This window comes from Homo sapiens, chromosome 19 (genome assembly GCF_000001405.40).
Source record: "Homo sapiens chromosome 19, GRCh38.p14 Primary Assembly".
In the NCBI taxonomy this organism is placed as follows: Eukaryota; Metazoa; Chordata; class Mammalia; order Primates; family Hominidae; genus Homo; species Homo sapiens.
The window spans coordinates 54,491,109-54,559,390 of NC_000019.10; the positions used below are offsets into that span (position 1 = coordinate 54,491,109).

General features: G+C 47.1%; 1 protein-coding gene, 1 long non-coding RNA gene and 1 pseudogene across 8 annotated transcripts, besides 4 other annotated features; 2 read left to right on the forward strand and 1 right to left on the reverse strand.

Moving 5' to 3' along the window:
• The first annotated feature begins 11,722 nt into the window (after positions 1-11,722).
• On the forward strand, positions 11,723-19,579 carry LAIR2 (leukocyte associated immunoglobulin like receptor 2). Of its 3 annotated transcripts, NM_002288.6 has the most exons (5): positions 11,723-11,844; positions 12,592-12,627; positions 16,783-17,076; positions 17,927-17,977; positions 19,418-19,579. In NM_002288.6, the coding sequence occupies exons 1-5, from the start codon at positions 11,811-11,813 to the stop codon at positions 19,459-19,461; spliced, it is 459 nt and encodes a 152-aa protein (NP_002279.2). In that variant the 5' UTR covers positions 11,723-11,810; the 3' UTR covers positions 19,462-19,579. The 3 variants fall into 3 exon arrangements, with proteins under 3 accessions (NP_002279.2, NP_067154.1, XP_011525263.1); NM_021270.5 differs by lacking the exon at positions 17,927-17,977; XM_011526961.3 differs by lacking the exon at positions 12,592-12,627.
• Positions 15,460-15,629: an enhancer, noted in NCBI's record as "experimental_51709 CRE fragment used in MPRA reporter constructs". NCBI's record gives its function as "activates a minimal promoter by MPRAs in K562 erythroleukemia cells, with activity observed for the introgressed 19:55017869 variant allele {active_cell/tissue: K562}" and the evidence as "EXISTENCE:reporter gene assay evidence [ECO:0000049][PMID:34662402]".
• Positions 16,354-16,854: an enhancer, noted in NCBI's record as "H3K4me1 hESC enhancer chr19:55018677-55019177 (GRCh37/hg19 assembly coordinates)". NCBI's record gives its function as "activates a minimal SCP1, AML or CMV promoter by ChIP-STARR-seq in primed H9 embryonic stem cells {active_cell/tissue: H9 hESC(primed)}" and the evidence as "EXISTENCE:reporter gene assay evidence [ECO:0000049][PMID:30033119]".
• Positions 18,349-19,164: an enhancer, noted in NCBI's record as "H3K4me1 hESC enhancer chr19:55020667-55021482 (GRCh37/hg19 assembly coordinates)". NCBI's record gives its function as "activates a minimal SCP1, AML or CMV promoter by ChIP-STARR-seq in naive H9 embryonic stem cells {active_cell/tissue: H9 hESC(naive)}" and the evidence as "EXISTENCE:reporter gene assay evidence [ECO:0000049][PMID:30033119]".
• A 3,511-nt stretch (positions 19,580-23,090) lies between the features above and the next one.
• LOC105372460 (uncharacterized) lies at positions 23,091-36,002 on the reverse strand. The gene is made up of 4 exons (XR_001754038.3): positions 35,806-36,002; positions 35,452-35,656; positions 24,959-25,200; positions 23,091-24,036 (listed from the first exon to the last, which is right to left on the reverse strand). It is a non-coding gene; the product is annotated as an uncharacterized LOC105372460 (long non-coding RNA).
• Positions 26,304-26,504: a silencer, noted in NCBI's record as "peak3555 fragment used in MPRA reporter construct". NCBI's record gives its function as "represses an SCP1 promoter by STARR-seq MPRAs in K562 erythroleukemia cells {active_cell/tissue: K562}" and the evidence as "EXISTENCE:reporter gene assay evidence [ECO:0000049][PMID:32103011]".
• Positions 36,003-41,583: 5,581 nt separating the features above from the next.
• On the forward strand, positions 41,584-54,660 carry KIR3DX1 (killer cell immunoglobulin like receptor, three Ig domains X1 (pseudogene); annotated as a pseudogene). Of its 4 annotated transcripts, NR_026716.2 has the most exons (9): positions 41,584-41,723; positions 41,935-41,970; positions 42,624-42,902; positions 44,478-44,783; positions 45,762-46,054; positions 46,867-46,917; positions 51,416-51,538; positions 52,268-52,320; positions 52,429-54,660. The product of NR_026716.2 is annotated as a killer cell immunoglobulin like receptor, three Ig domains X1 (pseudogene), transcript variant 1 (transcript). The 4 variants fall into 4 exon arrangements; NR_104095.1 differs by lacking the exon at positions 44,478-44,783 and having other exon boundaries at positions 45,776-46,054; NR_104097.1 differs by lacking the exon at positions 44,478-44,783 and having other exon boundaries at positions 45,794-46,054; positions 52,157-52,320.
• Positions 54,661-68,282: the final 13,622 nt, after the last annotated feature.

Consider the following 68,282-nt stretch of genomic DNA (forward strand, 5'->3'; position numbering starts at 1 on the left):
CTCTCTTTCTCTCTTTCTCTCTCTTTCTCTCTTTCTTTCTTTTTCTTTCTTTCTTTCTTGACAGAGTCTCGCTCTGTCACCCAGGATGGAGTGCAGTGGTGCCATCTCGGCTCACTGCAACCTCCGTCTTCTGGGTTCAAATGATTCTCCTGCCTCAGCCTCCTGAGTAGCTGGGGTTACAGGCGCTTGCCACCACGCCTGGCTAATTTTTGTATTTTTAGTAGAGACGGGGTTTCCCCATGTTGCCCAGGATGGTCTGAAACTTCTGACCTCAGGTGATCCACCCGCCTCGGCCTCCCAAAGTGCTGGGATTACAGGATTGAGCCACCATGACCGGCCCAAGTCCCCTTTTCACACAAGGTCATAGGATTTTTTTTTTTCCTCTGGAGCACTTACTACATCAGCAGATATGGCTCTCAGTGCAACAAAACTCACAGCTCTCTTACGTGGTGTAGAGTTGTCCCTGGAGGCAGCTGCCCCATGAGGGACCCTATCTTCATCCTTCTTGTACCCAGCTGTGGACTCCTGACTAATTCCCACCCTTGGAATGTGAGCAGCAGTGATAAGCGACATTCAGATTTTTTATTTAAAAGGCACGGATGAGCCCTTTCCATTCTCTCTTCCTCTTTCCCCTCACTGGTGACAGAGCACTCCAGGGTTCTAGGGGAGGTTGGATCCCAAAGGTGGAAGAATCTGGGCACCTGAGTCACCTGATGGAGGAGCTCCAACTGCCAACCGGGGGCCCCTATATGGACGTGTAACACGAGTGAGTAGTGACCATTCCATTGTGACAAACTGCAGATATTTCGAGGCTAATTTGTTAAAATCTACCGTTAATGTGCTTTATATGACTTTTTTTTTTTTTTAAGATGGAGTTTTGCTTTTGTCGCCCAGGCTGGAGTGCAATGGTGCAATCTCGGCTCACCACAACCTCTGCCTCCCGGTTCAAGCGATTCTCCTGCCTCAGCCTTTTGAGTAGCTGGGATTGTAGGCATGCACCACCAGGCCTGGCTACTTTTTTTGTATTTTTAGTAGAGATGGGGTTTCACCATGTTGGTGAGGCTGGTCTTGAACTCCTGACCTCAAGTGATCCTCCTGCCTCAGCCTCCCAAAGTGCTGGGATTACAGGTGTGAGCCACTGTGCCCGGCCTATATGACATTTGAATAGTCAGAGGTGTGCCCTCCACATTAGACTGTGAGGTCCGTTGACTTGCGTGGCTCGTCTCTGACACAGACTCAAGCCCTTAATAGCCGCCTGGAAATGTACGTTTTGGTTCACACAAAAAGGAAGTTGACCAAGCCCCCTTGATGAAGCCTCACTGGGGAGGTGGCCCATCGAAGGTCGTATATTGTGAATGGGGCGAAGGCAGCGTCGCCGTCTCCTTCAAGTCTGACCTCCAGGTTGGTGTTCAGATTCCCCCTCCACACCCCACAGCCGTGGTTGCCCGTCTGGATTTGGTGTTTCGGTCAGAGATGACGTTCGGGCCAGTCGTATGGATGATGATGTCCAAGGAGACAGTTCTCTCCTTTACCCCAGTCACGGGAAGGAAGAGCTAAGCCTCATGGTGCCTTCCTGGGAGATACGTGGTAAGAAGCCACAAGACGGTCGGGACTGAGTCTCTGCGCACCGCATCCCGAGCCTCTGCCATCTGCACAGCGAGGCGGGCGCAGGCAGCACGGTGCCCCTTACCATGCTTTCTTCCTGGACTTTCCCTTGACCAGTCTTGGCATGGCAGGCGAGGGAATGAGGGATTGGGGCTGGGAGGCGGGGAAGACAGCTCTCTCCCTGGGCCCATGTCTGGTTAGATCAATGCTGTGGGAGCTTAGCGACTGAAGAGGGAGCAGAGATGATGGCAGGAAGGCATTATCTGCCCAAGCCTCAGGCTTCGCAGTCCAGGTTGGGACCAAGAGCTTGCAGACGTCATCGAGTGCAGATTTTGAGCGAAGTACTGAGCATTGTAAATCCAGATTTCTCTTCCAGAGCTGAGTCTGGGCCACAGGACCTGGACACAGGAGGGTCAGTCTCTCCGGTAATGGTGAGGGTCTGTCTTCTTGGAGCAGCACAGCGGACTCCCACCAGGACAGTGGATGCTGGATACCGAAGGGCTGGGCTCAGGACAGTGGATGCTGGGTACGGAAGGGCTGGGATGAGGACAGTGGATGCTGGGTACCAAAGGGCTGGGCTCAGGACAGTGGATGCTGGGTACTGAAGGGCTGGGCTCAGGACAGTGGATGCTGGGTATGGAAGGGCTGGGCTCAGGACAGTGGATGCTGGGTACCGAAGGGCTGGGCTGAGGGGGTCACTTTGGCAGTGGTTCTGGAGTCTGAATTTCTAAGGGCCTGGAACTCATGAGACTCTAGATGCTGATTCTTTTCTGGAGAACTTCTCCAGAGTCACCATCCTGGCTTGTGCAGACTCAACATTCCACCTGAAGAGCTCTGGGAACCTCTGGGGCTGGGAGCCTTCTGGGCCTGATGAGTTCTGTTGGGATGGAGAAGATGATCTTGAAGTTAAAGATTTCAGTGGGAGTCCAGGAAAACGTCGCAGCTGTCCATCATACCCACAACAGCAAACGACTCAGGACTTTGTCACGGCCACCGCGGCAGCCAAAACCACAGCTGTGATCTGGGGCTGGACTCATACCCAGAGGTTGTCTGGGTTCAGGTTCTGCAACCCCGGTTCAGAGAAAGAGGAAACGGAGTGGGCCGTGTGGACCCCGTCCTTCATCGAACTCCAGAACTAAGAGAACTGGGAGGGGAGAAGGCCGTCACCCTTGCATGGAGCTGCCTCCCTCAGTTCTAGTGGTTTCTACAACTCCATGCAGGTTAGCTAAGGTGTGCATGGGTTCCAGAAGGAACATGGAGATGTTTCTCTTTGATGTTACTTGAAACTTTCGTTTGGCAAGTTCCTTCTAAGATCAGGAGATTCAATCACCCCACATGGTCCATCAGTCAGGGTATCACAACGTCGTGCTCCTTGGCTATACAGTCTCAGGTACATTTCTTCTTGAGATTATTTTTCACGTGAGGCAGAGATGTGTGGCTGCTCACCAGAAAAAAAGAATTCTCTACTTCCTCTTACAGTGCAAGCATTTGAATCTCTGGGAGGTGGCTACCCTCACCAAGGGACTTTTTTCCTAGTCTCCTTTGCATCCATGTGTGACTGACCATAATGACTACTTATAGCCAAAAATCTGGACAGAAATGATGTGCGTCAATCAATTTTGCAAGTTTACAAATATTTTCTGTGTCTCCTCTTTCTGTTTGAAGTATGGGACGCCATTGCCCAAGGGGATGATGTGAGCACAATGGAAGAAGCGGATGTCCCTGAGTCATCCTGGGGAGAAAATTCAAATTCTGCCCAGAGAAACCCTCATTGGTCATTTACATGAGTGAGATGCCAAACCTCACTGTGTTAAGCCATCGGTATTTTTTCTTTTTTGAGATGGAGTCTCGCACTGTCGCCCAGGCTGGAGTGCAGTGGCGAGATCTCGGCTCACTGCAAGCTCTGCCTCCGAGGTTCAAGCGATTCTCCTGCCTCAGCCTCCTGAGTAGCTGGGACTACAGGCACCCACTATCACGCCTGGCTAATTTTTTGCATTTTTAGTAGAGATGGGGTTTCACTGTGTTAGCCAGGATGGTCTCGATCTCCTGACTTCGTGATCCGCCTGCCTCGGCCTCCCAAAGTGCTGGGATTACAGGCGTGAACCACCGCGCCCAGCCAGTATTTTAAGACTTACTTATAACGGTGGTTAGTGTCACCCTAACTCTTACCTCACAATAGTAGCTAAACAATTTGTGATTTGCTCTTTGATCCTGTCCCTATCATCATTAGACTCAAGCTCTGTTGAGGGCAGGGGCTGCATCTGTTTTGTTCACTCCTGAATCTCAAACACCAAGCAGATAATAAGCAATTGATAAATATTGGTTGATCGGCTTCTGAAGAAAGAAAATTCACACATTTATATTTAGAAAAATTTATAAGGGAAGTAGCCGAGTGGGGTGGCACACGCCTGTCATCCCAGCATTTTGGGAGGTTGAGGTGGGTGGATCACCTGAGGTCAGGAATTCAAGACTAGCGTGGCTGACGTGGGGAAACCCCGTCTCTACTAAAAATAGAAAAATTAGCTGGTCGTGGTGGCATGTGCCTGTAATCCCAGCTACTCAGGAGGCTGAGGCAGAAGAATCGCTTGAACCTGGGAGGCAGAGGTTGCAGTGAGCTGAGATGGTGCCATTGCACTCTAGCCTGGGTGACAAGAGCGAGACTCTGTCTCAAAAAAAAAGAAGAGAGAAGTTTATAGGTGAAGTGGCTTGTCCGAGGTCTCTGAGGCTGTGGGACAGGAAGTCACAGGAGAAGCTCATTCTGGCTGACTTCCCAGCTGGTGTTCTGCACCTCTATCAGTATCTTAGGAACCAAGTTACCACGACACACCTATTAGAGTGGCCAAATTCTAAAACATGGACAATACCACATACTGGCATACTGGTGAGGATGTGGAGCAACAGGAACTCTCATTGCTGGTGGGATTGCCAAATGGTACAGTCACTTTGGGAGACAGTGCGGCAATTTCTTCTAAAACTAAATGTAGCTTTGCCATGTAATCCAGCAATTGCATTCCTTGGTATTTACCCAAGGAAGTTTGAAATGTATGTTCACATAAAGTCTGCATATGAATCTTTACAGTAGCTTTATTCATAATCGCCCAAACTTGGAAGCAACCAAGATGCCCTTCAGTAAGTGAGTGGATTAACTATGTGTCGAGACAATGGAATATTATCCCATGCTAAGAAGATACAAGCTCTCAAGTCATGAAAAGACGTGGAGGAGAGTTCAACGTATATCACTACACGAAATAAGCCTGCCCAAATGGCGTATCCACTGTCTGATTCCAACTATGTGACATTCTGGAAGATGCAAAACTATAGAAAGAGTGTAAAGTTCATTGGTTGCCAGAATAAAAGGCTTGGGCAAGAGGAAATCATCCCAGTGGAAATGGAGAAACGCAGGAACAAATGAAGAGCAACAGAAGAAGCTAAATATTTGGGTAAAGATAGGAATTTTGAATGATGATTTCATCATTAATGAATTAAGGAAACATTGATGCATGCTCATTCTGTATTTGATGACATTGCAAACAGTGTTTTGAAAACTATACTTTGCACTAAAATTAAAATTGAGCGCCTGTAATCCCAGCACTTTGGGAGGCCAAGGCAGGTGAATCACCTGAGGTCAGGAGTTCGAGACCAGCCTGGTCAACATGGCGAAACCCCGTCTCTGCTAGAAATACAAAAATTGGCTGGGTGTGGTGGTGGGTGCCTGTTATCCCAGCTATTCAGGAGGCTGAAGCAGGAGAATCACTTGAACTGTGGAGGCAGAGGTTGCAGTGAGCCGAGATGGTGCCACTGCCCTCTAGCCTGGGTGACAGAGTGAGAGTCTGTCTCAACAACAGCAACAACAACAACAAAATGACAGCATGGCTCAAGTGTGTTGGCTCACGCCTGTAATCCTAGCACTTTGGGAGGACAAGGTGGGTGAGCTTGAGCTCAGGAGTTTGAGACCAGCCTGGGCAACAAGACAAAACCCCATCTCTATCAAACAAAACAAAACAAAACAAAACAAAACAACAACTTGCGGAGCGTGGTGGTGTGTGCTTGTGGTCCCAGCTACTCAGGAGGCTGAGGTGGGAGGATCTCTGGACCCCAGGAAGTGGAGGCTGCAGTGAGCTGAGATTGTGCTAATGCACTCCAGCCTGGGTGACGGAGCGAGACCCTGTCTCAAATAAATGAATGAATGAATAAATAAATAAATCTTAAAGATGACAGCCTACATATATATACACACACATGCCAAACTGATACATCGATGAGATAACACTGTATATACAAAAGTGCAAGGGAAATTTGTTTTTTTTGAGACAGAGTCTCACTCTGTCGCCCAGACTGGAGTGCAATGGCGCAATCTCGGCTCACTGCAACCTCCACCTCCTGGGTTCATGCCATTCTCCTGCCTCAGCCTCCCGAGTAGTTGTTACTACAGGCGCCCGCCACCACACCCAGCTAATTTTCTGTATTTTTAGTAGAGATGGGGTTTCACTGTGTTAGCCAGGGTGGTCTTGATCTCCTGACCTTGTGATCCGCCCACTTCGGCCTCCCAAAGTGCTGGGATTACAGGCGTGAGCCACCGTGCCTGGCCGTGCAAGGGAAATTTGAATATAAGACTTCAGATGCTGGTTACGGTACCTGAGGTAGGAGGGGGAAACAGGCTGGAGTATACACTACAGAGATAGTCATGCTTCATCAAGCCTCTGATTTCCCTGGAGCATGTTGACTTCACGTTGATTTTTTTTTTTACATGTTCTGTTAAAAAAATTTCTTTAAATTGGCCTTTGGAAATTTACCAGCAGTGTGCTGGTAAAGTCTTGACAATCAGCTCTCTGAAAAAAAAAGCAAAAAGAAAAACAAAAAACAACCCCGACGTGTAGCATTTGCCGATTTCTCTGGTGTAAATACTCACAGCATGGCTTTGACATGAGTTTTACATTTGGTAAAAGCAAATTGTGCCTACTTTGAATAGAAGGATTGGGACAGAGATATGGTTCTTGTCAGGCACTAATTAGGGAGTAAGGCTTGTCTAATATTGCCTTGGCTCTCAAGCAAAATAAAAAAGTAACATTTGGGAATCTGTGTTGCTTCCTCAGCCCATCCTGGGTAAAATCGGAGACGTATACAGGGCAGGGAGAAGCTGTTTATTTCCATGCCTGCGGTTGGAGCTTCTTAAGGATTTGAGCTGTGATGCTGGCACCTGGCAGACCACATCCTGTGCGGTTTTCAGTTTTGCTCTGTTCCTGACCCTGGTATAGCAGAAGCTTTTTCACATCTATGACACCCGCTATGTCTTGGTAAACCCTGGAAGGGAAAGGAGGACAAGGTTAAAATACTGTTCCGAGGACCTGGTCTCTCCACAGCGCAGGCTGGAGGTGGCAGCCCGTGGAAAGCCAAGTTCATCCACCATCGGAGCCCAGGCCAGGCTGCCAAGGCTAATATTCAGGACAAAGCCAGGCACAGGTCGGGAATCCTATGAAGATGATCATCGTCCTGAGGTCTTCCTTCCAGGGTTGCATCCGGGCCAGAAGATGGAAAGAGAAATGGGTGAGTCCCTGCTACCACCCCACCCTCAGGTTGCTTTTTTGGCTGAACAAGAAGGGTCCTCCCAGGCAGGAAGGGTGGGGCACAGAAACGTGAGCCAATGTGGATGACTTGGGGAGGGCTTTGCAGTTGAATCTCCTGAAAACAGCAAGAAGTACAGACCTCCGGGCATTCTAGACTCAGATTCTGTAGACGCTTCCCTTTGGCCGAGCCAAGCCAGGGTTGCTCAGGAACTGGGGTCCTTGAGATTGGATTAGATTGGACGGAACGACACAGGATTGCAACGTGCAGAACTGTGAGGACCGGGGTTTAGCTTGAGTTCCCCAGTCTGTCCACGAGGTCCAAGCTTGAGATCATTACGGCGACCACATCTCAGGAGGAAGATAGGTCAGCAATGCAGTGATGGTGCTGGAATAGTTTTGAAATATTTGAACTATTCTAATGCAAACTCTTCTTTTAATGACATTTCACGTTGCATCTTATGTCATTTTATTTATGTAGATGTTGTCTTTCCACTTGACATTTAATTGGTGTTTAATTTAAGTTGCAAATATTGTGTATGTATCTGAGTCTAGTGTGAGAATCATTACTCTATGCCTGTGCATCCCACACCAAGTAACTTTTTTTTCTTTTTTTTTTTTTAAGATGGAGTCTCGCTCTGTTGTCCAGGCTGGAGTGCAGTGGCATGATCTCGGCTCACTGCAAGCTCCGTCTCCTGGGTTCAAGCCATTCTCCTGCCTCAGCCTCCTGAGTAGCTGAGATTATAGGTGCCCGCCACCAAGCCCGGGTAATTTTTGTATTTTTAGTAGATAGGGGGTTTCATCATGTTGGCCAGGCTGGTCTTGAACTCCTGACCTCGTGATCCGCCCACCTTGGCCTCCCGAAGTGCTGGGATTACAGGTGTGAGCCACTGAGCCCCGTCCAAGTAATGTTTTTGAATGAGTAAGCTGTGCTGTGCTGAATCTGTAGCATGCCTTGGACATAGACCTTCTCCAGCTGGGATTGAAGTCTTAGAGGAATGCAAAGGTGGAGGGGCCCTTTGAGAATATGGAACGACGACAGCTCTGTATCACCCCTTTTATGGAAAAACCCAGAATAACTGCCCATGTGTTCTGTGACCTTTGATGTTGATTCTGTCAGCAGGAGGAATCATCTGAGTAGTGAGGAAAATCTTGGATATGTTGGTGGTTTCACAGCTGTCAGAATTCACTGAATGGCACAGATTCAAAGAAGGCAGTTTGTCTGCCAAGGATTCCTTGATAAAGCTGATTAAAAATCGCTAATGAAGACCTAAAGTGAAAAGAGGCAGGGAGGAGAATCTAATACATAGAAACCATTCTACACATGAAAGAAGAGTCAGAAGCAGGAAGGTCATTCTCAGGAGCCGCTGTGTTTTGGCCTCGTGTTCAATGCTAAGTTTCAAAACAAATGTAGTATTCCTTGCAACCACGAGAAGTTGGTGAGTGATTTGAAATCATTCTTATGATGAGGCGGAAGCTTTTGGAATCTGTTCTGTACCCCTGCACTTTATCCTTGTCCTCATGATTTACAAAACCATGAAAATAAAGCTCAGTTAATTCATCATCATCAAGGTGAGCACCAGGTTCAGTATTCAGCTTGAGGCTGGGGACTCCATCTTTCTTTAACTTTTGACTGAATAGCCTTCACTTAGTTTTTATATCTCTTAGGCATTAAAAAAATTAAAAAAATATATATATATATTTTGAGACGGAGTCTAGCTCTGTCGCCCAGGCTGGAGTGCAGTGGCATGATCTCGGCTCACTGCAACCTCCGCCTCCCGGGTTCCCACCATTCTCTCGCCTCAGCCTCCCGAGTAGCTGGGACTACAGGCGCCCGCCACCACGCCCGGCTAAATTTTTTTGTATTTTTAGTAGGGACGGGGTTTCACCGTGTTAGCCAGGATGGTCTCGATCTCCTTGCCTCGTGATCCGCCCACCTCAGCCTCCCAAAGTGCTGGGATTACAGGCGTGAACCACCTCGCCTGGCCTAAAAAAGTCTTTAATATATTATATTAAGCAGTTTTAATTGGTTTATTGTTATTTTTTGGATGGATTGCTGTCTTATGGACTTAGTCTAACATATTCACAGAAAGTTGGATTAGATTGGAAGAACATACCTGGGACTGCATTGCGCAGAACTCTTTGAGGGCCAGGGTTTAGCTTGAGTTCCCCTGTCCGTCCATGAGATCCCAGCTTGAGATCATTACAGCCACCATGTCTCGGGAGGAGGACTAGTCTGCAATGCAGTGATTATGATGGAATGTTTCAATGTTTTTGAAATGTTTGGACTATTCTGATGCAAAAAACTTTCTTTTTATTTTTGAGACAGAGTCTCACTGTGTCGCCTAGGGTGGTTTTTTTTTTCTTTTTTGAAACCCTCTGTTATTAAGAGATAAATATGATTCCCAGGAACATTGCTCTGTTCTGCTTTATTATTATTGGTCATATCTGGTCATACGCCCTGAAAACCCTGAAAATGGGATTGCTAAAATCGCCTTAATCTAAACTCCATTTCCCTCCCACTTGCTCCCTGGGCTTGGAGCACAACCACTCAAACAGAACTGGCTTTTGGTCAGTAAGGAAGAAGTGAGCAACGGCTGCGGTGTAGACCCTCGTCAATGCCTGCGACGGTTACACCTGGAGACAAGCTCCCCAGTGTCCTCAGGAGCAGCGGAGATGAGAATCCATGATAGGGTGGGCTCTGTCCCCCTCAGCTCCGTGATGCCGAAATGCACTGCTGGTCCTGGTCCTGCTCCTCATTCCACACCCGGCTGAGTGCCCATCTGACCCCAGACCTCAACGCGAGGTTCTAAGCACTGTCTCCTGACCCTTCAACCCCTTCGGGATTTTGCATGTGCTGTTGGACCACCTCACTCCCACCTGGAGCCAAATGACACTGTAGGAGGAGGGGAAGAGAACTTATGCTAGTAGAGTGTGTGTGTGTGTGTGTGTGTGTGTGTGTGTGAATGTGTGTGTGTATTATACATAATATATATAATTACAACATTGTTAATGGGGCCGGGCGCGGTGGCTCACACCTGTAATCACAGCACTTTGGGAGGCTGAGACGGGCAGATCACATGAGGTCAGGAGTTCAAGACCAGCCTGGCCAACATGGTGAAACCCCGTCTCTACTAAAATACAAAAATTAGCCGGGCATGGTGGCGTGCGCCTGTAGTCCCGGCTACTCAGCAGGCTGAGGCAAGAGAATTGCTTGAGCCTGGGAGGCGGAGGTTGCAGTGAGCCAAGATTGCACCACTGCACTCCAGCCTGGGCAACAGAGTACGACTCCATCTCCACACACACATACACACACACACACACACACACAAATTGTTAATTGTATATGTATAATTATAATAGTTTATATATATTAACAATTATATATAAACTTGCATATATATAGTATTTGCTGTATTATTATATATAAACAATTATATATGTAATGACTGTATAAAATAGATAAACAATTTTAACTAATAATATTATATTAATTATATTATTATTAGATGTAATAATTATAATTATTTATATATAATATTTATTATTATGTATCATTGTTAGAACACTTAACATGAGCTCTGTCCTCTTAACAAATTTCAAGTGAACAAGACGTTATTGCTGACGATGGGTCGTATGTGGTGCAGCAGATCTCTAGGCCTGTTTGTTAATAACTCCCCATTTCCCCCTCCTCCCAGCCCCCGTAACCACCATTCCCTGCTGTGATGTTGTGACTCTGGTGACTTTGCAGATCTCCTGTAAGTGACATCATGCAGTACTTGGTCTCTGCATCTGCGTCGCTTGGCGTGATGTCCTCAGGTTTCGTCTGTGTTGTCGCCCATGGCAGAATTTTCTTCCTTGTTTAAGGCTGAATAGTATTCCCCTGTGTGTGCACCACATTTTCTATATCAATTCTTCTATCAATGGACATTTAGATGATTTTCACGTCTTAGCTATTGCGAATAGTGCTGCAGTGATCAGGGGAGTTCAGACGGCTCTTTGCATACTGAATTTGTTTCTTTTAAATATAGACCCAGAAGTGGCATTGTTGGACCATACGGTAGCTCTATGTTTAGTTTTTTGAGGAACCTCCCCACTGTTCTCTATAGTGAGTGCACAATTTTTCAGCCTCCCAAAGTGCTGGGATCACAGGCGTGAGCCACCGCGCCCGGCGCACTGTAGGATCTTTTTTAATGCATTATATACCTTGCTGAGATTTTAGCAGAGATCACAATATTAAAAACTTGGGGAAGGATTTCTATGACTCTTATTTTAAATACGAGGACATGTCGACTTCTAGTTTTGTAACATCTTGCCCAAGAGCGGTGGTCGTTAACGTGTGGAGTTGGGATGACATCCAAGTCAGTTGGTTGCACGACCTTTATTCTGTCTTGTCCCATAGATTTAGAAAGAGGCTGACACATCGGGTAACTAGTTTAAGGTCATCTGATCATGCGGGTAAGCGACATTTTTCAGAAACCAAGGCCCTCCCTCTCATCTCACTAGTGGGAAGGGTGGAAAGAACAGAACAGAAAGCTCTCCCTCTTGTGTGAGGCAGTTGCTGTGGAAGCCCCACGGGCAGGAGGCCCCCGGCCAGCACATCCTGTCTGCTTGTGTCTGCTGCAGAGTTCTGGGACCGGGGCCATGTCTCCACACCTCACTGCTCTCCTGGGCCTAGGTGAGTCCTGGAGGGAGCGGGAAGGACTGGAAAGGGGGTCGGGAGGTCTGGAAAGTTCCCTGCTCAAGCCTGACTCTAGTCCAGAAGATTCTGGGGAGGAAAGTGTCCTCCTCCCCCCAAGACTGCCCTACTGCTCTCCCTGGGGCCTAAGTCTGATCAGAGACAACCTTGTCCTAAAAACAGGGGCCCGGGTGTGGGGATGAGGTCAGCTTTAAGAAGGGCTGGGGGGCCAGGCGCGGTGCTCACACCTGTAATCCTAGCACTTTGGGAGGCTGAGGCAGGTGGATCACCTGAGGTCAGGAGTTTGAGACCAGCCTGGCCAACGTGGTGAAACTCCATCTCTACTAATACAAAAATTAGCCGGGCATGGTGGCGGGCACCTGTAATCCCAGCTACTCGGGAGGCTGAGGCAGGAGAATTGCTTGAACCCGGGAGGTGGAGGTTGCAGTGAGCTAAGATCGCGCCACTGCACTCTAGCGTGGGCGACAAGAACAAAACTCCGTCTCCAACAACACCAAAAAGAAGGGCTGGGGGAGCAGGAGCCTTTTTGGAAGAGGAGACTTTGGGATTTATCTTGAAACCATTTTGCAGCAAGAAGGATTACATGGAGACAGTGATGTCGAGGAGGGTTGGCTTGGTCGTTATGAAATGCTGAATGCCCCCCAGCTCCGTCAAGCCCCCTTTTGACAGCAGCCCTGTAAGGAGACTGGGCAGTGGGCATTTTTCTCACTGGGGCTTCTCTTCCAGTGCTCTGCCTGGCCCAGACCATCCACACGCAGGAGGGTAAGTCATGCCTTCGTCCCGTCTTCCCAGTCCCCTCTGTCACCCCAAAGGCAGTGCTGGGTGGGAGTGATGTTGATTCTTAGAGGGCCTGGAGAGATCCCTTTAAATATACCCTAGATTGCAAACTATTCCAAATGTAAAATGCATAACCCTCACCCCTTTCTCTCCTTCATTCTCCACCTGTCATGTTTTGCTTTTCTTATTTTCAAAAATCCTATATTTTATTTTATTTTTATTTTTGAGATGGAGTCTCACTCCATCACCCAGGCTAGAATGCAGTGGCATAATCTCGGCTCACTGCAACCTCTGCTCCCAGTTTCAAGCGATTCTCCTGCCTCGGCCTCCTGAGTAGCTGGGATTACAGGCACCCACCACCACCCCTGGCTAATTTTTTTTTTTTTTGTATTTTTAGAAGAGATGGGGTTTCACCATATTGGCCAGGCTGGTCTCGAACTCCTTACCTTATGATCCGCCCGCCTCAGCCTCCCACAGTGCTGGGATTACAGGCATGAGCCACTGTGCCCAGCCAAAAATCTTATTTTTAATCGACAAATAATTGTATATGTTTGTGGGGCACGATGTGATGTTACAACGTATGTAAACATTGTGGAAAGATTAAATAAGGCTAAATAACATATCAATCACATCACATACTTATTGTGATGAGAACATTTAAAACCTACTTTTAGCAATTTTGAAATATATAATAAGTTATTATTAACTATAGTCAGCCTGCTATGCAATAGATCTCAAAAACTTACTCCTCCTGTTTAACCGAAACTTTGTACCATTTGATCAGTGTCTCTCCCAAGCCCCCCATTTCCCGACTTTAATAGCATCATTCTAATCTCTAACTCTGTGAGATGACCTTTTTTGTTTGTTTGTTTGTTTTGGGATGGAGTCTCACTCTGTCACCCAGGCTGGAGTGCAATGGCACAATCTCGGTTCACCGCAAACTCAACTTCTCAAGTTCAAGCGATTCTCCTGCCTCAGCCTCTCGAGTAGCTGGGATTACAGGTGCATGCCACCACGCCCAGCTAATTTTTGTGTTTTTAGTAGAGATGGGGTTTCACCATGTTGGCCAGGCTGGTCTTGAACTCCTGACCTCAGGTGATCCACCCACCTCGGCCACACAAAGTGCTGGGATTACAGGTATGAGCCACTGCACCCGGCCGAGATGAACTTTTTTAGATTCCACATGCGGTATTTGTCTTTCTGTACCCAGCTTATTTCACTTAGCATAATGTCCTCTGGTTCATCCATGCTGTTGTGAATGACAGAATGTCCTTCCTTTTTTAGGGCTGAATAATATTCCATTGCATATATACACCACATTCTCCTCATCCATTCATTTGGTGGTGGTTATATAACTCAGGTTATTTCCAGGTCTTGGCAGCTGTGAGTAGCGCTGCGGTCACCCTGGGAGTGCAGGCATCACCTCCACACACCGATTTCCACAATGAGAATTCAAACCCAACACAACCAAGGCTGAACCCGGCACTTTTCCCCAGACGAGCCCACACTTCACTCGGCAGCTTCTTGGCGGGGAACGTGACAGTCACAAAGGGCAGACTCTGAACACTCATCCTCTTCTCCATCCTCCTGGATGCACCATGTCACCCAGTCCTGGTGATTTCACTCTAAATTTTTCTCATCTTTCCCTCTCTCTTCATCGACTTTTCCTGCATCACCCCCAGGTGACAGCCCTTCTCCCCTCCGTGGCTCCCCGAGGCCGGCCTCAGCCTGTCCATGCCACTGCTGCCTGCTCCCTTCCTGACCCCAGGGACTGGCGATTTGCAAAAGCACAACCATGACCATTGTACTTTCCACAGTTTTTAAATTGCATTCAAAAATTTTCATTTAATATCTCATCGTAAGATGAAGTTTTTTTCTTAGAGCCCTTCCCCTGTTTATCTTCAGATAGAATCAACCCAGGCACCTCTCTTTGTTCTGGACATGCCCATTTTCCCAGCCACATCCTGTCCCTGTGACCTGGGGCTCACTCATCTCTACATTCCTCCAGGTTCTTTCGCTTTCTCAAACACTCCATATGCCGCTCAACATGGTGGTTCTTCTCACATGCTGATTTTTTTTTTTTTTTTTGAGATGGTGTTTCATTCTTGTTGCCCAGGCTGGAGTGCAATGGCTCGGTCTTGGCTTACTGCAACCTCTGCCTCCCTGGTTGAAGCAATTCTCCCTGCCTCAACCTCCCAGGTAGCTAGGATTACAGGTGCCTGCCACCATGCCTGGCTGATGTTTTTGTATTTTTAGTAGAGACGGGGATTCACCATGTTGATCAGGCTGGTCTCGAACTCCTGACCTCAGGTGAGCCGCCCACCTCGGCCTCCCAAAGTACTGGGATTACAGGTGTGAGACACCGCGCCTGGTCTGATTTTTAAAAGTTAATTAATTCAGTTTAAAATTGACCGATGAAAATTGCATGTATTTGTCATGTCCAATATGACGTTGTGGACTCTGCACACAGCGAGGAATGGCTACATCGAGCTAGGCAACGTAGGCATTCCTCCTGTGCGAATCATTTTTTTGTGGTGAGAACGCTTAGAATCACCTGGATTAGCAATGTCCAATAATGTAATACATTGTTATTAACTGTAGTCACCGTGTTGTACATGATGATTCTTGAATTGATTTCTCCTCTCTAACTAAAACCTTGTTTCCTTTGAGGAATTTTCCCACTTTGAGTGCCCTGGTGTCCCCTGTCTGCTCAGCTCAGGGAGTTTCTACTCCTCCCTCAGCTCTCAGCTCAGAGAGAGCTTCCCCTGACTTTGCAGAGGAGGTCAGCTCCACCGCCCACCTGTCCCCTAGATCCCTGCACACTTACCCACAGGAAACTTATTGCAGTTCGCAGCTGCAGATTTGGACAATTCTTCGATCAATATCTGTCCTCCCTTCTAGACGTCCACCTCCAAAGGGCAGGCATCCTGTATGTGTTTCTCACATTTGCGGAATTAGCAGCTCATGAAAAGCGTCTTTAAACAGATTGATAAGTAACTGAGATATGGTTAAAAGAAAGAAAAATGAACAAATGGGTGGGTTTGGGGAGATGCTGGTCAAAGGATAGAAAATTTCGTCTAGACAGGGAGAGTAAGTTCAGGATTGTGTAACATAATGACTAGAGTTAATCACAATATATCATACGCTTGAAAATCGCTAAGAGGGCAGATTTTAAATGTTCTCACCACAACAATTAACTACGCAAAGTGAGGTTATATTAATTAGCTTGATTCAGCGATTCCACAGTGTATACCTGTATCAAAACATCATGTTGTACACCTTAAATACATGCAGTTTTAATTTGTCAATAATAAGGAATGAATGAAGACGGGACGAGTGAATTGAAGCCCTGCCAGCTCTCTGCCCCGCTCAGGGATTTTGCTAATTTTGACACAACCTTCCTGTTTCAGGGCGTCAAACCCGCCCTTCCTCCTCCACCCCAAGCCCAGTTGAGATAAATGGGGTTTTTCAAGAGCCTTAATAACAAGGAAATGCAAATTAAGCTGAGAAGAAAGTAGAAACTATAGAGGAAAACCCAGAGGTGGTGTCTCCACAGAGATCTGCATTAGCAATGGGGACCTGTCACGGGCTGGGCATCTGCTGTGAGCAGATCAGGGCTGGGGGCTTCACCCTCACCCCACCAGACCCTCAAAGGAGCCTGGCAACCCCCGTCCCACACTCAGTCCCACCCGGGGACCGGCCAGTGCCCTTCAGGCCCCAGCACGAGCCATCTCCAGAGCCCTCGCTTCCCTGTCCCTTGTCCTTCACGAATGACCCTGTCATCCCCATCGTGTGCCTCCCTCCCACCCTCTGTCCCTCTAGAAAGTGGCCCTGGGCTCTGCAGCAGGCATGAAGGGCTCCAGGCTGCTCCGACACTTCCCACGTGACCCTGAGCAAGGCCCAAGTTGTGAGCAAGTCTCAGGGTCCTCACTGTCAACTGGGAAAAAACTCTGCAGTGATGAGAATCACATGCACGTAGAAGGTGCAGGAGGCGTGGGAATGTTCTAAGGTTGGGCTGTGGTCGTGGCTGCATAACTCTATAAAATTGCTAAAATCCCTGAATTGTGATCCTAAAATGACGTGTGTGGCATGGTGACTTCCTACAGTGGACGCTGAGATCCTTCTTTGCTTCCCTCTTAGGGGCCCTTCCCAGACCCTCCATCTCGGCTGAGCCAGGCACTGTGATCTCCCCGGGGAGCCATGTGACTTTCATGTGCCGGGGCCCGGTTGGGGTTCAAACATTCCGCCTGGAGAGGGAGGATAGAGCCAAGTACAAAGATAGTTATAATGTGTTTCGACTTGGTCCATCTGAGTCAGAGGCCAGATTCCACATTGACTCAGTAAGTGAAGGAAATGCCGGGCTTTATCGCTGCCTCTATTATAAGCCCCCTGGATGGTCTGAGCACAGTGACTTCCTGGAGCTGCTGGTGAAAGGTGAGGACGTCACCTGGGCCCTGCCCCAGTCTCAGCTCGACCCTCGAGCTTGTCCCGAGGTCCCTGGTCCCTGTCCCGGCTGCTGTCCTCTCTCTGTGGCCACCGTTGCCCTCTTCCTGACCCCAAGCCCTCCCCTCCCCTTCTTCCTCTGCACACACCTCCCCTCTGCCCTCACACCTGCTTAGGTCCCTGGAGCCCTGATCTCCTCTGGACGCCACAGATGGCGTGGACACTCAGTCCCAGCATTGGGTTGGCTCAGAGCTGGCTCTGCTTGGCTGGGTGGGGAGTGGGTTCCCAGAGATTAGGGGGCAACCCCCCTACAAGGGGATGAGTGTCTTTTCACACAGGATTGATGGTCCCATTTGTTATTCCTTTCCACTGAGCCAGAACCTGCCCCAGGCAATGTGCTTCTCCTGGTGTGGTTCATCTCCCACTGGGCAGAACACAGGGTCCAGGGATGGCCCCTGACCAGGGCGGGACAGTGCTTTGGGAAAACCTTTGGTATGTGACCACATGCACTCCTGTGTGTGCTCAGCCCGAGATGTCCTGGAGTCAAAGTCCACTGGAGAGGATCCAACCCATCTTCATGTCCCCCCAGGACCTCAGCAGTCCCCTGAGGTCAAGAAGAGCTTGTGGTGGGAGGAGCAGAGGGAGTGACCAGCCCCAGGGAGAATGGGGCAAGCAGCGGGGCTCTCCCCAGCCTCCTGTCCCCTGCCCCGTTTTCTCAGGAGTCTCGAGACATTGTCTGGGATTGCGTGATGGTCATGCGGCCTTTGGATGGGGGCTCAGGGTGGAGGAGGGCAGGTTGGTTGGGACGGGTTCTAAATCCTTCTCCTGCCCCTGTTTACAGAAAGCTCTGGAGGCCCGGACTCCCCGGACACAGAGCCCGGCTCCTCAGCTGGTCAGTAGCAGGGCCCTCAGCTGGAGGGGATTACAGGGGAATCTGTGCTGCGGATGCTGTTCCGGGTCCAGCCCTCTGCCCTGGGCTTGGAGTCAAGGTCTAGGGAGGCCACGGGAAGGCACCGACACCCACCAAGCTCTGGGAGGTCGCTAATGCTCACAGAGACCATAGCAGCAATGGTACAGTGATTGCAACCTTGTTCCATGCCAGGAACTGTGGAAAGCACTTAATGCAAGCACCACTTAATGGGGGAGGTACTAGTCTGATCCTCTAACTCCTCCTCCTCTCTAATATGCAAAACATAAATTAAAGTTTCGTGCTTAACGGCACAAGGCCATGAAGGGGCAGGGGCCACCCACCCGGGCAGCCCCACCCCAGACTTCCGGGCTCTCCCGAGCTCCACGCTGCCCCCTTGTGGGCGTGGCCTCACCATTCACCCCGCTCTGCACCTGATGGAGGGACTTAGAACTCACCTTCCAACCTGGGACACCCGGAGAGGGACGGGGCTGCTCCTGTTGGCTCTGTGATCTCCGGGGGAGGCCTGAACGGTGGAGTAAGGTCCCTTAAGAGGAGGAGGGCTCCACAGGGAGGGGACGTAGCTGTGAACGGTGACCAGGATGAAGCCATGAGGCTTCCCTTCCATCTGGCTCTGCCCTGGACTCTGTGATGGGAGAGAAGCTGCCTCTGGCTCTGCCCCTGGACTCTGTGTGATGGGAGTGAAGCTGCCCCAAGTCCCTGGGTCTCAAGTTGTCCATCTCCGCCTGTGATCTGTGACCAGAAACTGCCAGGGGAGGACACGGGGTCATAAGCCATTCGCGGCCCCTTCCCCACCTGGGTTTCTATCCCCAGAGTACGTCCTTGGACCTAGACCCGGTGACTGCCTGTGAGGCTCGGGCTGTGAGCTCAGGCAGGTGGGACCAGGGGCTGAAGCCACATGGGGAGGTGGGAGGAGCGATGCCGTGCTCCATCCGGACCCCCTCAGAGGCTCCTGGGCTGCTGGGGCACAGCGGGACATGCTCCTGAGTCCCGCAGACCTGGTTCAAGTCCAGTGTCTGGTTTTTATTAGCCTTCTGTCTGCGGGAATATCTTGCCTCTGTTTCTCTCCCTCTCTTCTTCTCCTTCCTTCTCTCTTCTCTCACCTTCATGCAGTGACATATAAAGGTCACGAGGGCAGACCCTCCTGCAGCCAGATTGCTGGGTTCATGGTTCAAATCCCGGTGGTTCTGCCACCCCCTGGCTCTATGCCTGACGGTGACTCACCCAAACCTCCTGTGTCCCAAATTCCTCATGTGAAACAGAGGCAATAGAAGAGCTGTCCTGGTAGAATCGTTTAGGGCAGACTTGAGTTCAGGTACACACGGCGCTGACATCAGTGCTGATTAGAAAACCCCAAAGGAGGGATGCTCCTATTAATACTGAGGAAGTATTTTGTCCTCACAGGGACTGTGCCAGGCACTGAAGCCTCCGGATTTGATGCACCATGAATGAGGAGAAATGGCCTCCCGTCTTGTGAACTTCAATGGGGAGAAATAATTAGAATGAGCAATAGAAATGCACAGATGCCTATACATACATATACAAATAAAAAGATACGATTCGCAATGGAGAATTTCAGACCTATCATTTCAATTATATTAAATATGTTCACGTAATGTATTACATATATAAGGAACATAATTATATAATAAAAATATGTTAACATATCACCACATATCACTATAATTATATTATATGAAAGATTTATTTACAATATATAGTACAATAAATTTCAGGTGTTATTATAATTAATAAACAGGTACAAACATAAATATATATTATCTATTATTTATAGATTATAATTATAATAGAAAAATTTTATATTTAATTATATGTTTATATGTAATATACATTATACATTATATATTATAGTGAATATATGCAACATATATTATAAGTATAAATCATATACAATTAACATTATATACATTAAATTATGATGTATATGTCAAGATTACATAATTTAATATATATTTGTTATATATTATACGTTTGCATAATACATGATACATATAACTATAAATAATATAAAAACTGTAATATTGCACATATATAATACATATGTAATTTTAAATGGTGGCAAATGTTATGAAGACCAAGCCCAGGAAGTCATGGTGTAGAATAACGGGTGGTGTCCTGGACCTTGGACCGTGGAGGAGGCAGGAGGGAAGGACATTCCAAGAGAGAATGTCTGCCTTTCTTGAAGGATATTGAAGATGCTGCCTCGGCAGTGGGGGAGGGGAGGGACGCTGTTCCTGGAAGAGGGACGCTTGGCTCGGACCCTGGGTTTGGGGGAGCCCCTCAGGACCGCATTTAGCCACCTGGGAATTGGGTAGTGGCGTGCACTGTGCAGAGGAGGGTGAAGGTTGGAGGAGATGACGGGCGGCCTGCAATGCGCCAGATGCCTGGGATCTCGGCTCGCTGCAACCTCCACCTCCCGGGTTCAAGCGATTCTCTTGCCTCAGCCTGCCGAGCAGCTGGGACTACAGGCACGCGCCACCACGTCGGGCTAATTTTTGTATTTTTAGTAGAGACGGGGTTCCACTATGTTGGCCAGGCTGGTCTGGAACTCCTGACCTCAGGTGATCCGCCCGCGTCAGCCTCCCAGAGTGCTGGGATTACAGGCGTGAGCCACCGCGCCTGGCCGATATATATAATTTTTAAAACTTCAACAAGAGCTCAGCCAGTTCTTTCTATGGGGCAATTGCTAATTTAGTTCTATGCAAATATCGACACATTAAGTCCTTGTACACACTGTCCTCAGCGTGCCTTATTATTTTCCCCCCTTTCCTCAGAGAAACTATCGACTGAGACATGGAGCAACCTCTCCAAGGTTAGCCAGGTCTCAGGGGCAGGGGCTGCCTGAACTCCAGGACAGGCTGCAGCTCACCGCGCTGGGAGGTTTCTGCCCTGCCATACTCTCAAATTTTAATTTGTACTGGGCTTTAATTTTCTTTTCTTTTCTTTTTTTTTTTTTTTGAGACGGAGTCTCGCTCTGTCGCCCAGGCTGGAGTGCAGTGGCGCGATCTCGGCTCACTGCAAGCTCCGCCTCCCGGGTTCACGCCATTCTCCTGCCTCAGCCTCCCGAGTAGCTGGGACCACAGGCGCCCGCCCCCACGCCCGGCTAATTTTTGTATTTTTAGTAGAGACGGGGTTTCAACGTGTTCTCAATCTCCTGACCTCGTGATCCGCCCGCCTCGGCCTCCCAAACTGCTGGGATTACAAGCGTGAGCCACCGCGCCCGGCCGAGCTTTAATTTTCTATTTGTGCTCAAGTTTAATTTCCTTCCAGGATCTGTTTCCTAGACCTGTGCTCTTTATTTTTGCCTTCTTCTGTTACATGATGACTGATTTTCTCTGTTCTTTATGTGGGACACATTCTCCCTGCTCTCTCTGTGTGTGTGTGTGGTGTGCGTGTCTCTGCATCTCTGTATCTCTGTCTTTCTTCTCTCTGGTTGTTTTTCAACTATTAGCGCAGTGTCTTCTCCCATCACGTCTTGTTTGTTTGGCTTGGACCCTGAGGTGGACAGGTGGGTAAATGAGGCCTTCAGCAAAGGGTGGCAGCTTGACCTTAGCAGAGGAGGCTGTGTGAATTTTTCTACCCCTTGCAGAGCACAGGAGGGCTGAGCCGACCCCCGTACCTGCTCCAGTGTAAGGAAGTCCAGGATGTGCAGGCAGCCAGGCCACAGTGAAAAGCAGGACAGTCATGGTTTAAGGGAAATTAAACAAAAGCACCCAACTGTTCTTTTGTGGGGATTGGTGGAAAGAGGATGGGTCCAGGCAGAGGACAGAAAAGCAGAGGCAGCGACTCATCTTTTCTTCTGGATCCTCCAACCCGCCCAATGCAGGGGCTGGGACTCAGCGCGATGGGTCTGGGGACACTGCTGTATGGAGAGGATGTCCCTCCTGCTCCACCGCCCCCAAGCCCACCTGGAGGAGGAGCCACGTTTAACACACCCGGTGGTGCAGTGTGGCCAGGCAGAGAGGGAAGGCCCACCCTGTGATCATGACCGCACCCTAATTCCCCTGAGGAGTGTCCTGGGGGTGAACATCAGGGGGCTGCAGTGGGGCCCAACATGGAGGGGAGGGGAGGCCTCACTTGGGCCAGATGGGGCAGCAGCAGATACTCACAAATGTCCCTGAATCCCTGGGACTAAGTGGACATTGAGTCAACAAGAAGGGTCCCCAGGCCTTGAGGGAGCAGAGAGAGGAAGGAAGGACAAATGGCTATCAGGTACAGACATCAGTGGGATCCCCCCGGCAATCTAGTAAGCAAACCCCACAGACCCCAGTCAGCTCAGGCCCAAAGCCCAAAGGCCAGCAGGAGGGCACAGAACCACTGTCCCAAGCATCACCTTTGAACCCTGCTTCCTCCATATTGGGCACTACCCTGGGAAGGAGCTCAGGAGAGAGGGAAAGTGGGAAGGGGAAATCATACTAAAGAAAGTGAAAAATGATTGTGAAGGGCTGAGTTTAAACTCCAGGGAGTGTGTGCGTGTTCACCAGGGGCAGCTTATGAGGAAGAGTGACATCAATGATAGAAGACGTATTTCTTTTTTTCTTTTCTTTCTTTTCTTTTTTTTTTTTTTTGAGACGGAGTCTTGCTCTGTCGCCCAGGCTGGAGTGCAGTGGCACAATCTCGGCTCACTGCAAGCTCCGCTCCCAGGTTCCCACCATTCTCCTGCCTCAGCCTCCCGAGTAGCTGGGACTACAGGCACCCACCACCACGCCCAGCTAATTTTTTTGTATCTTTAGTAGAGACAGGGTTTCACTGTGTTAGCCAGGATGGTCTCGATCTCCTGACCTCGTGATCCTCCCCTCCCAAAGTGCTGGGATTACAGGCGTGAGCCACTGCATCCAGCTCCATAGAAGACGTATTTCTTCTGTTGAACTGAGTGCACGCTGATCTGTTGCACACACACACGCGAAGCCACACCAACACATACACGGATGGAATCCTCACTGGCGTGCAATGCTATTTAACTCCTCAGGTATTAACTACCTAAGGAAAGAAATGTAATTCATTGGATTTTTGATGATGCTTCAGTGAAATAAACCAGAGTCTGTTCCATCGAAAATGCCAGGTAAACGTTGACTATTTTTATTTTTCTCTGTTTTATCATGCATATATAACAGGCTTCCCCCCCCAACAGGGTCAATATTTTACGGGCCCTTTTATAAACTGCTTGTTCTGTTAAAAATTCACCAGAAGCATCCCTCCTTCTGTTGCACGTCCGCAATGAGCCCTCAGTTTGTAGCACATCCCACACTGCACACCCTCCTGAAAAATGCTTGGTTTGTGTGATAACATGCCCTGTCCCTTTCTCTCTCCACCAGGCTTTTCCATGTGGAGAAACGTCACTTAAAATGTTTCACATTTGATAGGGAGTCAGTGGCGCTATGTATGGACTGTGCTTCAGTTTCTTTGCATGTGGTTTTTTTTTTTTTTTTTTTTTTTTTTTTTTTTTTTTTTTGAGACGGAGTCTTGCTCTGTCACCCAGGCTGGAGTGCAGTGACATGATCTTGGCTCATTGCAACCTCCACCTCCCAGGTTCAAGCGATTCTCCTGCCTCAGCCTCCTGAGTAGAGTAGCTGGGATTACAGGCATGTGTCACCACACCTGGCTAATTTTTGTATTTTTAGTAGAGATGGGGTTTCATCCTGTTGACCAGGCTGGTCTCGAACTCCTGACCTCAAGTGATCTGCCCCACCTTGGCCTCCCAAAGTGCTAGGATTACAGGCGAGAGTCACTGTGCCTGGCCAAAATGTGGAGAATTTTAATAGGTATTTTGTTGCCGACCTTTTCTTCCTGTTTCCTTGGGGATTCGGGTGGTTACTTTCACACAGAAAGAAAACAGCTTTTCCTGAGGACAGTGGTTCCCACCATGGAACTGAGACACGCTGAGCGTGTGAGAGATGCCCAGAGTGGCAGTCATGGCATCCTGATCTGCAGACCACTTCTCGGCTTCTGTCCAGAGCAGAGGCCAGGTGTCTGGACTTCCCTTTCTCAGACCGTTGGACCAGCTGGGCAGGGTGTTGAAGAAAAAAAAAATCCAGTGTCACTTGTTGAGGCACAATAAGGAGGACATTATTCAGGACTATTGCTGTAGGTACAGGGACCATGGTGATGGAATTGCACAGTGTGGGAAAGAGACTGGGCTCAACTCTGAGTAGAACAGGAAAAGTGGGAATTTGTAGCCTTGGAGCAGGGTGAGCGGGGTCAGTCAGTGGAAAATTGCTAAGAGAAGTCCTCAGGGGTTAAGAAGACCCTGGCTAAACCGACCCAGCAGGATTCTTGCTGAAGGCAGGCCAAGGCGGCCAGACATCACCTGAGGCTGATGGAGAATGAAGGTTCTTACCTGTGAACCATCTGATTAAGGGTGATCAGATATCTAGAGTTAAACTGACTCTGCAGGATTCTTTCTTAAGTAAGAATTGGAAAAGAGTTGCAATTCTTACTAAAATTGGGCAAAGCAGAGATAAACATGGAAGCCCAGAGGTCAGGGCTCGTTGGAAAAGAGCTCAGAGGAGCCTGAGTCGAGCATGGTCAAGGAGATCGTCTATCTGAAGGGAGAACGTAGAGCCTGGGCAGGTGTTGGGGAGGAGGGTTTAGACCAAGAATCACAAAGCTCATGGGCCTTGCTTCATGGAGGGATCACAGACCCAAGAGCTTCATTCTCTTCTTCTTGAAGAAATGTGACCACTGGGGCTGGGTCTCTCCTGGGCTTGAGAGTGAGGTCTGGGGAAACCCACAGGTCTGTGCCCTTGGAGAGGCTTAGCCCACCTGTTCCCAGGAGGACACCACAGCCAACAGTGAGAACCTGTCCTCCATCTCTATCAGACTACACCTTGCTGACCCCAAGAACCAGAAGGGAGTGTCTTCCCCTAGGACCCCAGCTCTGCTGGGAGACCTCTCGTACCCATGGCCTCTGCCAGTCACTCTCACCTGTGACCCTAAAAAGTCTCAAGCCCTTCTCTGCATGTTCCTAATTCTTGGTCCATCCTATCCTCTTGGGGATGGCCCTTTGCATGGAACATCACTGCAGGCCTCAGGAACCCCAGGACAGAGCAGAGTCCTCCGCTTCCTCCATCCTGTGAGCAGGTGACTTGGGATTTCAGATGAGGCTGGCAGTGACTGGAGATTTCGGAATCTGACAGATGCTTTTAACTACCTGGAAGGACTGTGCCCTAAGAGACAGAAGATATGAGAAGCATGAGAATCCACTGAAATGTAAAGGGCTTTAGAGCTACAAGAGAAGCTCTAAAAAGACAAGGAAATGCAGAAAGCCCCCAGTTCCTCAGTGGCTTGGGAGGGAGGTGCAGACTTCCTGACTATACAGGAGATGATGGGAAGACTCATTACGGATGGGGGCTAGGAGACCACCCTTCCTTAGTTACGTGTTTTGTGCTGTGTCTTGACAAGAGAGATGAATCAGGGTCCTAGGTGAGAATTCACCACCATCCAAGACCTAAATGGGTGTGTGTAGACTCTGAAGTCCAAGAAGTTCTGCCGACCGACGTCTGCACAAACCACTCTCAGCAAAACAACCACTAGAGTAATCCAGGGTTTCAGAAAGAGTTGGTCTTTTCCAATCTAGCGGAGAATATCTTCTCCCAGTGAGAGAGGGACACACACACACACACACACACACACATACACACACAGTATTGGCTCTGTTTTCTCTGAAGTGTGTGGCCTTTTTTTTTTTAAGGTGTTGTAGATTACTTGGAACTAAATAGAGGTGATGGTTGAAGAAGATTATGAATGCACCAAATTCCACTGATTTGTACACTTTTACATAGTTAATGGTTAGTTTTATGTTTGCGTACTTTATTACAATAAAAAGTAATGATATAGTATTTGTAGAGCAAGTAGCAAAGTCCCAATATGAGTAGAATCTTATCATGCTCATAATTTATACACACAGTGCATTGAAATAAGACACTATTTTCGGACAGGCGCGGTGGCTCATGCCTGTAATCCCAGCACTTTGGGAGGCTGAAGCGGGAGGATCACAAGGTTAGGAGTTTGAGACAAGCCTGACTAACATGGTGAAACTCTGTCTTCACTAAAAATACAAAAATTAGCCGGGCATGGTGGCGTGAGCCTGTAATCCCATCTACTCAGGAGGCTGAGGCAGGAAAATCACTTGAACCAGGGAGGCGGAGGTTGCAGTGAGCCGAGATCATGCCATTGCACTCCAGCCTGCGTGACAGAGTGAGACTCCATCTCAAAAAAAAAAAACAAAACAAAACACTATTTTCTATTACCAAGGCAAGGCCAGAGTGATTCCCTTTTTGCTTCCTCTCTGCCCACGATGGTGTACAGTAGAAAAAAAAATGGCCTTATCCAGATGTCAAGATTCCATAGTTCATATGAACATCATCTACACCTTGAGCTTCTCCACCTCTTGCTAAATTCTGACTCCTATTCCAAATGTTCCCAATATATCTGGCCCTATATCTAGACACCATTCCTATTTCCCCTGTCTGGATGCAGTCCAAGGAGAGTGGTTCTTGCGGTTACTGTTTACAGTACTGACTGGGATGCTGGCGCCTGTCTGTAGTTTCAGCACCATGGCCAGCGTCCAGGAAGCCACACAGCTTTCTCCATTGTCGTCTCTTAGTTGATCATTTGCATATGCTGAGTCCCTATCTTGGGACTCTGAAATAGAGTCTTCCTGGAAAAATCTAATCAGTAACTTTTTTTTCAGGGCAATATTCAGGCATTAGGGTAAATTGGAAAAAGAGGATGCCAGTTGTTAAGGCGATGTTTTTGGAAAAAAAATAACCCTTACATTCCATGGATTCTGCAAGCAAGTAGAATGGCCTGTTGTGGGGTCGGGGGTGGGGGAGGGGGAGGGACAGCATTAGGAGATATACCTAGTGTAAATGACGAGTTAATGGGTGCAGCACACCAACATGGCACATGTATACATATGTAACAAACCTGCACATTGTGCACATGTACACTAGACCTTAAAGTATATACATTAAAAAAAAGCTCAGAATGTGGGCTCCCACACTCATCAGGACAACTAGAATAATCCAGGGTGTCAGAAAGAGTTGGTTCTCTCCAATCTAGCTGAGAATATCTCTTCCCGGACTTTCAAGATACCAGCTATTGGGTAATGGCCAAACGACAACAGGCTTTAAATCACACCAAACTGCTTTCAAAACCTGAATCTGACCTTGCTATCTTTATGTGCTTGGGAGAGTCACATTACCTGTCTAAGACTCACTTTGCTTTTCCATAAAATGGCACTAATAATGCTGTCTGCTTTGTAAGCATGTTTGGAAGACGGATGATCGGGGATTATTATATTCTGCCTCTCTGTTTAGCTAGGAGGGAAGGCTCCGGAGCCAGGAAGGCTGGGATATGATCATTGCTTTGTCTCTGAAAACTATGAGATTTAGGAAAATTACCCACTTGACTCAATTTTGTCATTTATAAAATGAGGGCAATGCCAGTACCTACCTTATATAGAGTTTTGGTGGAGAACACATAGTTACTGCATGTGACGTGCAAAGTAAACTCTGAACATGTTGTTAGACTCACTCAATAATGTGGGCTATTGTGATCACTACTATAATGTTACTCTAAAAACGATGATAATATTATCATAGTTTTGTGGCTACACAGAGCCTGATAAACTTTGCTCAGTAATAATACCTGTTTTTATGAATCATTGTTAACATTTTCTTGAAGGTCCTTGGACATCTGACATATTCCCTGATTTACTTTCCAAAGTTCTGGGCTCCCCATCTCAAGCTTACAGACTTAGCCTGGACGGATGCCGGCATTTGTTTTTTTCAAATATTTACTCAGCAACATCTCCTGGGACTCGGGACTCTGATGTGCCACATCCTGTATAGGAAACAGGTGATGTGGAAATGAGTCAGACTCAGCTCCTGCCCCTGACAGACTCTGACAGAGAAATCTGCAATGCACTGATAAGACTCTGCTACCAGAAGCTTAGGCGCTGCTGAAACGCAAAAGAGATACCAATTTATCTTTTCCTAAGGAGTGAAGGAAAGCCCCTTGGCCATGAAAACCCCTCAGATGGTACCAAAAATATAGACAATTGATCCAGAGAGGAAAAGAGGGGAAGGAAAGAGTAGAGAGCATCCTCAAATGAGAGAGCAGTGTATTCGGAAGCATCAGTAGCTATGAGAAGCTACAGGCTCAAACAAGGGGAAAGATTTAGGAGGAGAATTATTCTCAATTGCTGGAGTGAGGGGTTGAGCCAAATAGGTTAAATTAAAATTTTCATTGTTGACCATGGAAGGGCTGCGCACTGGGGCAATAGGAGAAACCTCCAGGAGTGTTCAGGGAAAGAAAGCAATTAAACGTGGATCATGTTTTTTGTTGTTGTTTTTGTTTTTTGTTTTTTTTTCTGAGATGAAGTCTCGCTTTGTCGCCCAGGCTGGAGTGCCATGGTGTGATCTTGGCTCACTGCAACCTCCACCTCCCGGGTTCAAGTGATTCTCCTGCCTCAGCTTCTGGAGTAGCTGGGATTACAGTCATGCACCACAAGGCCCAGCTAATTTTTGTATTTTTAGTAGAGATGGGGTTTCACCATGTTGGCCAGGATGGTCTCGATCTCCTGACCTCGTGATCTGCCTGCCTTGGCCTCCCAAAGTGCTGGGGTTACAGGTGTGAGCCATGGTGCCTGGCCAGATAAATTTTTAAAAGAGAGGGAGATTTGGCTGGGCATAGTGGCTCACGTCTGTAATCCCAGCACTTTGAGAGACTGAGGTGGGTGGATCACCTGAGGTCAGGAGTTCGAGAACAGCCTGGCCAACATGGCTAAACTCCATCTCTACTAAAAATACAAAAATTAGCCAAGCATAGTGGCAGGTGCCTGTAACCCTAGCTACTCAGGAGGTTGAGGCAGACGAATCGCTTGAACCCGGGAGGCAGAGGTTGCAGTGAGCCGAGATCACACCACTGCACTCCAGCCTGCAATAGAGAGAGACTCCATCTCAAAAAAATAAAATAAAATAAGAAGATGACTGTGGGAATGGTAAACTGATTTCCAGGATGGGATACCCAAAAGGCACTGCAGACCTGGGGAGAGGGTAGCAGCAATATTGACTTTCATTGTGGACACGGCGAGTAGAAAAGTCCTGTAGGGAACTCTATAGGTTCTTGCCTAAGGGAAGAGTCACAAAGCTGTTGGACAGAAATGGAAACACTACCAAAAGCATCAACGGAGAAGAGAAAAAGGAAAAGAGTACAAGGGATGGGGATAGGGTAGAAAAGGATGATTCTCAACAAGTCAGGATTTCTCCTACCCAAACATCTATGGTATACACCTGCCACTCCTTGCCAATACTTTTGTCATTATATATATATTTGAGACAGAGTCTTGCCCTGTCGCCCAGGTTGGAGTGCAATGGCGCAATCTCGGCTCACTGCAGCCTCCAACTCCCGGGTTCAAGTGATTCTCCTGCCTCAGCCTCCCGAGTAGCTGGGATTACAGTCACCCACCACCACACCCTGCTAATTTTTGTATTTCTTTATTTATTTTTTTAGTAGAGACAGGGTTTCACCATATTGGCCAGGCTGGTCTCCAACTCCTGACCTTGTGATCCACCCACCTTGGCCTCCCAAAGTCCTGGGATTACAGGCGTGAGCCACTGCGCCTGGCCTACAAATGTGTTAATATCTCAGGGTGTGTGTGTGTGTCTGGGGAGGGCCAGGTGGTTTTCTGTGCTGAGTTTGCTCTGTAGGGAAGAGCTGTGTTTTCTGGGGCTGTAGAGTTTAGCTCAGTCCTGATCATCAGCAATACGAATGTCAAACAGGAAGGCTTGTGTCTTATTTGGATGAAGATGCAGACCTGTGGAAGGATTTTGATCAGGGCCAGAAACAGGAAAGTTTGGGGCTATGAGAATTAATAGACATCAGCAGCAGTGAGGGTCTGGAGTAGGGGGCTGGGAGGAGGCTGATGTGGTGACAGAGACACGATGTCTTCAGTCTCCAGCTGAGCTTGGACTGTGGGGATGGGTCAGGGGACGTGGGTGAGGAGGGACTCGGGGAAAGAGCTGTTTGGATTTGTTCACGGTGTGGGGAGCAGAAGAGCGTGAGGAACTGAGAGTTGCTCCAGTCTCTGCCTTGGTTCACTGGAGGAGCCGATGGGGCTGTCTCGGGATGGATGACCCCAGGAGAAGCAGCAGGCAGGGGAGGTGTTGATAAGATGGATAACTGGCCTCAGAGAAAGCAGAGCCTCCCTCCAAGCCCGAGTGTGTGGTTTTGTTCCTCCCAAACACTTCCTTCATCTGACTTCCTTTGTTCTATAATTAGCAGCACCTTCTCTTCATTCTTCTCTTTCAAAACCTCTGATTCATTTCTACCTCCTCACTACAGTGTGTTTTCTGAAAGTTCTCAAAGCACAGACTAATTCCCATTTTCCAGGAGAACCACACATTTCATATGGCTTCAAGCCAGACAATGGGAATCCACGCAGAGAGAACATGCACGCACACAAACAGGAAGGACGCAGACGGGCTTTGGGGGTGACGAGGGACAGCTTCACCCTGAGGTCTCAGGCGAGGGGTGAGGAAGGAGACTCATGTGAACTCCTCTGTCTCTGCTCTCAGGCTTGTTCACAAAACCCTGCATCTCAGCGCACCCAAGCCCCCTGGTGCACGCAAGAGCCAGCGTGAGCCTGCGCTGTCACTCAGAGCTGGCCTTTGATGAATTTATCTTATACAAAGAGGGGCACACACAACATTCCCAGCAGTATGGTAGGATGATCCAGGCTGGGGATCACTCCTTCAAGGCTGTCTTTTCCATGGGTCCTATAACGCCTGCCCGTGCAGAAGCCTATAGGTGCTGTGGCTGTTTCAGTCACTCCTGCTATGAGTGGTCGGCTCCCAGTGACCCCCTGGACATTGTGATCACAGGTGAGTGTGGCTGGACCATTCATGGTCTTTTGGTGCCCAGGAAACTCCCCAGGGTGATGTGGTTGTTGATCAAACCGCCAGTAGAGGAAGAAAAATACCAGAACATAGAAACACCAAGTAACTTATTAGAGGGCCAGAGGAGGGGATGAAGGAAAGGGGGAGAAACAGAGAACTTGTGATAGTTAAAGAGAAAACAAGTTAGACAGTGACAGAGAATGTGAAACAGATATTGAGAGAGATTCGCAAACATAGACAATGCCTCCTCCTGACCTCTCACCTGTGTCCTCAATGCCTCCTCCTGACCTCTCACCTGTGTCCTCAGTGCATCCTCCTGACCTCTCACCTGTGTCTTCAGTGCCTCCTCCTGACCTCTCACCTGTGTCCTCAGTGCCTCCTCCTGACCACTCACCTGTGTCCTCAAACATCACTTCCTCATGACTCCCTTTCCGCAACAGAAGAGCTATGCCAGTCTATTTTCTAATCACCCACAGCCAAGGAATGATTCCACATACGAATGTCATAGTGCGTAGTTACCTGTTTTGTAGTTATTTCTAGACATCTATCACATCCCCTAGACTAGCAGGGCTCACAGGACAGGATCCATGTCAGTGAAGCGTATGCTTTATTTTTCATTCTTGGTTAATTGTATGAAATAAGGTTGACATTTATAGACATATGCTGGCAGAATGGATGGAAGCATGGATGGACTATAAATGGACAGACACAGAGGGAAGAGTTGATGATGTATTCAGTATTCAAATGCACACTTAAAATCTGTCGTATATCAAGCCAGCAACCTCTCCTGCTGCTTTCCCCCTTGAATTCTGGGATATTCAGCTCTGCTCTCAGTTTCCTGGCTCAGGGATTTCCTCCTTGTCCATTTTGCCCAGGTGAGACGCACACAGAGATCACAAACTCAGATCAGCCTGACAAATCCTAAAGCAAAATCATACCTGCAGCATTGACTATATAATCCACTGGACCCCATGCAAAATGAAAATAGAGGGCCCCATGTTCAAACATCAAGATGTCAACACGAGGGCATTAAACTCAGCTTGGAACTCTGATGGCACGGCTCCTGGACAGTGAAGCCAGCCCTGCACAGAGACATAAGCAATTGGGGGATTGCACACAGCATATACCAGGCACCTCGAGATCCCAGAGCTGCATGCACCCAACACACGCCAGGTATTCCAGATGCATCAGACAGAAAGTGCCCCTGGAGGTGATGGTTGCAGATCTGGGGGCCTCCAAAGCCCACTTCGCCACTCTCTGCTTCAGTCGTCATACTGGACATGGACTGTGTCCCTGCACAGACCCTGTGTATACCTAGTCCGTTCACTGCACTGCAGGGACTCAGACTTGGTAACTGAGTGTATGAATGTGTATGAATGAAAATAGCATGTTGATTGTGTTGGATTATCTTTACTTAACAAAGTGGCATGCAGTTTTATGAAGTTTTAAATGGAATAAATAGTGACGTCTTCACATAAGCCTCCTTAGGAAGTGACTAATATCACCCACGCTTACAGGATGAGGAGGTTGAGCTTCACAGCTTGTGCAGCAGGCTGAGAGTCACGGAGCAAACAGGCCGCAGATCCTGGAATGAGCCCAGGCTGGCAGAGGTCAGAACCCAGTCTTGTGACCACAATGCTTTGCCACCTGTGTTAGCTTCCTGGGGCTGTCCTAACAAAGTCCTGCAATCTGCGTGGCTTAACACCACAAAATCAATTCACTTATAATCCTGGGAAGTAGAAGTTTGCAAGTAAGGTGTCAAGGAGGCCATGCCCACTCTGTAGGTTCTAGGAAAGAATCCTTCCACATCCCCCCCACCTTTTTTTTTTTTTTGAGACAGAGTCTTGCTCTGTCACCCAGATCTGTGGAGCGATCTTCTCTCACTGCAACCTGCACATCCTGGGTTCAAGTGATTCTCATGCCTCAGCCTCCCGAGTAGCTGGGACTACAGGTGTGCACCACCACACCTGGCTAATTTTTGTATTTTTTTAATTTAATTTTTTTTTGAGAGAGAGTTTCACTCTTGGCATCCAGGCTGGAATGCAATGGTGAGATCTTGGCTCACTGCAACCTCTGCCTCCTGGGTTCAAGTGATTCTCCTGCCTCAGCCTCCCAAGCAGCTGGGACTACAGGCATGCGCCATCATGCCCAGCTAATTTTTGTATTTTTAGTAGAGATGGGGTTTCACCAGCTGGTTTTGGCCAGGCTGGTTTCAAACACGTGATGTCAAGTGATCTGCCCACCTTGGCCTCCCAAAGTGCTGGCATTACAGGTGTGAGACACTTCCTGGCCCCAAATCATTCATTCATTCATTTATTCATTCTTCATTGAGTCATTCGGTAATTCCCCGTATAGTTACTAATCACTAAATGTGTGCCAAGTACGGGGCTCCTCACTTCGTACAATTACGGTATATTGTAGACACAAAGAGTGTCTTCATGGTGGGAACTGGAGGAGAAACAATGAAAAAGTGGAGAAATAGAAATAAATGACATCAATGATAAATTTTATGAAAGAAAATGTTAAAACTAAACCATGAAAACTAATACAGAAGCCTACTTGCCTACGGTGGTAAGGAAAGAAATCTTGGAGCTGGTGATATTTGCACTCAACAGTGATATGAGGTGTGGGGAGAGGGATGGAAGTTGAGATAGAGAGAAGAGCACGTGCAAAAGTCCTGGGGTGAGGGAAATGTGAAGGATCCATTTCTTTTGCTGTAAATAAGACAACATACTGTCCTGAGTGTACGTGGGTATTTATAAAGTAATAATATTTATCTAAAACTTGGAGTGAAGTATCTGAATGAACGTATGCTTCGAGTAAGGGTTATAAACCATTGTGTCTATTTATGTACAGATGAGAATACCACATATTCCAGCCCTGCCGTGAAGGAAAGGTGGAATCAGAGATGAGGAATCTTCAGCTCAGATAGGAGACACACAGAAAGGTTTGCATGTGGAAGTGCCAGCCTGTCAACCTCTCCAGAGGCTCCAGAAGTGAGGCCAGAATTTTGATGATAGGAGATAGACTTTGGAGGTCATCACCCACATCCCCTGTCATGGTCACTGTCATTGTCCCTATTCCAGGCAGTCAGAAGGAAAAATGAAGGATGAACATAATGCGTTGGGTTCAATGGGCCAGGGCTGGAAGCAGCCACCTCTCCTGGGCAAAGCCTCAATTTCACAGATCTTCTCAGGTGAGAATTGAATCACTGCAAATGAAAAGCTTGCCCTTGGGTTGTGTCGACAGGTTTGAAGCAGGCAGGGAAATCTATTCATGGCAGAGATATAAACGGTCCCTTTATTCTATGGGTGGATGTGGATCAAGAATTCTAGACACACAGGGTGAAGCCTGTGTCCAAACTAATAGGACCTTCACACTGTTTTCAGCATGGAGAGCTCACAAGTATTGGAGGATTGGGAGAATGGGGTGTCTAGAATAACGTAAAGCAACAGGAAGCTTGATTCACCCAGATGGGTAACCTGAGCATATGCCCTCCTATGGATCAGCTCAGGAATTCCACGCTGGCTTCAACACAAAGGCCTTTTCACCCGTGCTTGCTAACATTCAGATTCCCATTAAAGATGTGTGTTTTTAATTAATCATTTCAAATAAAACCTTGACATTATTTTGCATTAATTTTTCATGTTTAAGTAATTGGTTTAATCGAGAAACGGAAGTGCATGAGGCAGATACTAAGTTAGTTAGGTCATTGCAAATATTTAGTTGGACTTTTATCATCCCTCGGCCTCAGATTTTCTGAAGCCTCTGATGCCGTTCACCCCTCTGACCTACGTGAAAGTAGCTCTTATCTTGTTCACCTTTTGGACCTTGTTTCAAAAGTAATGATAGAAATGAGCAGTCCAGTTGAGAAAACAAGATACTCTGGGAGGGTAGGTGCTGAAAATTCTTGGAGAAACCAAAGCTGAAGACAAGACTCTCAATCAATTGATCTTGGCAAGGAATTGTGTTTTCTCTCTTCACTGTTTAATACTGGTCAATACAATTATGGATGTTTTGATCTGGAGTGATTCTTTGTTAACATCTCTCGTATTCATCCAGAGAATGTAAATAAGGGCATAAAACAAATGTAAATATTCCTATGATAAAATAATTATTCTGCTATGGAGAATATTGGATCTTGCTCCTTAGCGTGGGTTATTTGGGTGAAACACTGAGAAACATGAATGTCAAAGAGTCCTACACTGTGAAACCCCGTCTCTACTAAAAATACACACACACACACTCACACACACAAATTTGCCGGGCGTGGTGGTGGGCGCCTGTAGTCCCAGCTACTCAGAAGGCTGAGGCAGGAGAATGGTGTGAACCCGGGAGGCGGAGCTTGCAGTGAGCCGAGATCGCGCCACTGCACTCCAGCCTGGGGGACAGAGTGAGACTCCGTCTCAAAAAAAAACAAAAACAAAAACAAAAAAACAGTCCTAAGCTTTCTAGGACCAAGGAAGCAGCTACTCACTCGCAATCGCTAGAGTGTTCCCATCTTCCAACACCCACCTTGATTTTCTCTAGTCCAGCAATGAGTCAGGTCTCAGCATGGTCGAAGCAGGGAAGGAGCATCTCATGCTGCTTTCCTTGTGGTCATACCTTGCCAATGCCACTTCCAGAGGCAGGTTTTTCATTCCTTCTTTCAGCTTTCAGGGTCTGGATACTCTGAGGACACTGGTTTTGCCTCTGTGCATTGATGAATGCCTCCGTTAATCTGCAAGTGAAGAGTAAGGAAATTGCTTTTCACACATTACTTAGAGGGCTTTTGGTACTGTCAGCGAAGGACACTTGTCTGATGATATCGATGTCAACCACAACTTGCAAAATATCCCATAGACTCAAATTTTAGGAAACTATTCTAACCAAAGCTCATCATCTGAAAGCTGTTGCTCTATGCACAGGGTCCTGGGCTTCTCTGTGTGTGGCTCTTCCCCCCACACAGGAGACCCATCCTCTCGTGAGATCTTCACCCTGCGCAGGAGACCCGTCCTCTCCCGAGATCTTCGCCCCGCGCGGGAGATCCGGCCTCTCCCGAGATCTTCACCCCACGTAGGAGACAGGTCCTCTCGCGAGATCATCACCCCATGCAGGAGACCCGTCCTCTCGCGAAATCTGCACCCCTAGCATGAGATTCCCTCCTATCGCGAGATCTTCACCCAACTCAAGAGACCCGTCCTCTCCCGAGATCTTCAAGGCACGCGGAAGACCCGTCCTCTCGCGAGATCTTCCATGCGATGGCTCCTGCCTCTGCTCATATCCAAACTCCTCCTCAGCCAGGTGTCTGATGACTCCACTGCCATCATCCCAGAAATTTGTTCCTAGAGAACACAAACAAATTTCTTCTCTATTCTTCATACCAAAGAAAATACTATGATATTTCTGCATGTTTATATTATTGTTAAGTGAACGGCAGTAATTGCTTATCTTCCAAAACGAAGAGCTGAGTAATGATATATCTTTAAACTCCATCCTTTTGACAGTGATTGAAATGGACAAAACAGTAGAAAGTAGAGCTGATATGTGTGATCACTTTTAATGACACAGATTAACAGTGAAAACCACAAAGACCTGTGGTACTTGTATCTAGGTAGTAGAACATTGGCCTGTAAACACAGCACTTCGGGAGGCCGAGGCAGGTGGATTGCCTGAGGTCAGGAGTTCGACACCAGCCTGCACAACATGGCGAAACCCCGTGTCTACTAATGATACAAAAAATTAGCTGGGCATGGTGGTGCAAACCTGTAATCCCAGCTACTCGGGAGGCTGCCAGATCCAGCCACGAGACACCTTTCAAAAAAAAAAAAGAACTTGGTGTATAAGATAATTTTTACACTGCCATAAAGAACTACCTGAGACTGGGTAATTTATGAAGAAGAGAGGTTTAATTGACTCACAGTTCCACAGACTTAACAGGAAGCATGACTGGGAGGCCTCAGGAAACTTACAATCATGGCGGATGTTGAAGGGGAAGCGGGGACCTTCTTCTCATGGCTGCAGGATAAAGAGAGAACCAGGGGAGACGTGTCACACTTTCAAACCACCAGCTCTTGTGAGAACTCATGATCATGAGAACAGCAAGTGAGAAATCTGCCCCCATGATCCAATCATCTCTCACTGGGCCCCCCTCCAATACATGGAAACTGCAATTCTAGATGAGATTTGGGAGGGGACATAGCCAAATCATATCATTTTGCCCCTGGCCCCTCCCAAATCTCGTGACCTTCTCACATTTCAAAACCAATCATGCCTTCCCAACAGTTCCCAAAGTCTTAGCTCATTCCAGCATGAATTCACAAGTCCAAGTCCAAAGTCTCATCTAAGACAAGGCAAGTCTCTTCCCCGTATAAGCCTGTAAAATTAAAAACAAGTTAGCTACTTCCAAGATACAATGGGGATATAGGCACTGGGTGAATGTTTCCATTCCAAATGGGAGAAATTATCCAAAGCCAAGGGGCCACAGGCCGTGTGGTGATGGGTTTGTAGGTGCAGCAAACCACCAGGGCACAAGTTTACTTATGTGGCAAACCTGCACGTCCTGGACATGTACCCTGGAACTTAAAATAAACAAAATAACATTGATTATAAAAAGATATGAGGCCTAGAGAATCCCAGGAATACCTCCGCCGAACCCCACAACCCACAACCCCAGTGTCACTAGGTTGCTGGGACAACACTGGCACTACCTGCCTCAAAACTTATTGTGAAGTGAAACATTAAATGTCTTTATTATTAAAACAAAAGGAGAGAATGACAATGATCGTAACAAATACTTTCAAGCTTTATGGACATATACAAATTGTACATATTTGGTGGGTGGAATATGATGTTTTGATGTATGTGAAATAATTACCACAATCGAGCTAACAAGAAAGTGTCTCTCCCCTCACAGGGTTATCATTTTTGTCTTCATTTTTTTTTATGTGGTGAGAATATGTAAGACGTATCCTGTTAGCAAATTTCAGGTGTGTAATACAGTCTTTTTACACTATAGTCAGGCGGGTTTTGAGTGTGGGAAATGAGGACACGTTGGTCAAAGGCTACAAAGTTTGGTTATGCAGGATGAAAATGTTCTAGAGATCTAATGTAAGCATGGTGACGATAGCTCACAGAGCTTCCGATGGAAGAGGCTATTTTGTGTGCAGATTTTGCCTTGCTCCAAGATGGCAAAACTGCAGAAGAAATTGTCCAATGGGCAGAAGAAACTGGAGGTTTATTGGGATGTGTTGACTTCCCTCCACCAATTGAAGATAAGAGATGACCAGAATTCAAGGTGCTGCCTACTTCACGTTAGTATTGAGGAAGGAGCTCATTCCTCTTAACAATGAAGAGTAATCAGATTTTAAACTGTCATGGTTGCTGTAAAGAAAAAGCAAAGCGTAAATATACCCTAATAAAATTTTTGTGTATAAGAAGGGAAACTATTCAGAAAGTGAAAGTGATACAAATATGAGATAGCCCCAGAGAAATTTGAGGCACCTCGAGTTTCTTTCAAAAATAAAATGCAATTGGGAAGCCAAGGCAGGCGGATCACCTGAGGTCAGGAGTTCGAGACCAGCCTGCCCAACATGGCGAAACCCCGTCTGTACTAAAATTACAAAATATTAGCTGGCGTGGTGGTGGGGGTCTGTAATCCCAGCTATTCGGTAGGCTGAGGCAGGAGAATCTCTTAAACCTGGGAGGCAGAGGTTGCAGTGAGCCGAGATCATGCCACTGCACCCCAGCCTGGGCGACAAGAGTGAAACTTCGTCTTAAAATAAATAAATGAATAAATAAATAAATAAAATGCATTAAAACACCAAAACATAGAAATGTTATATAAGTTAGAAGAGTTATTTCCCTCATTTTAATGATGCTAAAAGTGAGGTAAAAATAAAAAGAAATTCGTGAATTTATAAGAAATGTATTAAATAAGTGAAACATATTAAAATACAGAAAAGATAAAGTAACTGTAGCTGGAAACAGAGAGAGGCATGCTTGCAGAAAGTATATAAAAAGGGATGGAAACATATACATATTTAAAAAATAATCAGCCAGGGTACAGTCATATGAAGACAGATCAAGAACACCCAATGTTTTTAAAATTGGAATTTTTGAAGAAGAGAACGCAAGCAAGGAATAGATAGGATCTAGTTTATTTGTCCAGGATCCATATTTGAAAAATTCAGGTATGGCTTATTTCTGACCTTCTGAATTTACTCTTTTATATGTTTTTCCAGAGGAATCCATAAGCCTGTTAGGAGATTAGGCTACGAAATTTCTTTAAATGTACCTCAAGTGAATAGAACCTTTTAAATCATCATGAATGGACACGAAACTCACCACTGGCTCTTGCCTGCAAGAGCCTTGTTTCTTTACCTAATTCATCAACTATTTGTATTTATTGTTTGGGCAGCACTTCTGGAAAATTTGCACGATATACCTAAGATCTACAGATGATGTGGGTCCTTCTGGAAATAATTCATGAAGGAAAATAGTTTAAAGACATACTAATTACCATGTAATGCATCACGGGCATTCAATATTTAGTAGAGCTTGTTTTAGTGAAGAGTTGCGAATTTAGGTATTGAATTCAGTAATCAAAATATGCCCCACATCAATATCCCAAATTAACTCCTGTAATTATTTATACTTCTCAACACTGCTTTAAAAAGCACAGAATCACATTCTTCAATATAAAATTAAAAATTTCGAATTTCATGGAACGCTTTGAAATTTTTATGGACTTAACCCTCACCTTCAAAAGCCAAACTTTTGAAGTTATCAGTGTTCAAATTTTCCTTCTTCAAAGGCCACGGCCCCTCTGCTATTACTTATGCTGTGTCTTGTTCTCACAGTCCAGTGTACGCTTACTTCTTAGAACTTTAATTTGTACTAAATAAAAATTGCACTGGATTAAAACAGTTTACTTCATAAAGCTGTTGGCCTCATCCCAATGTGTAAACACTGCTAAGCTGTCTTCCTGGCAAGAAACCCGTAAACACCATGAAGTACATTTAGCAACGTCAATTAACAAGTTCTCCTCATTTTTAACCAATGCATGCGTCATATTTTTAAGTGGGTATTTGTCCCGTGTGTTTGCTTGCAGGGTGACTGTCCACTACTGAGGTCTTGAACTTTGCAAATCTCACTTCCAAGTCAATCAATTATAACACATTTTATGAAACATAGCACAATGTTTAATAAATGGCACCATTGATTTGTAAAAATTATTTCTCATAGGTGATACATTTGCTTACAGGTACAGATATTTGTATCACAGCATTTATTCAACATATTTTTCTATTGTAGAATATATTTAAGTAAATGTTAACATCAAGTTCATCCTCTGTCATCTGTAATCAGGTATTTTCTGAGAAGTGGAAAAAACAACAGAATCTGACAACGGTTGCTGGCAGTTTTGGGGTCATCATTCTGTAAAACATGTGTTTTTGTCAGTTTATTTTTATCTTGACATTCCCCATGTCCTGCAGTCCCACCCTGGGGTGTGTACTCAGGGAAACTCACTCATAAAACCCAGGACACTCAGGCAAGAATGCTCCGGCAAACATTGCTCCAAAAAACAAAATGTCCGGTGAAAACATACATCATATCTGCCCAAAAGGACAAATACATTGAGGAATATGCAAGCGATTTACTGCAGTCTGTCTGTTGTTAAATAAACAAGAGCTATGCAGAGCATTAGGAGCATAGCGGTATCATTTTACAATCAAAAACACAAAACAAACTATCCTTTTGTGTTATATTTAAAACGTAAAAATATACGTACATACACACACACAAATATTACCAGATGATAGCTATGATATCAGAGACACATATTTACAAAAATAACACAGAAAAGATCCAAAATTGTATGTGTGTGGTTTTCATACATTGAGAAGTTCTGGGACAGATGAGAGACAAAGCATGAGTTGATACTATTTTTATGAATATGCTGTTTTTTTTCAGTGTGGATTTCACAGGGCTTTTTTTCTTGCTATAATCTTACTAATTTTTTAATAAAATGAATTGGCTTTTGGGGAGAACCTTCAGCGTTATATGCACATATGTTTGTGTTATTCAGAGTTTATATATGTATGTAAATATACACATAGAGAGAGTAGAGTTTTCTGGAAGAGAAAGATAGAGATCTGTGTCTTGAACTGTGAGTCAAGAAAGGATTTCAGAGAAAACATCAAGAACCAGGATTTTCACGCTCGCTTCTGTGTTAATAATGCAAAATCAGTTTTTCTTGGTGTTAACTTCTTGAAGCATAGGAGAAAAATTGAAGAACTTGAAAATTGTTCTTAATTTGCAAGTAATTAATTTGCAACTTTGAAAATGACAGGATAAACATTTCAGTTTTACTGTACAACCGTTTTACAACACTGACAGTGCATCTATTTTAATTTGGCGGAGAACCTTGCATCACAGAAATCAAATCATGCATAGTTCTCAAAAAAGGCAATAAGATATTAAGATACAATTCTACACTTTTGCACATAGAAAAATTAAATTTGAAATATAGACATTATGGATTGGTCGGTGCTAGGGTTCAAGTCAAGCCTTTGTTAGGGGCTCTGTTGAACCAAGAATACCGTCTGCAAGTTTCCTGTGTCACCCACTATGTTTAGGGTGAGAGCTGGTCATCTTCCTGTGTGGGGCACCCTCTAAACTCTGCAAACTGAAACTGGAACCATGGTTACCACATCCTGTTCATTTTCCAATTTAGCTCAACCCCTGTGTCCTGCCCAATAGAAGTGGCACCATGGCCCCCAAACTCATCACCGTCCTGTGTCTGGGTAAGTCCTGGAAGGGAAAGGAGGACACGGTTGGGATGGAAAATGCTCTCTTGAAGACCTGGCCTCTCCACAACCCAGGTCTGGTGGTGGGAAGCCAGGTTCATCCACCCTCTGAATCCAGGCTGAGCTGACAAACCCAGTTACAAGGAGGGAAGGATTCACATGAAGACAAGCTATTTTTCTCTCCTCTCTTTTTTTTTTTTTTGCCTAGGATTCTGCCTGAACCAGAAGATCTGCCCACATGCGGGTGAGTCCTATCCCAGTCCTAGGATGCTGTGTTGGCCAAACACAAATGATTCTCCAGGCAGGGAGGGTGGACACGAAGTCAGGCTGATGCAGATGACATGGGGTGGGCTTTGCAGTGAGCACTGGGAACACAGGAAGGGAGTCCTCTGGAGACCCCAGGCTCCATTTTGTTCTAGAAACCCTCCATAGGCAGCCCCTCAGGCTCATCCAATCTCCTGAAGGAGCCTGTGATGCTCAGAATCCAGCGTGTCTGGGGGTGGGTAGGGTAGGAGTACTCTCTGTCAGGAGGCAGGGACCCGTGCTGGGCACTTGTGTTGGGAATTGTTAAATGAGTTGATATGTTTTTTGTATTGCTTGAATCTGGTAGATTCCTCCTTCTCCTCCATGTACAGATTTCTGTTGTAGACAAGAACTAGGAGCAACTTGGCTCAATATTGTATCATCATGCTTAGTAGAATTCTGTTCTGGGGAGACCTTCCATGTCCACTCTGGGGTGGCTGTGTCCCTGGCTTGCGACCAGGTATCCCAGGGCATCAGGGGACCCCACGTTACAGGGCAAACCAGAACAATGTAAAGAAGGAAATGCCCCCAAGGACAGCGGGAGACGGGGGGCTCCACATTTCCCTCTCTAGGCTGTGCCTCCTTCTCTTCCAGGTGCTCAGGACAAGTTCTCCCTGTCAGCCTGGCCGAGCCCTGTGGTTCCCCTAGGAGGACGTGTGACTCTCTCCTGTCATTCCCATCTTCGATTTGTCATATGGACAATATTCCAAACAACTGGGACCCGAAGCCATGAGTTGCACACTGGCCTTTCCAACAACATCACCATCAGCCCTGTGACCCCAGAACACGCAGGGACCTACAGATGTGTTGGAATTTACAAGCACGCCTCAAAGTGGTCAGCTGAGAGCAACTCCCTGAAGATCATCGTCACAGGTAGGAGAAGTCCAGCCCACCCCACGTCCAACCGGTGTCCAGATGGACCTGCCCAGAGTCCACACCCAATGAAGCCAGAGAGTTGTTGTGGGATTCCTAGTCATGCACTAACCGTGGACACAGAAGCCATCCTGGGAATTTAAAGAGAGGGCATTTCCTGTGAGGAATCAGGTACCCAGGTGGAGGAGGAGGGAGGAAGCCGAGCAGCAGGAGAATCTGCCTGGGGAGTAGCAGACGCAGGGTGCTGGTACCAATTGCAGCAGGGTGGATCCAGGGAGGAGCCATGTTGCCTGACCCCAGCTGGATCCAGGGAGGAGCCATGTTGCCTGACCCCAGCACCAGTGTTTCCCTCGGGGAAGTCGTTACTCTGCCTCGAAGGAGCCAGAGGCTTGGGGAAGTGACAGTTCCCTCGGGAGATGAGTCCAGTGGCTCAGTGGGACATGGATTGGGAAATGCACCCATTCCTCTCCTCCTCCTTCCCAGTCTCGTGACACTCATCCCTTCTCTCTCATGGATGTGCAGAGTGTCTCACGGAGAGTTAGAAACTCATCCTGTGGAGTCGCCCCTGCCCATCCTATAAAGCAGGGAAGGGAGAGTGTGGAGTTATTCATATTTTATATATGTATGTAAATATACACATAAAGAGAGAGAGAGAGTAGAGTTTTCTGGAAGAGAAAGATAGAGATCTGTGCCTTGAACCGTGAGTCAAGGAAGGATTTCAGAGAAAACATCAAGAACCAGGATTTTCACGGTTGGTTCTGTGTTAATAATGCAAAATCAGTTTTTGTTGTTAACTTCTTGAAGCATGGGAGAAAAATTTAAGAACTAGAAAATAGTTCTCAATTTGCAAGTCATTAATTTGTAACTTTGAAAATGACAGAATAAACATTTCAGTTTTGCTGTACAACCATTTTACAACATTGACAATGCATGTATTTTAATTTGGCAGTCTCACATTCAAGGAGCTCAGAAGAAACAGAGAAGAGATTGGGTCTTTCCACCAAGAGAGCGGGGAAAGCAGGTTGGGGTGAGGCAGGGAGATCCAGGCTACGAAAGCTCCTGGAGGATCTGAATGGAGATTGGGACTGTGAGGGGCTGCCCAGGAAAGGAGTTTACCGTGTCCTTCTGCCTAAACAGGGAAAAGGAGTCATTTCCACCCTCCCCAACAAGTAGTCACGTCTAACCTCTTGGGTTTTGGGGCAAAACCAGTTGTTCCTTCAGTGTGAGCCTGTGAGATTTCTTCTGATCCTCCAGAGAGTCTTGTATTTTTCAACACGCAGAGTTGAAAAACAGTGAGGCTCATAACCTCACAGTCCCATGCCAGGGAACCTAAGTCCAGCAGTGTGTTTTCTGAAGGTTCTCAAAGCACAGAGTAATTCCCATTTTCCGGGAGAACCCCACATCTCATATGGTTTCAAGCCAGACAATGGGGATCCGCGCAGAGAGAACATGCACGCACACAAACAGGAAGGACGCAGACGGGCTTTGGGGGTGATGAGGGACAGCTTCACCCTGAGGTCTCAGGCGAGGGGTGAGGAAGGAGACTCATGTGAACTCCTCTGTCTCTGCTCTCAGGCTTGTTCACAAAACCCTCCATCTCAGCGCACCCAAGCTCCCTGGTGCATGCAGGAGCCAGGGTGAGCCTGCGCTGTCACTCAGAACTGGCCTTTGATGAATTTATCTTATACAAAGAGGGGCACATACAGCATTCCCAGCAGCTTGACCAGGGGATGGAGGCTGGGATCCATTACGTCGAGGCTGTCTTTTCCATGGGTCCTGTAACGCCTGCCCATGCAGGAGCCTACAGATGCTGTGGTTGTTTCAGTCACTCCCGCTATGAGTGGTCGGCTCCCAGTGACCCCCTGGACATTGTGATCACAGGTGAGTGTGGCTGGACCATCCGTGGTCTGTTGGTGCCATGGGAGCTTCATGTAATGCGGTTGTTAATCAAACCTCAGTAGAGGAAGAGAAATAAAGGAAGAGAGGGACTGTGAAAAAGTGCTCAGCAAAGGGGTTTAACATGTCTTACTGCTTAAAGAGGCAGGAGGGGTCACTTCTACCCTCCCCAACAAGTAGTCACGTCTAACTCCTTGGGCTTGGGGGTACAGCCAGTTGTTCCCTGCAGTGGGATCCTGTGAGGTTCCTTCTGATCCTCCCGAGATTCTTATATTTTTCAACAAACACAATTGAAAAATAGTAAGACTCATAACCCCGTAGCCCCATGTCAGAGAACTCAAGGCCAGCACTATGTTTTCTGAAGGGTCTCAAAGCACAGAGTAATTCCCATTTTCCAGGAGAACCCCACATCTCATATGGCTTCTAGGGGCGGTAAACCACAGGGACTCAGTCAAAAGCAGAATCAAAGAAATGCAGAGGAAGTAAAAAGACACAGACATAGGCTGACTCAGGACCCTAGAGATGAACATGAGATTGACAGGGGCACCAGCCGACATTCGGAATCTGCTGCCAAGATAAGAACAGCGAGGCTGGGCGCTGTGGCTTACGCCTGTAATCCCAGCACTTTGGGAGGCTGACGTGGGCGGATCACAAGGTCAGGAGTTCGAGACCAGCCTGACCAACATGGTGAAACCCTGTCTCTACTAAAAATACAAAAATTAGCTGGGCATGGTGGTCCGTGCCTCTAATCCCAGCTACTCAGGAGGCTAAGGCAGGAGAATCACTTGAACCCGGGATGCTGAGGTTGCAGTGAGCCGAGATCGTGCTACTGCACTCCAGCCTAGGAGACAAGAGTGAAAATCTGTCTCAAAGGAAAAAAAAAAAAAAAAAAAAAGAGGGAGAGAGATTACTTTGTTCATACACTCAGGCGTGTGTTCTAAAATCAGCCTCTTTTTCTCCTAGGAAAATACAAAAAGCCTTCTCTCTCCACCCAGGTGGACCCCATGATGAGGCTGGGAGAGAAGTTGACCCTCTTCTGCAGCTCTGAAATCTCATTTGACCAGTACCATCTGTTCAGACACGGGGTTGCTCATGGACAGTGGCTCAGTGGAGGGCAGAGACACAGGGAAGCATTCCAGGCCAACTTTTCTGTGGGCCGTGCAACGCCAGTCCCTGGCGGGACCTATAGATGCTATGGTTCCTTCAATGACTCTCCCTATAAGCCCCCAGTGACCCGCTGCAACTTTACACCACAGGTGAGGAGCCCATGCCTGCTGCATGCTCTGGTGCCCACTGGATCACAGAGCCACACGTGAGGGGCGTCCCGCTGGGCACACAGGGGTATTAGGTACTCTGGATAAAATGAAACAGTGACAAACACACACAGGAAAAAAGAAGCTGAGCATGATGGGGCTGTCAGGGTGTAGGGTGGTAAGACGGGGCAGCTCCACACCCTCTGCCACCTTCTGTATGAAGAAAGAGGTCAGGACAAACACAGGGGGAGGTGAGGCCAGATGTAGTTTGTCGAGGTCAGAGGTTGCCCCTCACCCTTTTCCATTTCTCCAAAGCCCCTCCTGACCCCTCAACACAGAGAGATCTCCCTGCTGGGGAACGTGGAGATTTATCATCCCGATGGGAGACAATGTCTGTTGACATCACCCACCATGCTTCTCCTTATCACCTTCCCATCCCAGGGAAGGAATTGTCCCCCAGAGATTCCAAGGAAGAGACCCCAGGGCCCCCATTAGTCTTTAGGTGGATGACAGAGTAGGGGGTGTGCAGGGACCAAGCCTCCAAAGAAAATGGTGCTAATGCTCGGGAGGCTGAGGCAGGAGAATCGCTTGAACCCAGGAGGTGGAGGTTGCAGCGAGACAAGATGGCACCACTGCACTCCAGCCTGGGCGACAGAGCAAGACTCCAACTCAAAAAAAAAAAAAAAAAAGAAAGAAAGAAAGAAAGAAAGAAAAAGAAAGAAAGAAAGAAAGAAAGAAAGAAAAGAAAATGGTCCTACTTTAATGGGGCAATCAATGACGCTTGCTCACCCCTTCTCTGCCTTTTTTTTTCCTAGGAAACACTAAGAGTACTCCTCTGTCATTCACAGAATCCACCCCTGAATCTGGTAAGCAAATAACTCTTATCCTAGTGTCTGAGTCCCTGGGGAGACAGAAGGCCCCAGTGTGAGTGAAAGCTGTGCCACCTCCCAGCTCCATGACCCTGGGCTAGGCAGCCCCTCCCAGGTCCCCACATTCCCCATCCACATCTGAGACTGTGGTCAGTGCGGGAATCTGTAAGGCCTTTCAGCCTCAGACGCTTTGGGACTGAGGCCTCATCCACAGGGGAGGAAGAGGTCAGAGTCACCTGACCCTTGCTGAAAAGCAATGCTTCTCATTCCTCCAGGGAGGTCTGTGAACATGAAAATGCTGGAAGATGGGAAGGATTTAAAAGACCATATTCGATATTCACTGTCTGTCTTTTTTTGTTGTTTTTTTTTTTTGAGACAGAGTCTCACTCTGTCACCCAGGCTGGAGTGCGGTGGCACAATCTCAGCTCACTGCAACCTCTGCCTCCTGGGTTCAAGCGATTTTCCTGCCTCAGCCTCCCGAGTAGCTGGGATTACAGGTGCCCACCACCACACCCGGCTAATTTTTGTATTTTTAGTAGAGTCAGGGTTTCGCCATGTTGCCCAGGCTGGTGTCAAACTCCTGACCTCAAGTGATCTGTCCGCCTTGGCCTCCCAAAGTGCTGGGATTACAGGTGTGAGCCACCGCACCCAGCCTTATTGTCCATCTTCTAATGTCCTATGACATATTCAACAGTTCCTGTGTTCCAGTGGTGTGTGCAGGGAGGAGAAAAGTTATAATGAATAAACGTGTGAACTGATTTATTCAGATCCATTAATTTTGTATTCATTAAGATAGAGTCATGTGACAGAGAAAGCTTAAGTGGATCCTTTAGAGCAGGTGGAAGGGAAGACTCTATGTCACTCAAGGAACTGACATTTAAGGTGTGATCCTGATGACAAGGACAGCCAGTGTTGGAAGGATTGATGGAAGGACGTTCCCAGCAGGTAAACAGTGGTGCCATAAACTCAACATGGCAGGGCTGGGCGCAGGGCTCACAACTGTAATCCCAGCACTTTGGGAGGCTGAGGCGGGCAGATCACAAGGTCAAGAGATCGAGCTGTTCCTGGTCAACATGGTAAAACCCTGTCTCTACTAAAAATACAAAAATTAGCTGGGCGTAGTGGTGCATGTCTGTGGTCCCAGCTACTCCAGAGGCTGAGGCAGGAGAATTGTTTGAACCCGGGAGGCGGAAGTTGCAGTGAGCCGAGATTATGCCACTGCACTCCAGCTTGGGCGACAGGACGAGACTCCGTCTCAAAAAAAAAAAAAAATTCAACATGGCAATGCCTTGTGTGTGTTCACAGCACCAGTGAGGCTGACATGCCGGGGGAGAGGGGTGGAGCTGAGAGAGGAGGACAGGGACCAACTTGTGTGAACGTTTCTCGTTTTTAAAATGTTTAATTTTTGTGGGTACCTAGTAGGTGTGTATATTTATCAGGCGCATGAGATGTTTTGATACAGGCATGAAATGTGAAATAAGCACATCATGGAGGTTAAGGCATCCATCCCCTCAAGCATTTATTCTTTGAGTTACAAACAATTTAATTAAGATTTTTTTTTTTTTTTTGAGATGGAGTCTTGCTCTGTCACCCAGACTGGAGTGCATTGGCGCGCTTTCCGCTCACTGCAACCTCTGTCTCCTGGGTTCAAGCAGTTCTCCTGCCTCAGCCTCCCAAGTAGCTGGGATTACAGGTGTACGCCACCATGCCTGGCTAACTTTTTGTATTTTAGTAGAGACAGGGTTTCAACATGTTGTCCAGGCTGGTCTCAAACACCTGAGCTCAGGTGATCTGCCCGCCTCAGTCTCCCAAAGTCTTAGGAGTACAGGTGTGAGCCACCATGCCTGGCCCCAATTATGCTTTTTATTTTAAAATGTACAGTAAAGTTCTTATTGACTAGAGCCAGCCTGTTGGTGCTACCAAGTGAGGGTTTCTAAGCAACAGTAAAGAGTTTGGATTTTATTCCAATAAAGAGGTGAAGACAAGTTTTGTTTTGTTTTTTTTTCAGAGTCTTACTCTGTCTCCAGGCTGGAGTGCAGTGGCGTGATCTCGGCTCACTGCAACCTCTGCCTCCCGGGTTCAAGTGATTCTCCTGCCTTAGCCTCCTGAGTAGCTGGGATTATAGGCACCCACCACCATACCCGACTAATTTTTGTATTTTTAGTAGAGACCAGGTTTCACCATGTTGGCCAGGATGGTCTCGATCTCTTGACCTTGTGATCCGCCTGCCTTGGCCTCCCAAAGTGCTGGGATTACAGGTGTGAGCCACTGTGCCCAGCCGTTTTTTTTTTTCTTTTTTTTTGAGACAGAGTCTTGCTCTGTTGCCCAGGCTGAAGTGCAATGGCGTGATCTTGGCTCACTGCAACCTCCGCCTCCTGGGTTCAAGCGATTCTCCTGCCTCAGCCTCCTGAGTAGCTGGGATTACAGGGGGCCCGCCACCAAGCCTGGCTAATTTTTGTATTTTTAGTAGAGACAGGGTTTCACCATGTTGGCCAGGCTGGTCTTGAACTCCTGACTTCAGGTGATCCACCCACCTTGACCTCCCAAAGTGCTGGGATTACACGCATGAGCCACTGTGCCTGGCCGAAGACAAAGGTTTTAGTCAGAAACGTGTCATGATCCACATTCTATTTTAGAGATAGCAATCGGCCGATGTGAATAGTGTTTATTACAGGGAGGCAGGAGTGGAAGCCAGGAGCCTGGTGGGGCTGTGACATCCTTGTAGAGGACACTCATGGCAGCTTAGATGTGCTGGGGCTGGAGAAGGAGTTGAGCAGGTGGATTCAGGAGAGGCTCAGAGCTGGAGTCACTAAGAGGGAGAGTTTGGAAACTTGTTCCAGTATTTCTCAGTGCATGACCTGGGGCACGCTCATTTCTCTCTGAGCCTCTGATTCCATTGATGGCAACTCATACTTGGGCTATCAGAGAAGTAGCAACTCAGCAGGGAGCCTTATGGGGGAACGAGACATAGTCCTTGAAAGAGAAAAGATTATAATCAGACACTTGGGCTCAATGGATGGCTCTGCTAGTTATGGTCACTCATCTTGGAAAGCATCCGTTTTCTTTTCTTTTCTTTTTTCTTTTGTTTTCTTCTTTTTGTTTGAGCCAGAGTCTCTCTGTGTTGCCCAGGCTGGAGTGCAGTGGTATGAAACTGGCTTACTGCAATGTCCCAGTTTCAAGTGATTCTCCTGCCTCAGCCTCCCAAGTAGCTGGGATTACAGGTGTCTGCCACCACGCCCGGCTAATTTTTGTATTTTTAGTAGAGACAGGTTTCACTATGTTGGTCAGGCTGGTTTTGAACTCCTGAACTCCAGTGATCAGCCTGTCTGTGCCTCCCAAAGTGCTGGGATTACAGGCATGAGCCATGGCACCTGGCCAAAGCATCCAAGTTGTTGGATAGAATATTGGGCTAATGATGCCTCCCTCCTTATGGAAAAAAAAAAAGTAGGAAAGAGAAGAAAGAAAAGCTTCCCAAGTTGAATGTCTAGAAGTAGCAGACATGTCTAGAATTGAGCCCAAGAGTACGGCTGGCTACAGTCTTTTCTCTTTCAAGGACTATATCATGGATGAGAGAGTGATGAGATGTGTCCACACATGTGGAAGTCCTCCCACCACCTCTCAGCATGGGTCCTGGTACGGAGGGTATGCTCCTATGTGACATAGCCTGTGCCCCCTCCCCTTTTTCTCTCCTGAATCCTCCACCCACCTGCTCTTACTCATTACTCAGAAAAACACCAACATTGTTTGGAGCAAGTTCAATTCTCAGAAACTGGCATGAGAGTCATCCTCTGGCCACCTCTATCTCCATTCTCAGAAAGTGTATTTGTCCTGGGCTGAGAAGGGACGAGGGAAATGGTATTCAGCTATGGTACATGCAGAGGGTTTCCTTTGTCATGCAAAAACAAACTGTCTTGTCTCATGAGGAAGTGGGAGGGGAGGCACACTGGAGCCTGGTAGGCCTGGGTTCAGACCTCCATGTCTCTCCTTTTTTTTTTCTTTTTTTTTTTTTTTTGAGATGGAGTCTTGCTCTGTCACCCACCCTGTGTACAATCTCGGCTTACTACAACCTCTGCCTCCTGGGTTCAAGCGATTGTCCTGCCTCAGCCTTCTGAGTAGCTGGGATCACAGGCGTGTACCACTACGCCTGGCTAATTTTTGTGTTTTTAGTGGAGACGGAGTTTTGCCATGTAGGCCAGGCTGGTCTCTAACTCCTGACCTCAGGTGATCTGCCCACCTCTGCCTCCCAAAGTGCTGGGATTACAGGTGTGAACCACCACACCAGGCCTCTGCATCTCTCTTACTGGCCATTTGATTTGGACACGTGTCTTCACTTCTCTTGGAATTTTTTGTGTAAGTGATGGAAAATGGAGAAAGTAACTGTTCGGGTGTAGGGATCTTGGAAGAGCTTCAGATAAAGCATGTTGTGTGTTCAGTATGTATTGGCACAAAACAGGCAACCAGTCAATGAGAGGGTTTATCATTTGCTTCTTGACAGACACACCTCGCCCTCAAGGACAGTCCAGCAACCTGCATATGCTCACTGGACTCTCAGTAGCCATCATCTCCATTGGCGTTTGCCTCTCTGCTTTTATTGGTTTCTGGTGTTACATAAAATATCGTAAGTCTCAGGGAGGGGAGGACAGTATCATGTGAGCCCCGTGGGGATGTGACTGGCGCACGGGGGTGCTATTCACGTCCTGTGGGTTGATCTGTGTTTCCGCTGAGGTTCTTTTTTTTTTTTGAGATGGAGTCTCGCTCTGTCACCCAGGCTGGAGTGCAGTGGCGCTATCTCGGCTCACTGCAAGCTCTGCCTCCCGGGCTCACGCCATTCTTCCACCTCAGCCTCCCGATTAGCTGGGACTACAGGTGCCCACCACCATGCCCGGCTAATTTTTTGTATTTTTAGTAGAGATGGAATTTCACCATGTTAGCCAGGATGGTCTTTATCTCCTGACCTCATGATCCGCCCGCCTCGGCCTCCCAAAGTGCTGGGATTACAGGCGTGAGCCAGTGTGCCCGGCCTCCGTTGAGGTTCTTGATGGAGAAACCCTGCTCCTTCCCTTCACTGACCAATCACCCCAACCCCTCCCCTACCTCCACCTCACCTCTGGGGAGGCCACTGACCTGCAGGAGATGGTCCATGAGAGAGGCAGAAGGATGGGGGCCATCTATCGGAGCGGTCCTGGGGCAGTCAAGATTGCCCCAAGGTTGCTGATGGGTGGTTCTCTGAATTTAGTGGGGGAGGCTGGATCACGCTGCAGCCTCAGGCACGCCCTTGCCTTGTTTTGGTCTTGGTATTGCCACCTCTGAAGTGAAGATCTGGAAGACTTTCTTTTTCACCCCACAGACACCACCATGGCAAACACAGAGCCCACGGAAGGCCAACGGACGGATGAAGAGGTGAGTTCTCCCAGCCGAAACCATCACCACAGCTTCATCCCCTCCCATTCCCAGTGCCCCTGCCTTCAGCCACTAAATATGCTCCTCTTTTCACCTTCATCCTCTCAGGAGCCTGCAGCAGAAGAGACACAGGAGATCATATATGCCCAGTTAAACCACCAGGCCCTCTCACAGACAGGATTCCCTCCTGCCTCCCAGTGTCCCCACTACCTCTCGGAGGATCCTAGTATCTACATCACTGTCCACCAAGCCCAGGCTGAGGCCAGAGCTGCCCCCAGTCTTTGGCACAAAGGGCATTAATACGCAAGGACCTGGATCTATTCCTAGGAGGATTTTTTTTCCACGGACATTCTTCCTCCTTCTGGTACCATCTTGACACCTCGAAGCTGGCAACAGCAGTGTCTGAATGCTTGTGGGATTATCTTAAAATTCCAGCACTGCTGAACAGACAACTAGCCATTCTACAATTCTATTTTGAGCATCCAACCATTTAAGGTGATTTGACTCTACCCACACACTCATCCTGGATATCTCATTAATATCATCTGAGTTATCCTGAAACTCTACAGACATGCTTCTGGAAAGCCGATGTATATGCTCAGCCAGTTTAATCTCTAAATTACTCAATAAGGTTTTTTTAAAAAAATTTTTTTAAAGTTCTGGGGTACATGCTCAGGATGTGCAGGTTTGTTACGTAGGTAAACGTGTGCCATGGTGGTTTGCTGCACCTATCAAACCGTCACCTAGGTATTAAGCCCAGCAGGCATTAGCTCTCTTCCCTAATGCTCTCCATACCCCCTGCCCTCCTCTGACAGGCCCCAGTGAATGTGTTCCCCTCCCTGTGTCCATGTGTTCTCATTGTTCAGCTCCCACTTATAAGTGAAAACATGCGGTGTCTGGTTTTCTGTTCCTGCATTAGTTTGCTGAGGATAATGTCTTCTAGCTTCATTCATGTCTCTGCAAATGATATGATCTCATTCCTTTTTATGACTGCGTAGTATTCCGTGGTGTATATGTACAACTTTATTTTTATCCAGTCTATCATTGATGGGCATTTGGGTTGATTCCACGTCTTTGCTGTTACTCAACAAAATTTTGCAGAGATGAAGTGTATTCTATATCTGAGTCATCTAATATGGTAGCCACTAGCCAAATATGGCTTTTTAACTTAGAATTAGAATAGATCAAATTCCATGAAGTTTAAAATTCAGTTCCTCAGCCACATGGCCACAATTTGAGTTCTCAGAGCCACGTGTGGCTGCTGGCTGTGGGAGAGAATAGCATGAACACAAAATGTTTTCCTTGTCAGAGGAAGTTCTAGCTGTTCTAGATTAAAGGTGCAAATTTGAAGATGCAGAGCCTATTTTCTCATGCAGTGCAGGCTCCTGGAAGAGACCTAATGTAACAAAACGATAATATTTCACATCAATGGTGACATGTCTTTATCTTACGAAATGCGGGGAACAAGCAGAGTTCTCTTGTGGAGTGTCTTATCACCTCTTATCCTCATGCAAATTTCTGCCATAGAGATTTTCTCCCAAACTTTGAGAAGGTCACCTCTGTCAGGCCTCTGAGCCCAAGCTAAGCCATCCTATCCCCTGTGACCTGCACGTACACATCCAGATGGCCTGAAGCAACTGAAGATTCACAAAAGAAGTGAAAATAGCCTTAACTGATGACATTCCACCACTGTGACTTGTTCCCGCCCCACTAACTGATACCATATATTCTGCCCCGCCCAAGAAGGTACTTTGTAATATTCCTCGCCCCCTTACCCCCCACCGCCCTGCCCCCGCTCGCCCGCCTTAAGAAGGTACTTTGTAATATTCTCCCCCACAACTTTAGAAGGTACTTTGTAATATTCTCCCCAACTTTAGAAGGTACTTTGTAATATTCTCCCCCACAACTTTAGAAGGTACTTTGTAATATTCTCCCCTCCCCTTAAGAAGGTACTTTGTAATATTCTCCCCCACAACTTTAGAAGGTACTTTGTAATATTCTCCCCTCCCCTTAAGAAGGTACTTCGAGGCTGGGTGCGGTGGCTCATGTCTGTAATCCCAGCACTCTGGGGGGCCGAGGTGGGTGGATCACGAGGTCAGGAGATCGAGACCATCCTGGCTAATGTGGTGAAACCCCGTCTCTACTAAAAAAATACAAAACAATTAGCTGGGCATGGTGGCGGGTGCCTGTAGTCCCAGCCACTTGGGAGTCTGAGGCAGGAGAATGGCGTGAACCCAGGAGGCAGAGCTTGCAGTGAGCTGAGATCGCGCCACTGCACTCCAGCCTGGGCGATAGAGCAAGACTCTGTCTCAAAAAAAAAAAAAAAAAAAAAAAAAAAAAGAAGGTACTTTGTAATATTTCTCCCCACTGCCACCCACCCCCCGCCAAGAAGGTACTTTGTAATATCCTCCCCCCAACGCCAGCCCCCTCCACGACCTTAAGAAGGTACTTTGTAATATTCTCCGCGCCCTTGAGAATGTACTTTGTACGCCCATCTCAAACCTATAAGAACTTATGATAATCCCACCACCCTTTGCTGACTCTCTTTTCAGACTCAGCCCACCTGCACCCAGGTGAAATAAACAGCCTTGTTGCTCACACAAAGCCTGTTTGGTGGTCTCTTCACACAGACGCTCATGACAACCTCCTATTTGTACCTTTTCTCGTCCCCTGGTTTCACATGGAGAGAAAGCACACATCCATTCTCCGCACAGAACATGCTCTGGAAGCTGCTTTCTGATGACGTCTTCCTCTGAGCCTTTATTCTGTTTCTTTCTACTTGAATTGGCACCTACCCAGAGCAATTCACAAACTGCTGCCTGCAACGAGCTGTCACTGGCTCATGGAATTGTCACATGCTGTTTCTTCACCTGGTAATTATCTCCCTTTTTTGAGCATCTCAGTGCAGACATCCACCTTCATACACATGTCTTTATCTCATAGGCTAAGTGAGGAGGTTGATTGACTCACAGTGTCTGTGCCCAATAGGCTGAGTTTTTATGGCCTGATCCCCACTGGTCTTTCATGTGTGGACTGTGAGTTTTTTTTGTTGTTGTCGTTGCCAGGCTGGAGTGCAGTGGTGTGACCTCAGCTCACTGCAATCTCTGCCTCCCAGGTTCAAGAGATTCTCTTGCCTCAGCCTCCCGAGTAGCTGGGACTACAGGTGCGTGCCACCACGCACCGCTAATTTTTGCATTTTTAGGAGAGACGGGGTTCCACCATGTTGGCCAGGATGGGACTATGAGATTTTTGAGGCAGGACTGAGTCTGATTAACCTCTGGGACTCAATGCAACCCTCCAAGGATCCTGCCCATAGGAGGAGGTATCAGCAACTCAGGTCTGGTAAGTGATGAGGACACCCAACCCTTCCAGGGAGCAGAGCGTGGAGCAAACATCAGAGATCCTCTGATGTTACCCAGAAGTAGTTTCTCTGTCTCCCTGGGCCAAAGGGAGGATCATGCTTCCTCTACAGTCTGGGATATGTGAGCTAAGAGACAAATGCTGGTTAGTGGATGTGAGGGTGAATGGCAGGCACACTCCCAGCCTGGCTATTTGCATGACGGCCCTACCCTTACTATTGTATATTCTACAGCTAGGTTGGTCCTGCAGCAATCTCGTTTTGATAAGCAGGGTAAAAGTGAAAGACCAAAACGTGTCTTCTCTCTGAGCCTCTGCACACAGGGTGGTTATGCCGCAGAGTCAACTGATGCTAAAGGGAAACTATGCAAGCCAGAAATGATTTTAATTTTGCTTCCACACCATCCTCTCAAAAATAACAGAAAGTGAGCATTTTTTTTTTTTCTGGAGTCTCTCTCTGTCACCCAGGCTGGAGTACAGTGACATGAGCTCAGCTCACTGCAGCCTCCACCTCCCGGGTTCAAGCGATTCTCCTGCCTCAGCCTCTGGAGTAACTGAGATTACAGGCACCCACCACCACACCTGGCTACTTTTTGTATTTTTAGTAGAGACAGGGTTTCACCATGTTGGTCAGGCTGGTCTCAAACTCCTGACCTTGTGATCTGCCTGCCTCGGCCTCCCAAAGTGCTGGGATTACAGGCATGAGCCACTGCACCTGGCCAAAAGTGAGCATTTTAAAAAGTGATTTACAACCAATGATAAATGTGACCTGATAAGATAATTCAAGTATTCCATGTTCCTACACTTCATAGTTAAGTGTAGCTTCAACATTTATCTGGTGGAAAAATGAATCAACCAACTTTCCACACATGAGTGTTTTACTCTTCATTTTCCTTTCTATCAAGAAACATTATGTGCCCTGAGAAATTATAAATTTCATAATTATTTGGGACGAAAATTGTTTGCACTTTTTTTGTGGGGCGGGGGGATGGAGTTTCGCTCTTGTCACCCAGGCTGGAGTGCAATGGTGCGATCTCAGCTCACTGCAAACTCCACCTCCTGGGTTCAAGTGATTCTCCTGCCTCAGTCTCCTGAGTCTATGGGATTACTCATATGTAATCCCATATATGAGTGATATGGGTGCGTATCAGTATGCCCAGCTAATTTTTGTATTTTTAGTAGATATGGGGTTTCACACTGTTGGCCAGGCTGGTCTCGAACTCCTGACCTCGTGATTTGCCCGCCTCGGCCTCCCAAAGTGCTGGGATTACAGGCGTGAGCCACCGTGCCCGGCCTGTTTGCACTTACTCTCCTGGTTTGTCCATTTTTCCATGTTCCTTCATACTTTCTTTTGATTTTATTTTTACTGTATTTACTTTTAGTTTTTGAATACTTCAAATTCTTGACAATCATTTGACAGGTTTAAATTTGAGATAACCAAAAAGTTAATAGTTCTCTCAAAACTCTCACGTTGTACTCTTATTTACTTATTTTACTTTAAGTTCTGGGATATATGTGCAGAACGTGCAGGTTTGTTACATAGGTATACATGTGCCATGGTGGTTTGCTGCACCTATCAACCTGTTATCTAGGTTTAAGCCCCGCATTAGGTATTTGTCCTAATGTTCTCCCTCCCCTTCCCCTACCCCCAGACAGGCCCTGGTGTGTGTTGTTCCCTTCCCTGTGTCCATGTGTTCTCATTGTTCAACTCCCACTGATGAGTGAGAACATGTGGTGTTTGGTTTTCTGTCCCTGTGTTAGTTTGCTGAGAATGATGGCTTCCAGCTTCAATTTTAACTTTTTTTTTTTTTTTTTTTTTTTTTTTTTTTTTGAGACAGAGTCTTACTCTGTTGCCAGGCTGGAGTGCAGTGGCCCAATCTCAGCTCACTGCAACCTCCACCCCCTGGGTTCAGGCAATTCTCCTGCGTCAGCCTCCTGAGTATCTGGGATTACAGGCACCTGCCACCACACCCGGCTAATTTTTGTATTTTTTTTTTAGTAGAGACGGGGTTTCACCATGTTGGCCAGGCTGGTCTTGAACACCTGACCTTATGATCCACCCGCCTCGGCCTCCCGAAATGCTGGGATTCCAGGCGTGAGCCACCGAGCCCGGCCCAGTCTTAACATTTTTTAAGGCTTAGTCACCTGCATGATACCAACCAGGCTGGTCTCAACTGTGGGGCAACTGGGGTTGTTGAACCACGTGAACTGCAGGTGCTCCCTGCAGAACCCTTGCATAGCCGGCGTCTTTATACCTGTCTGTCCATCCAGGGATGGCGGGGTTGGTGTTTGTCCTCCAGTCGAGGGCACTGACAACCTTGGGGCAGCAGCACCAATCAGCTTCCATCCCATCACGTAAGAGCCACACGTGGAGATCTGGGTGCACACGCATCTCACGTGTTTCCCGGAACAGCCTCAGCGCCTTTCCCCGAGCAGCCCCTTGGACATTCACCTGGCAGAGGAGTCTCTGGTTCTGTTTCTGGACTGTGGACGCGGGCTAGGGCGCATGCTGCAGGTGAATCACTTCTGAGGACAGATGAGTCTCCTGTTCTGCTTCGGGTCACCACGCTGCTCTGTGATCCAGGGAGTCTCTGTCAGCGTCTCTTCTGCTGGATCCAGTCTGGAGTGTCAGGGATTCAGAGCACGACAGAGGTGACCATGGGCAACGTGCACCCGAGCACTTCCCTGCCACAGGGACATGCAGAGCATTTCCCACCCTGAGGAGCGGCCACTCAAGACCATCAGGTCGCAGGTGGAGGACTGTGATGCAGCCGAGCTCCTATCACCACCAGGACTTGTCTCACTGAGCAGAAGCCGGTAACACACCAGGGAAGACGGCCTTGCCCACGGGGTGGCTGTTGACGGAATCTTTCTGTTCTGCGTTCTCTCATCATGGATGTGGGTCCCTTTGATGCCTCTGTCTTCGCTCAGGGCCCCAGGAAGATTCATTCCCCCTAGACTCTCTGCTTCCTGGGAAATGATTACATTCTGAGCTTTGGCGAATTCCCGCAGCACCGCTCCTTGGCTCCCTCACTGCTACCTGGACAGGCAGAAACATTAACATCCCCGGCCAGCACCTAGGCCCCGAAGTGAGGGGATACATGAGCCGTGTGCAGGCTTCCAGTCCCTGGAATGTGTGTAGGGGGTTCACTGTCCACCACAGCTTAAACACAAAATGAACATTTTGACTGGAAAAGGGTAGATAGAAAGAAAAAGACCTAAATGTGGAGCGTAGTCTGGAGCCTTCTATGGGGCAGAACAGCACTCGTGTGCAATAATGCTGCAGTGAGCCACAGCCTCGCCTCTCAGCTGCACAGGACAGATGTGCAGTGGAACGGGAAGTCAGAATGACCATCCCTGCGGCCGTTATGAGGAGCTGTTCCCTAGGTCTCTACAATGAAAGCTCCTGAAAACAGTCAATGTAGATTTGCACGCTGAGAACAGCACCTCCATTCCCAGCTACCCAGAGCCAGGTCCTAATTCTTGCTTATCCACCAACTCAGTAAATATAAGTCACGAAGGTTGCTTTTATTTTATGTTGAACTTTTTGTAGTTTACTAGCTTGCATTATTTTTTTTAAAAAAGAAAACGAGTTGATATTTTTAACTTTTAAAAATATCATGATGATGGCCGGGAGTGGTGGCTCACGCCTGTAATCCCAGCACTTTGGGAGGCCAAGGTGGGCAGATCATGAGATTAGGAGATTGAGACCATCCTGGCTAACACAGTGAAACCCCGTCTCTACTAAAAATACAAAAAAATTAGCCGGGCATGGTGGTGGGCACCTGTAGCCCCAGCAACCCGGGAGGCCGAGGCAGAAGAATGGCGTGAACCTGGAAGGCAGAGCTTGCAGTGAGCCGAGATCACGCCACTGCACTCCAGCCTGGGTGACAGAGCGAGACTCCGTCTCAAAAAAAAAAAAAAAAAAAAAAAAAAAAAAAAATATATATATATATATAAAATCATGATTTCTCCATTTTTTTCCTTTCCCATTCTCTGACTTAGAATATTTGAGCAACAAAACCATAATTTCCGGTGCAAGAATGACGAAGTTCCTAATTTGAGTCTGCTTAGATACCTGAGCTTAGTCTCAGGCCCACCATGCGCTGTGAACTCATCCCAGGTTACATGATGTGCCTCTTGGCAACTCTGAGTGATGCTAAGTTTCAGGGAAGTGTGCACAGATCTAGGACTTCAGTAATGTTTAATCATCAGAGGCAAATTTGGGAACTTTTTATTTGTTTGTTTGTTTTTTGAGACGGAGTCTCGCTCTGTCGCCCAGGCTGGAGTGCAGTGGCGTGATCTGGGCTTACTGCAAGCTCCGCCTCCCGGGTTCACACCATTCTCCCGCCTCAGCCTCCCGAGTAGCTGGGACTACAGGCGCCCGCCACCACGCCCGGCTAATTTTTTGTATTTTTTTAGTAGAGATGGGGTTTCACCGTGTTAGCCAAGATGGTCTCAATCTCCTGACCTCATGATCCGCCCGCCTCGGCCTCCCAAAGTGCTGGGATCACAGGCGTGAGCCACCAGATTTGGGAACATTTTGTAATGGCAGTGTGTCCTCAAATACCTTGCTTACAGTGAGTTATATTTTTAGAAATTACAGTGCCCATTACACACACACAGCTGTTCCTTCTCTGTACTCACGGGAAACCCACAGAGACCCCTCCACAAACACCTCCGTATCTGCATGAAAGTGTAAAACCACATGAAAGCCGAGCTTGCTATTTACTAGTTGTGCATAGGGTTGTTTGTGTGCATGTGTGTGTGTGTGTGTGTCTTCTAGATACAGTCAGGTTCAACGGCATTATGCTAAATACTTGCCGCTCTAATGAATAATCATCCTCTTGGGGTTTCTCCAGGTCATTTGAATATGGAGACCCACTTCTCCAGTATCTCTCCTAAGAATAACCTTTCAACAGGTTCTTAACATCGTCAGCAAAAATATTTTCAACAAATGTTCCCAAAAGCACCTTAGACTCTGAAGACCTAAAAAAGATATAATACATTCTTTCAGAGCTGTTGGGGAGATCCTCAGCAAACCTACATTATACCATAAACGGTCTCAAAAATAGCTCATTTTCCCATAAGCCATGAGAGATAATGAGATGGGAAGTCCGGAGGAGGGTCTGAGGTGTCTGTGAGGAGCCGCCTCCTCCAGTTTCAGGTCATTGTTCCCTCCATGTGTGTCTAGGAAGCCCTCCCTCCTGACCCCCAAGGACCCTGCGTGGACTGACCCTCCAGTGCAGCTCTGATGTCGGCTACCACAGATTCGCTGTGTACTAGGAGGGGGCACGTGACTTCCTCCAGCGCCCTGGCCAGCAGCCCGAGGCTGGGCTCTCCCAGGCCAACTTCCCCCTGGGCCCTGTGAGCCGCTCCCAAGGGGGCCAATACAGATGCTACGTATGGTGCACACAACCTCTCCTCCGAGTGCTCGGCCCCCAGGGACCCCCTGGACATCCTGATCGCAGGTTGGAGCCCAGTGGGTTCAGACAAGTTCCAAAATTCTGTGCAGAGCTGCGTGTGCGTTTGTAGGGGTGTTTCTGTGTGTGCTTGTGTGTGTGTGTTTGTATGTGTTTGGGTGTGTATATGTATGCATGTTTGTATTTTTGTGTCTGTGTATATTTGTGTGTTTTTGTCTGTACGTGTTTGAATTTGTGTGTTTTTGTTTCTCTCTCTGTAGTTGCATTTGCATGCATCTGTGTGTATGTGGGGAGGTGTGTGTGTGTGTGTAGGTGTGTGTGTGTGAGTTTGAGTGTGTTTCTGTGTGGGTTTATTTGTATGTGTATGAGTGTGTGTGAGTATATGTATGTGTGTGTGTGTTGTGTGTGCGTGTGTGTATGTGAGTGTGTGAGATTGTATGTGTGTGCATGTTGTGTGTGTCTGAGATTGTGTGTGCGTGTGTGCATGTGAGATTGTATGAGTGTTTGCATGGTGTGTGTGCGTGTGTGTGTGAGATTGTGTGTGAGTGCGCATGTGTGTATGTGAGTGTGTGAGATTGTATGTGTGTGCATGTTGTGTGTGTGTATGTGAGTGTGTGTGAGATTGTATGAGTGTGCGTGTGTGTGTGCATGCATGTGTGTAGACGGCATAGCACAGATGGTCACGAGGTGCGCCTGGTTCTTCCGCCATGTCACCGTGTTGTTGGGGAAACGCTGAGTTGAGGGCTCTCCGACAGCCAGGAGCAGCATCTGAGATTCTGTAAAACCCTGCCCACCCGCTCTCTGCACAGGGCCAGGCAGCCTGGGCTGTGGCAGGGCCAAGACTCTTGGATACACCCCCAGACTGCCTGGAAAAATGATGTCCACTGGCGGGAAGAGACAGACAAGGCTGACTCCGCCTCATCCTGGGTGCTAGTGACGTAGCGCCCTGCAGCTTTAGCCTTTTAAAGGACATTCTGGTCCTGTGGAGGACGGGACGGCCCTACGCAGGACCACGGACCCTCTGCTGTCCCCTCACCGCAGACCTGCACCCTGTCCCTCAGAGTCAGGACGTGGGTGGGCGGGCATCTCTCAGTAGAGCCTGAGCTGCGGACGTGGACACAGCAGAGTCAGGAGCATCATCAAACTGACGACCAGAATGAGTGACCGAGGCAAAAGTCTCAATCAATGGAGGATTATTATTGTTATTGTTATTATTATTATTATTATTAGAGACGGAGTTTTGCTGTTGTTGCCCAGGCTGGAGTGTAACAGCACGATCTCAGCTCACTGCAACCTCCGCCTCCCGGGTTCAAGCGATTCTCCTGCCTCAGCCTCCCGGGTAGCTGGGATTACAGGCATGCGCCACCACGCCCGGCTAATTTTGTATTTTAGTAGAAACGGGGTTTCTCCATGTTGGTCAGGCTGGTCTGGAACTCCCAACCTCACGTGATCCGCCTGCCTCGGCCTCCCAAAGTGCTGGGATTACAGACGCGAGCCACCGCGCCCGGCCTCAATGGAGGCATTATTAAGCCAGCTTTAAGGCACAGCCGGGAAAAACGCAAGCCACAGACACATCTGTGTCTCCTTTTTCCAAAGAGGCTCTCCGAAGATTTATTCTTTACTCATTTCCTTAAAGAAAGACAGGCACAGAGGCCGAGGGGCAGGTAGGTGGTGAGGTGAATGGTTCCAGTTACTGCCCAGTAAATCTACCTTTTACCTAAGATAAGGTGCATGCTTGAAGAGAAAAGGGGAGTAAAGGAAAAATCAATTACGCAGACGTCTCTGGGTAGGTGGAAGAATGGCTGATCTCATCTTGTCTTTGCTCTGTGCCTGGGAAGATAAGCTTGTAACGGACATTATCAGTGTGGAATAAAACAGACCTGAGTTTTAGCTAGACTTAGATTGCAGACCTGGAGGCCAGCAAGGAATTTCCTTATGAATGATGTGTGAGGGCCTCGGTGGATGCCCGGAGCCTCTTCCCGTGGGGGATCTGGCTGATGCCAAATGCCAGCAACCGCTGTCCAACTGGAAGAGGGTGCCGCTGACTCAGCCTCCAGGCTGACCTCCCCTTTTACATTAGGAATTTGGGAGTCCTGAGGTTTTGTTCTATTTTTCCTTTACAAAATGTTTGGCCGGATGCAGTGGCTCACGCCTGTAATCTCAGCACTTTGGGAGGTCAAGGCGGGTGGATCACGTGAGATCAGGAGTTCAAGACCAGCCTGGCCAACATGGCAAAACCCCATCCCTACTAAAAATACAAAAATTAGTTAGGTGCGGTGGCTCATGCCTGTAATCCCAGCACTTTGGGAGGTGAGGCGGGCGGATCACCTGGGGTCAGGAGTTCAAGACCAGCCTGGCCAACATAGTGAAACCCTGTCCCTACTAAAAATACAAAAATCAGTCAGGCACGGTGGCTCACGCCTGTATGCCCAGCACTTTGGGAGGCTGAGGAGGGAGGATCACCTGAGGTCAGGAGTTCAAGACCAGCCTGGCCAACAAGGTGAAACCCCATCTCTACTAAAAATACAAAAATTAGCTGGGCCTGTTGGCAGGCACTTGTAATCCCAGCTACTCGGGAGGCTGAGGCAGGAGAATCGCTTGAACCTGAGAGGTGGGGGTTGCAGTGACCCGAGATTGTGCCAATGCACTCCAGCCTGGGTAGCGGAACAAGAGTCTGTCTCAGATAAAAAACAAAACAAAAAACAAAACAAAACAAAAAAACCCAAAACGTTATGCGCACCCATTATCCCGAATCTTCTTAGCGGATCCTCACGGCACACCTTAGAGGTGGGGAGCAACCCAGCTTTTAAAGTTGAGATCATTGAGCCTCCACCCACCGAGGTTGGACTCCCAGACTCAGCGTTCTGTGAAGGGTTGTGGTTACGATTCCAGCGCTGCCATGCACCTGGCTCCAAAGCCTGCACGGCCACAGCTGCAACGTTCCCCTGCCCTGGCCATGTTTATAGACAGCGCTCCAGGTGAAGAGCGCCTATAGCCAGGGCAGAACCCCTATCGGGGCAGAGGCACTGTCGCTCCATCAGAGTTCACCAGCAGCAGCACCATGGACGCACTCTCATTGCTGAAGTCCAGCCGTGTTCGTGGGCAGACGCTTCTCAGCTTGTGTGAGCCCTGGGCTTCCTGAGGTGGTTGTTTTGGAGCATTTCGTCCAGCTTCTCCCTTGTTCCTGGGGAATGGTTTGCCCCATGCCCCAGCTCTGTCGTTCCGGAAGTTTCTACTTCACACAGTTAAAAAAAAATTCTCTAAATATATAAACACCATGACCCAATTTTTCTGGCAAAAACAAACAAGCAAACACACCCACAAACATCTTTCCAGACACGTAAGCAAAATCTGCAATTACACGCTCTTCACGTGTTTAGGCACTATAACCTTCTTCATTTCCGGCAGGTCCTTGGTCCTGTGTTTCTCTAGGGGGTGTCTTTCCAGCAGCCTCTCCTTATGATGTCCTGGGATTCCTGTATCCACTTCTCTTTCAATAACCTTGTAACTCAGCTTGGGAATCAGAGTGGTCACTTTAATGTCTAACATGCATTTTTTTTTTAATTTTTGAAAAGGTTTAATCACAAGTTAAAGAGTCGCTTAGTCAAATACATAATTATATTGTAGATCCATCCATCCCCTCCTGGCAGATAATTTAGCTCAACTAAATTGTACCAATAAATCCATCTACAGGTCTCATGGAACTTAGCTGGAAAACAGGAAAAACCATGGAATCCGACAATGTCAAATATGGCAGACTTTGTGAATCGACTCATTGACTTATCTATCTGCCTACCTATTTACCTGTATTCCTATGGATCTGTTCATCAGTTAATCTCTCTATCTGAAGGAGCCACAGGGAATGCCAACAGCCACCCAGAGCTGGAAAGGGCAAGGGAGGGTTCTCCCCAAGAGCCTCCAGAGAGAACGCTGGCCCTGGCCCTGCCATCACCTTGATTTTTAGCTTCGCAACTCTGAGAGAATAAATTTATGTTGTCTTAAGCCACCCAATAATAATTTGTTATGACAGCCTAGAAAACTAATTGCTCATCTCCCCCAACCCCCATCCCCTCTCTCTCTGAATTCATACTTATGTAGTGTATGTGTGTTTCTATACACACATGTGCCATGAATTTTGTTTGTTTGTTTGAGAGACAGAAGGAACTGAGTTTTGAGTCATAGCTAAAGTGTGGTTTCAGATAAAACACCACCAGCTGGTATTTGCATGCCCTATTCTCTTCTAGAAATGCCGAAGTTTCTAGTTAACTGGTTTTATTTGTCAGGAGAAGTAAGGGAATTGCAAATATTCAGCCTACTAACATTAGGTGGAGGACACATTTCCTTTTTATTCTGCAAAGAGGATCATGATGGTAACAATATTTATGTATTAGTTTGACAAGAGAACATTGCATTAGGAGATATACCTAATGTTAAACGACGAGTTAGTGGGTGCAGCACACCAACATGGCACATGTATACATATGTAACAAACCTGCACGTTGTGCACATGTACCCTAAAACTTAAAGTATGTATTACAAAAAAGCGCCTCCTAATTATTCCTTGGCCTATTTCTTCTTGGTGTTTTAAATTTAATTATACTCTAGTAATTTATATTTAAGCTAAGAAGTAGTCTACTGGTGTTGAAAACAGATGTATATAGAGAGATTCTTTTTTGATCTATAAGATAATTTTGTAAACTATTTTTATAGCCAGAATTTTCATATATTGGTCTTTACTAATCCTGTCGAATTCCAATGGTGTAGGTAATTTTTTGGTGCAGCTGCAGAAGAAGACTTTGCAAGAAATTTGCTTGACTTTAGCAAGTACAAGTGGACTAAATTGCTTCTTTTGTCCTGGAAAGTTCAGAACTATTTGGGCATTTCTGATTCTCAGATTCTTCCATCCACACATTTCATCCTATGCGACAAGGTTTTACATACCTCCCAAGAAACTTATTTTGACATAGAAATATTCAACTATTTTGTGCTATAACTCAAGTTATCTTGCTGCTGGTGAAAAGATGTGGGTGCAAAAATATTTTGAATTTATTATGCTACAAATAATATGTGATATTAATGCACTTATAAATTAATTTGTTAGAGTAACTTTGTATATTGTAAATAGAATACCACTCAGAAAATGCTACACAACACATTAAACAAACAGCATGATTTAGTACAAATGAATCTGGGAATAGTCTTTCAAATGAATCACAATCAAGAATCCTACATTGAGTACAACACACTGCTTTTAACTGGTGCTTCATATTCTTTTTGTTTCCAATGAAGTTGAATACATTTGGTTGTCTTAATTAAAAGCTTAAGTGTATTTTGTTCTAACTTATATTTAATGGATTAATTTTAGTTAATTGATTTTATGAAGACACTTGAAAGGTGAACTGAAGTGTGTGGTGCAGATATAAAGCTAGTTAAGTCATTGGAAACATTAACTTGGCTTTTATTGTTATTTCTCAGCCTGGAATTCTCTGAAGCATCTGATAATATTGACCCTCTGAACTGCTTGATCATTACTCTTTTTTTTTTTTTTTGAGGCGGAGTCTCGCTTTGTCAGAGTGCAGTGGTGTGATCTCAGCTCACTGCAACCTCCACCTCCCAGGTTCAAGCAGTTCTCTGCCTCAGCCTCCTGAGTAGCTGGGATTACAGGGACCTGCCACCATGCCTGGCTAATTTTTGTATTTTTAGCAGAGATGGGGTTTCACTGTCTTGGCCAGGCTGGTCTTGAACTCCTGACCTCGTGATCTACCCGCCTCGGACTCCCAAGGTGCTGGGATTACAGGCGTGAGCCACCGCACCCGGCCCTGATCATTACTCTTAACCAGTCATCAAGATAATAATGTCAGGAGGATGGTCTATATTATTATACATTTTTCATTTTTCTTCTATTTCTATCTCAAGATTTCTTCGGGAAGCTTGCCGTTAATGTTCTTTTTTTTAAAAAAAAACATATGCTCCACCTTTGAGACAGTATTGCCGATTGAACTTCACTTTACTAAGAAATTCTTCACCAAAAGCTCATCTATAAAACTGCCCAGTGGGAGTTTAGCACTTTTTCTGATTTATGAACATTGCCAACTCGGTAGTGCCAAGAGATTTCAAAATTTTCACCCTAGAATACCAAGGTCAGGACATCTCTCCTACTTGCAGGAAAGATGAGCTGAACTGGACCTGATCTAGCCTTGAACAGAGATATGCATGAGAATCTAGAGGGTTTTCCCTGAGACCATGGACCAGCAACTTCTCCCTTACTGCCTCTCACTTTGTATGGGGATCCTCAGACTGTAACAATGAATTCAGCACTGGGTCTTGGATAGTTCCACCCTGGGATGCCCAGATCTAAATTTAGCCAATTGGCCTGTGAATGTGACATAAAATACGGTATTTATGGCTGGGCACAGTGGCTCACGCCTGTGATCTCAGCACTTTGAGAAGCTGAGGCGGGTGGATCACTTGAGGTCAGGAGTTTGAGACCAGCCTGGCCAACATGGCCAAACCTGATCTCTACTAAAAATACAAAATTTAGCTGGGCATGGTGACATGCGCCTGTAGTCCCAGCTACTTGGGAGGCTGAGGCAGGAGAAAGGCATGAACCCGGGAGGCGGAGCTTGCAGTGAGCCAAGATCGCACTATTGCACTCATTACAGCCTGGGTGGCAGAGCAAGAATCTGTCAAAAACAAAACAAAACAAAACAAAACAAAACAAAACAAAAAACAAGTCTTTTACAAGTTCGAAGCTATTTCTTATGGAGTTGTTATTTGTAAAACCATGACTGTAACCCACCTGACTTGGATCAAAGAGAAACGGAATCAATCCCAAGGCGTCCCCTCAATAGGGCACTGGGCAGCTGTGGATGTCATGGGGAAGTTCTCCTGACGGATGACCCTCCAGGACACATAGCTATGTGGGGAGTTAGAAAAGAAAAAGACAACACTCAGGACATTATTAGTCATTAGCTTTCTTTGAGAAAGAGCCAGAGAGAACTAGTATATTGCTATGCTTTTCTGTGTGTGTGTTTGTATTTTACATTTTAAAAATGAAAGAATACATGAAAACCTTTAAAACTGGGTACACTCAGCTACTTGGGAGGCTGAGGCAGAAGAATGGCTTAAACCCAGGAGGCGGAGGTTGCATTGAGCTGAGATCGTGCCATTGCACTCCAGCCT

Excerpts from the sequence above, each read along its gene's own strand:
- LAIR2 (NM_002288.6), top strand. The coding sequence starts at position 11,811 with ATGTCTCCACACCTCACTGCTCTCCTGGGCCTAG. Across the intron at positions 11,845-12,591 it reads CACTGCTCTCCTGGGCCTAG|TGCTCTGCCTGGCCCAGACC; the intron begins GTGAGTCCTGGA and ends CTTCTCTTCCAG. Across the intron at positions 17,978-19,417 it reads AGAGCCCGGCTCCTCAGCTG|GGACTGTGCCAGGCACTGAA; the intron begins GTCAGTAGCAGG and ends TTGTCCTCACAG.